This window comes from Perognathus longimembris, chromosome 15, assembly GCF_023159225.1.
Source record: "Perognathus longimembris pacificus isolate PPM17 chromosome 15, ASM2315922v1, whole genome shotgun sequence".
Classification (NCBI taxonomy): Eukaryota; Metazoa; Chordata; class Mammalia; order Rodentia; family Heteromyidae; genus Perognathus; species Perognathus longimembris.
In genome coordinates this window covers 47,648,708-47,707,496 of record NC_063175.1, presented here as the reverse complement: position 1 = coordinate 47,707,496, position 58,789 = coordinate 47,648,708, and the positions used below count along the sequence as shown (strand labels likewise).

Sequence of the window (58,789 nt, the reverse complement as noted above, 5' to 3'; positions counted from 1 at the left end):
AAGGGGTGTTGCGGCTCACATGGTAGAGTGCTAGCCTTGAGCAAAAGAAGCTCAGGGAACAGAGCCTAGAGTTCAAGCCCTCGGACCAGAAAAACAAACAAAAACAAAACACAAAAAAACCAAGTGCTGGGCACCAGGAGGGAAACCGAGGGGCCCTCGGGGACCAGGCAGGGCGGTTGGTGACGAAGTGTGTGCACCATCTGCCTGTGTGTGCAAACCTGTTATAGGGGCAGCGGGAAAACTTGAATCCCAATGGTCAGATTGAGTGCATTGCTGCCTTGCCAGTGACTGGAGACCGACCGTGTTCAGAAGCAGCAAACTGGCTTTTCCAGCACCTTCTGAGCCTCCCCAGGGCGGATCTGCCCCCGAGTAGCTCTCCACCCCACCACAGAGGTCCCCTAAGCCTTCTTTCCTGGCGGTGCAAGCAGGTGCGGGGACTGTGGGAAGGTGCGGAGGTTTAAGCCCTGGGCTGGAGAGGCCATGGGGAAGGCCGGCCTGCACTGCCCCCTGTCGGCGGTTCTGGGGCACAGCCTTCCCAGCGCTGGGAGGAAATGAGCTCTAGGCCAGACCCCCACCCCCACCTCCCAGTTAGGAGCAAGGCAGCAGTGCAGAGAGGGGCGCCTCAATTCCTGAGACACCCCCATATGGGTTCCCAGCCAGCCCATCCCTGCCGGGGACCCCCAGGGTTGTACCCCCGGGCTGGCCCCCCGCTGTGTGGTGCAGGCTGATAGACAACAGGCCATTAGTAGGTTATCAGGACAGACACTCTCCCTGGCAGGCCGGGTGAGCTTCATTCCTGGGGAGCCCCATGCCTGCCTAGGGTGCCCCGCTTTCCTCCTGCCGCTGCCGCCCCGACTTCCTTTCCAAAAGCCGAGTCCAAGGGCCCTGGATCTGGACTCTCAGCTTCTGTCACCTCGGGATCTCTGGAGTCCTCGTGCTCGCAGGCCGGGCCTGCTCTACTCGGAAGCCACACTGGTCTACCCAGAGCTCTGCTGCTGCCGCGCTGCCCCAGCTCCTGCAAAGCCGCCCAGCGCCCAGGGACTCATCAGAAAGCTTAGCACGGAGTCCCAAGCCCTCGGGGTGGAGCTCTCTGCTTTCCTCTCCCTCTCCATGTTCAATGACGCGGTTGCCTCTCCGTCTGTCACCTTCCTGTCATTTGAAGAGTCACGGATTTGATCTACACGACACGCTATCCGTTTGACCTTGGGTAACTGACCTTCATCTATACGAGGAAGACAACAATAGGAACACCAGGCTTCTTCCACAGGGGTTCACAAATGCACACGAGATGAAGCGCTTAGAACAGCACCTGGCACTCTTTAAGGGTTTGTCATTGTTATTCAGGGGAAAATGTGGGCCACACCTTCTCTTTGAGCGCCCCTTCTTCTGTCACTCTGATTACATGCGTGGGCATGCAACCAGCCCGTGTATCCGGGTCACAGCAGTGCCTGGACCACAGCTTCGGGGACCTTCTCTTCCAATCCACCCATGCTTAGGAGCACCCCTCCCCCAAGTCACTCAGCACCTGGGACTCAGCATTGTCTTAGAAATCTTGAGCATTAGCGCCCACCTCCGGCAGCAGGTACCCCCACTCCAGCGCCTGTGGGCTTCATGTTACCCATGCGCATTGCCTTTCCTGGCTAGTCTTTTTTTTGGGGGGAGGGGGATCTCCTTCTTTGTTTCTCAGCCCATCAGATCCTTCTAGCTACAAGAAAATTTCCCCTGCTTAGTTTATACTCTGTGTGTGTGTGTGTGTGTGTGTGTGTGTGTGTGTGTGCAAGCGCACTGGTCCTGGGGCTCAGGGCCTAGGCACTGTCCTTGAGCTTCTTTTGCTCAAGGCTAGCCCTCTACCACTTGAACCACAGCTGTACCTTCAGCTTTTTGGTGGATTGTTGGGGATAAGAGTCTCTCAGATTTTCTTGCTTGAATTGGCTTTGAACCCCAGTCCTCAGATCTCAGCCTCCTGAGTAGCTAGGATTACAAGAGGAGTCATAGAAGAGTCGTTTATACATTAAAAAATATGGAACAGGGGCTGGGAATGTGGCTTAGAGATAGAGAGCTTGCCTAGCATGCATGAAGCCTTGGGTTTGATTCCTCAGCACCGCATAATCAGAAAAAGCTGGAAGCGGTGCTATGGCTCCAGTGGCAGAGTGCTAACTTTGAGCAAAAGAAGCTCGGGGACAGTGCCCAGGCCCTGAGTTCAAGTCCCAGGACTGGCAAAAAGAAATATGGAATGCTTCAAAAATTCGCTATAATCCTGGCACAGAGGCCATGCTAATCTTGTCAGTATCATTCCAGGTTTACTCTCTGTTGCGCTGAAGGGAGCAGTATTACATTCTTGGTCACTTGAATTCTCATTAAGATTTTTGTCTCACATATTCCTTTCTTCACTCAATCAACAGTGTTGAGTGACTTTTACATGCCAGGCACTACTTCAGGCCCAGGCAGACATTAGGCCCTTGATTCATGCCCACTAGTCGAGACTAGTGGACATCAGCCCTCCCCCACCCCCAATTCCACAACAGCAAATTGAGAAGAGTGTCAGAAAAGCAATCGGTGGGGTGCAGGATGGAGAATAGGGTAGAGCCAAAAGAAGAAGGCCTCCAGGGAGGGGACTAGGAAAGTCAGCAATCGGAAGCCATTGGAAACTGGTGAGGATGTTTCCAGAAGCACAGCCTCGTGACTGCAACACTTTCTGAGCTCACTGATTGCCACTGAATGGAGTTAATGACGTGAGAGGCAAGGGGAAGTGGAGAGGATGCGCGCGGCTGCTTCTCTGGTAACTTAGAGGGCGGAAGCAGAGAACAAGGAAGTTCCTCCTCCCAGCTCACAAATCCACAAGCAGTGACAGCCTCACCTGGAAACCACTACAGACCCGTGTCCCCATGCAGCTGGCTCTGACCCAGCTCTGTGTGTCATCTGTTAATAAAATGAGATCACTGATAATGAAGAAATGGAGCTTGGGAAAGACAAAAAGGAGTCGGAGTCGAGCGTGCGCGCGGAGCGTCTGGGCAGGGGGACAGGTTCCCTTTTGTGGCAGGAAGAAAGGCCCATATGGTTGTCTGCGCGCACCGGTTGGTAACGAGGCTTTTGCTTCTTCAGCAGGTGGTTTCTATTTTCCCAAGAATGAGCAAGGCTCAAGTCTTCCTTGATGAGGAAGTCACCAGGAGAAGTGATTGAGTAGGTTGCCATTGTGACACTGAATTTCCCAAGAATAAAAGGGAACAGGCTTCAGGACGAGGGCTAAACACTCCCGATCCGTCTCTCAAGGTGGAATACCGTGGCCTTTTGTTTTGATCTTACAACCCTGGTTCTAAGTTTCCAGGTCCCTTCAGGCTCCCATTTCATTGGAGAAGTCTCAAGGCTGCGGGATTCAAGGGCCGGGGACCGGCAGGGGGCGCCAGAGACGGTGGCAGAAGGGCTTCACGCTCAAGGAAGGGTTTTTTGTTTGGAAACAGAAAGGTGGATTTTATAAAGGAAGATTCCCCACCCCGGTCCAGGGCTATTGCAACAATCACCGCTACTTGGTGTCTTAAAGCAGAAAAATATTCTCTCATAGATACCTGGAATCCAAATAATTAAAAAATAACAACCCACAAACCTAGCACTGGGGCGTTCTTGAACCCAGAGCCTAGAGCTCTTGCTTGGCTTTTCTTTCTGGGCTGGCTTTGCATCTGGAGCATGAGACTTCAGCCTCCTAGCATTGTAATTGTGAGCCACCAGCATCGGGCTGGGATGTTAAATTTTATCGAGTGCTTTTTCTATATTTATTAAGGTCTTCTCTGCGTGTTTTGTCTTTTATTAACATTGCATAGTGGGATCCTCATTCATCATTATGGAACTGCAATCTTAGCCACTTGCTACAATTTACTTATAACGTCTGAACCAGTATTGGTGGAGCCCCCAATATGCATGCGGCCAGCTAAGGCTGAACAGAGCAGTGTCTTCCTGCTTCACCTCACAGACAAGAGGATAGAGGTGGAGGAGGCCGTCCAGTGAAGTTTGCGGCACCGGCGGGCAAATCAGAGAGGGTCGCAATTCTAACCGCCACTTCTTTGGGGGTGACCTCAAGTTAAGTCTTCTGAATCTCATTTGCACTTTGGAAAAATCAAACGTATAATCTGCCAGTTTTCAGGACTCAAGCTCATGACCCATGGCATGTACATGTTAAATGTACATATATGAAAATGTATATATGCACACACACACACACACACTGGTTCTAAATTCACTCATTACTTGTGTGGGCTTACAAAATCTAACATCGCTGAACTGTGGCGACCCACCGTGACTGAGTTTTGGATATAACCAACTCTATATCAGGGACAAATCCCTTTTGATCATAGTATATAATCCTTCTTTTATAGGTCGCTAAATTCAGCCTGCTAGTATTTTGTTAGCGAGTTTTGCATCTGTATTCACAAGGGGTACTGGTGTGTCGTTTCCTTGTGATGTCTTTGGTTTTGATGTTGCAGGAACACTGGCTTCCTAGCACGAATTGACAATTGTTCTCTTTCTGGGAAGAGCTTACAAAAAGCTGGGGCTAATATTCATGTCTGGTAGACTTCAGCCTGGAGTCCTAGGGGCCTGGGATCGTCTGTGTACGACTGTTAAAATTAGAATCAACTGTCTGGCGTTGTAAGGCCCTGGCTTTTGTCAATCTTTTTACTACCAGTTGTCTTTTGAGGCTTTTGTTAGATAGAGCCAAAAGTGATAAGGCTAGAGTTCCCAAAGAAAAACATGCTATTGTGGAAGACAATGTCGGTGCTTGCAAGATTCAGATAAGCAGCTACTGCAAGCATTTATATCTCTATACTTTAAACAAGTATTTAATCACCTCACAGTGGTTTAATGAACTTAAAGCAAGAAATTTCAGCCTTTTCTATGGAAGACACGCAAGCCTCCTCCTCCGTGACACTTGCAACGAAGTCCTGTAAGTATAAATGAAAATGTGCACATTGCTTAATGTAGACATGCCTGCCTGAATACCTATCTTAGGTGAGCTGTCCTTTTACCTACAAAAAGTAATGCCCATCTCAGAACCGTCAGAAAGGCAGCATGTAGTAGAAAACCCCTGGGCTGGGATTCTAGAGATCTCAGTCCTGGTGCCGGCTGCAATTTAGACAAGATGCTTCTACTAATTCCTCCCACTGTCTGCGGATCAACAGAGTTCTTCTGGTATTAAACAAAATGACTTATTTGTATAGAAGTTCCATTCTCATAGCTTTTACTTTTTTGGGGGGTCAGTTGTGGGGCTTGAACCCAAGACTTGGGTGCTGTTCTTGAGCTCTTTTGCTCAAGGCTAGTACTCTACCACTTTGAGCCACAGCACCACTTCTGGTTTTCTGGTGGTGAATTGGAGATAAGAGTCTCACAGACTTTCCTGCCCGGGCTGGCTTCAAACTGTGATCCTCAGATCTCAGGCTCCTGAGCTAGGGTTACAGGTGTGAGCCACTAGCACCTGGCTCGTGGCTTTTACTTCTGGTGAAAATAAATTTTGTGGTGACAGAGAATCATGAGAGTATTTTATGATGTGCTTATGTATACCCAGCCATACTTCATTTCCTAGTTTCAGTGCTGAGGATCGAACCAAGGGCCTCACACAGGCCAAGCAATGTTCTACCACTGAGTGCCATTCCCAAATCCTACACTTGATTCTTACAGAACAAGTCATCCAGTTCAGAAAGTTTTTTGGGGAAGGGGGACAGTGCTGGGTTATGAACTCAGGTCCTTCAGCGTGCTAGGCAGGTGCTCTACCACTTGAACCATGTGTCCAGCCTTTCTGCCTTCTTTTTCAGGTCTTGTGGTTTTCAGTTTTTGTCCAGCCTAGACTGGACCATGATCCTGTTTTGGGTCTCCCACTTGGTGAGGATGAACAGGGCACACACCACACCCAGCTTGCTGGTTGAGATGGGGGTCTTGTTAATTTTTTTGTCCAAGTTGGCTTCAAACTGCAGTTCCCCGGAACTCTGGCTCCTCCCTTCTCCTCAATAGGCAGGAGCCTGTAGTGCCCAGCCTCTTAAAAATCCTAAGAGAAAACAAGTTGATCTGAGCCCTGTGGATGAAGCACTAGTAACTTTATACACACGCATTTGCACACGCAGCTGCCTTTTCATAATGCCTCTTTTTATTTCGGGTGAGGCATCTAGTCGTTGGGATAATGCTTAAATACAAACAGGGTCACTGTTCAGAGATCCGGAGCCCGTCGGAGAGGCTGAACGGCATTTCGTCGGTCGTCTCGACGGGCACGTTGCTTCTCCCAAACGGGCAGGGGCAGTGGTGGGCGGGGAACGCGGAGACGAAGGCACTGGGCGTCTGGCTGCAGTGGCACCGGTCTGGCGGCACGGCGCTGTCTGCCCTGCCCGGAGGTGAGTGGCAGACCCCGTGGAACGAGTCCTGCGATGAGGGGTACTGCGCTGCTCCCCTGGAGGGGGCGGGGCTGTGGCAAGTCCCATCGGACACGAGGCACATCTGGAAGCAGGCCCTCCGGCCCACGCCGCGGTGCATGTCCAGCTTGGCGATGAGCGGCTTCCCCACGCTCACCTCCTGCTTCTCCTCCACGGTGTCCTCCAGCCCCGAGTACTGATAGGACAGACACACGGTGAAGACCAGGTGCTCCTAGAAAGGACAAGAAGCCAGATCACTTTTTATCCGCTACAACAGCGTAGCCACCTTAAAACATCGCTCTTCCTGAAGCAAGAAAACCACACTCAGCCCCCTCTCCCCATACCCAATACCAAGGGCTTCCCTCCACGCCCCTTAGAACAGAGGGTCCCTGCAAGAATCTTCATCCAGCATGGAGGGGTTTAGCACATCGAGAGAGTTCTTAGGAAGCCAAGCAGTCAAAAGCAGGGCCCTTATGTCCTCTTCAGGTGCAGAGCGCAGAGGCATTTCCAAGCCTGGGGCTTGGGACTTTTCCTGCCCTCCATCGGAGGCGGAGAACTGTCCTCTCAGGTAAAAATGATCTGGCTTTACACCTGAGGTAAGCTGCTGTAAAAACACCAGGCTGCTGCGTGCCGGTGGCGTACATCTGTAATCCTAGCTCTTTGGGAAGCTGAGATTTGAGGATTAAGGTTCAAAGCCAGCCCAGGCAGCCAAGTCTGAGAGACTCTTACCCCCAATTAACCAACAAAAAGCTGGGAGTGGAAGTCTAGCTCAAGTGGTAGAATACAAGCCTTGGGCAAAAGAGCCCAATAGAAATCCAAGGTCCTGATTTCAAGCCCTAGAACCAGCACACAAAAATATGAGGTAATAACTGAACTGGAAAATACTAAGAGGAAACTTTCAGCAGACTGGCTACGAACAGCTGAAAATAGGTGTAGGCCTGGCTGTGTAATCACTGAGGGCCTTTTCCAATTCCCAAATTTTGGCTGCATTCTACGATCCTGTAGCCATGGATAAACTACAAACTTAGTGTGTGCAAGGATGTGCTTGCACTAGAAAGCTTAACCATGTAGAGCAGCTAGCTTATTTACAAATCAACTGAAAATGAAGAAGGTGAAAAAGAAATGTCAGGTTTCATAGGCAGTCACAAAATAAGGAAATCGTTATTTTTAAATGCTGATATGTTTAAAAATAGAATATAGCCTATAGGCCCAATTTTTCAATAGACCAACGTTCCCCCCAGGCTGGCTGGGCCTGGTGAATGACCTTTTTACCCTAGTAACTTCCTCAGAAAGCTCAGTTCCAGAGGATCACCGTTCAAAGCTAGCCACAGAAGAAAAGTCCTTCCCGGCTTCAATTAACCAGTAAAAAAGCTAGGTTGGAGGTGTGGCTTCAGTGGTACAGAGCCGGTGTGAGGCCTTAAGTTCAAATCCCAGGATCAGCACATACCTAAAAATACCCTAATACCCTAAAACAAAGAGACCTCAGGCTACCATCAAGGAGAGGATTTAATATAAAAAGGTTCAGACTCGCTACAGATCTGTTATCTCTGTTTCAGCTGAACACACAAGGAAGCAGCCGAGCCACGCGCCATGCCACAATCCACGCGCGGCTTCTCATTGCTTTTCATTAGCAGCTATAAAGAGGCAAGGACTGACCTTTAACTTCTGCAGTGAGCTGAGTCTAGTGTAGAGGCAGTGCTTGGGAAGCTCCTTTGATACTAAATAGCTGCCGGTTTCTTCAGGAGTCCCTTTATTTGCATCTTTTGGATCAATATCCAGGTCCTTTAAAAAATAAATCAGTGAAAGGTGAATAATAAAATTGATGAAGGTCTCAAACGTGGTGACACCAAAACATTTTAACAAGTATTTAACACTTAGGAGGTATTTACGTCTCTCATGAGTTTTGACTTGAGTATATAATCTCTCATCCAGGACTAATGAAACAGGAAAGGGACATTCTCTGGCCATACAGAATCCTAAATTCTATACTCATGTGTTTAAAATGCAGAGTCAGCTCAGAAAGGGTAGTGTCCTTTCAAACTGTCCCTTGAAAACCTTCCTGTTCTGCTCGTTTCCTTTTCAGGAGAGAGGTATGTTAGTGTTTGACTCTTCGGCTCTCTCCATTTTTAGCATCGCTTCGGGAAGGTGCAAGAGTCATGTTTTGACTGGTTGGGAGGAACGGGCCTGTGGCGTGGCTCAAGTGGTAGGGCACGTGTAGCAAGCTGGAAATCCTAGGTTCAAACCCTAGCACGGCCAAGAAATTGAATAATAATAAGTAAGCAACACAAAGTCAGCCCTCCCTCCTCCAGGGAGAAGCCAGTGGCTCTAGACAGGCTGCGCACCCAGGGTGATCACCCCATGCAGTGCTGCTGTCTCGGGGGCCCAGCAGACCTATTGCTTGAGGTTCCAGGCTGCATCATTTGCTTCCGCATGAAGCAATGTCCCCCACAAAGCCTCTCTAATGAAAGTCAGGTTTATTTTTCACTTAGTTCTTGCTTCTCTATTTGTCAAATCTATACAGAAAAGAGTATCTCTCTATTGGCTTTTTAATACCAAGAGAAAATAAATATAATAAACAGAACTAAATTTATATTTATAAATGCTCTATATGCTACCAAAAGTTGGGTCTTGCATTGGTATAGTAACTTATATTGGAAACAATAGTTTCTTAAAAAAATAAATTACTGTTGATTGGGTGCTGGTGGCTCACCCCTGTAATCCTAAGCTATTCAGGAGACAGAGAGCTCAGGATCAGGGTTTGAAGCCAACTCCGGCAGGAAAGTCTATGAGACTCTTATTTCCAATAAACTACTCAGAAAAAGCCAGAAGTGGTACTGTGGCTTAAGTGGTAGAGCGCTAGCCTTGAGTACAAAGAGGGATAGCACCCAGGCCCTGAGTTCAAGCCCCAGGACCAGAAGAGAAAAATTACTCTTGGAATACTTACAGAATATTTTATTCTTCCATTTTTGATATCCTAATTTAGGGTCTTAAAGTATTTTGGCAATTGGCGTTACTAAACTAGAAATAAACTTGCACATTTATTAACTTATTTCCTTCTTTCTCAGTGCTAGAAGAAGGGATGCAGGGCCTTCCATTTGCTAGGACAGTGCTGTACCACTGACCTATGTCCTCAACACAAAAGGGGAGTCTCAGGCTAGCAGCATGGTTCAAGTGGTAAAAGGGGAGTCTCAGGCTAGTAGCATGGTTCAAGTGGTAAAAGGGGAGTCTCAGGCTAGCAGCATGGTCTAGCAAGTGCAAGTGGTAAAGTGCCTAGCAAGTGCAAGGCCCTGAGTCAAACCCTTGTATTGCCTCACAAAAAAAAGAGCCTTTAATAAGCAAGAACTTATCATTGTACTTAAAAATGACTTACAAGTGGGAAATCAGTGACATAGGCATCACACGTTATTATCTCAGGTGGTTTGTGGACTATACTTGTATAGATTATCATGACATTGGAAAATTCGGCTGCAAATCCTAATTGAATCTGCACACCACACTGAAATTTAAGGCACATACTTTCTGGAAGTTCTGGAAGAGAATAAGGAGAACTCGTAAAAATTATTTAAAGAGAGTTTTCATTTACAAGGAACATAAATACTAGTTTTACTAGAACACTTCCCAAAGAACCCATTAAAATTTTTAAAATTCCAATCTGATGGGACAGAAAAGAAACACACCACTTAAATTTTTCTTCAATGACTATTTACAGTTGACATTTCCTGTATTTCTTTCTTAATTATTGATATTTTTCTACCTGTGGAGATTACTGGACTTGCGATATTTACTTATTTTCTAAATTTAGTTAAAATTTGTTGGTAGTGCTGAGGATTGTACCCTCGGCCCTGCACGTTAGGCCAGTGCTCTAGCTATCAGCTGAGAACAGCCTCAAGCAAGCCCTTTTGTATTTCTGTTTTGGAGACAGGATCTCATTAATTACGCTTCTATTGGCCTCAAACTTGCAATATTCCTGCTCCCAGCTCCTGAGCAGCTGGGCTTATAGATGTGTGCCACCATGCCCAGCCAATTTCCTTATTTGTTGACGGAGGGATCCTCGTATCTTTTCTCTTATCATTCTGCATGGGCTCTTCATTAAAAAATTATCTCATTAATTCATTTTAAATACTTTCTCTGGAACCTAAAGGTAAATGGACTAAAGTCTGTCTCTGCCTTTCCCTCAATGAGGAAGGGTCTTACTATGTAGCCCAGACTGGCCTTGATTTCTAGATCTTCCTCCCCTGACCTGCTGAGTTTTAGAACTGCAGGCTTACACTATTGCACCTGGCTTAGTTGCATCTTATAAAATATTTTGTTTACTATTTATTTTAAATTAAAAAAAAAATTTTTTTTTGCAGTACTAGAAATCCAACCAGGGCCTCACACATGCTAGACTAGTGCTCTATCGCCGAACTACACCCCCATCCCTGTTGATCTTTTACTACAATTTTGTTTACATTTTCTTTGGTGAAATACATCCAGTTAGGGCTGGGAATGTGGCTTAGCGGTGGAGTGCTTGCCTAGTAGGCACGAAGCCCTGGTCCGATTCCTTAGCACCACATAAACAGAAAGAGCTGGAACTGGTTCTGGGGCTCAAGAGGTAGAGTGCTAGCCTTGAATAAAAAGATGCCAGGGACAGTGCTCAGGCCCTGAGTCTAAGCTCCAGGATTGTCAAAAAAAATAAAAAATACATCCAGTATTTGGCCAGTACTGAGGTTTACTGAGGGCCTCATTCTTCCTTGCTCAGTTGGTGCTCTACCACTTGAGACACACCTCCAAGCCTGGGTTTTTACAGATTATTTTAGAAATGATATCTCAAAGATTTTCCTGCCCAACCTGGCTTCAAACTGTGATTCCCCATACCTCAGCCGCCTGAGTAGCCAGGATCATGGCATCAGCCTGTAATCTATAATATTACCCACCAGCCCAGGCTCTATAGCCAGCTACCAACACTAAGCTGAATTCATCTGTTTATACAGTTATCTGGGATGCTCAGATAGCTACAGTACTTTACTTTTTAATGTATAATATAATATGTTCACCAAAATGTATCTAAAAATACAAAGAATTAAAAAAAATGTGTGTGTATGTGTGCGCGCGCGTGCGCGTGCCGGTATTGGGACTTAAACTCGAGTCCCATACTCCAGCTCAGCTTTTTTCTGCTCACAGATGGCATTCTACCACTGAAGGTATTTTATAGGAGTCAAATAAACACAATTATTTTTCTATTAGCTCTAATAGGCTATTCACAGTATGGCTACCTGGGGGCTAAAAGAAAAACATCTTCACTGCAGTCAATCACTTCAACTTCCTTTCCACTAACGCACATAGAATTGCCAAAAGGTAGCTAAGCCAGGGACTGATTTCCACTTTGTCTTCTTCTGTCTTTATCACTCCACACATGGGGAGAAGGCACTAATAAGCCACATCGGTCTCCACGGTCATCTGCTTCAGCCTCAAACCCTCTGCAGCAGGGGCTGCGCTCAAGCTACTGTCCGGATGAGACGTTTACATCCGGGCAGCGCAGGGCAGGGCAGGGCAGGGCAGGGCAGAGTCCGATGTGCGCAAGGACCCATGCGTCACACTCCCACAGTGACAGCACAGGGAAAGCTAAAGACTGTGGACCAAGACAAAGAGAAAATCAGCTCATGTCAAAACAGAAGAATTCAACATGGCCGCTGAAATTTCACTAGCTGGATAAATAATGAAGTAAACAATATGACAGGTCTAACATCAGATAAATCGTGTCATGTTTACAACAGAAACACATGTTTAGATTTGGATCGGCCAACATTTTCTACCATCACACTGGGAAGAAAGCTATTTAGCCAGAAGAAAAAGACTTTATGAGTTCAAGGAGTTTATTCTGGAACAATTTCCCAAGAGCCAGACTTCACCATACCGTGAGCCTTGGCCCACTGCAGATTCCGCACCAGAGATTCCGCGGAACAAGCTGTCCCCTGGATTGGATCCGTGAGTGCTCTCTTTTCAGATAAGCTGCTCCGGATCTCTAGAGCCTGTTTGCCTTTGGTAAGGTGACATTTACCCATATCTGAAAGAGAAGAAAGTGAATATTGGCTGCTGGTGGCTCGTGCCTACAATCCTAGATACTCAGAAGGCTGAGATCTGAGGATTGTGGTTCAAAGCCAGCTTGGGTATGCAAGCCTATGAGACTCTTAGCTCCAATAAACTGCCCAAAAGCTGGAAATGGAACTGTGGCTCAAGTGGCAGAACACTAGCCTTAAGCTAAAAAGCTCAGGGACAGTGTCCAGGCCCTAGGTACAAGCCCCAGAACCAATGTGTGTGCACCCCCCCCAAAGTATTATTATTTCTTTTGCCTGTCCTGGAGCTTGAACTCAGGGCCTGCGCACTGTCCCTGAGCTTCTTTTGCTCAAGGCTAGCACTCTACTTCTTGAGCCACAGCGCCACTTTCAGCTTTTTCTGTGTATGTGGTGCTGAGGAGTTGAACTCAGGGCTTCATGCATGCTAGGCAAACACTCTACCACTAAGCCAGATTCCCAGCCCCCTTATTTTTAAGACAATTAATTCTTTTCTGTTTCAAATATCTAGTCTAGCCTGGCACCAGTGGCTCATGCCTATAATCCTAGATACTCAGGAGGCTGAGATCTGAGGATTGCAGTTCAAAGCCAGTCCAGACAGAAAAAAAACATGAGACTCTTATCTCCAAATAACCACCATAACAACAGCTCAAAAATGTAGCTCAATGTGGTAGAGTGTTAGGCTTGAGCAAAAAAGCTCAGGGACAGCTCAGGCCTTGAGTTTAAGCCCCATGCCTGACCAAAAAAAATATTGTAGTCTAAGATCTACAAAGAGCATAGTATCTTTTTATAAAGTTTAAACAACTCAAATACAAATATTCATCCATTTGGGGAACATAATACAAACTCAAGAAAACAATGTAAGAAGAAAATTAAGGGAATGGCCAACAAGAGTTAGAAGATTTAGAATGGAAGAGGAGCAGGGAAAAGGCAGAGGAAACACATACTTTAGATGCAGGTTCTTCACTAACAGAAAGGGTCAGATACAAAGCACACAAATTCAAAGTGCTGTGTTAATACTGTATAATTATTATGATTCTATTACTCCTTTAATTGTTTTGTAAAACTGGTAGGCTATTTCTGCTGATGGGAACAATGCTCATGGCATTAAGCACTGTATATACAGGTGTACATACAAGCACACTGTGTACACAGAGCACACGTGTGCATACACAACACACATGTGCATGCACATATACACAACACACATGTGTACATGCATGCATGCATGCACACAGTCTGTTATTGCCTTTTAGGCAAAAAAGACAAGGTATGTTTGACGATAATCAGTAAAAAGCAAAAACTTCCTAAAAAGTTTACAAGAAATTCAGTTGCACTCACAGTACATACTAGTTGCCATGGCAACTTGGTAAATAAATATGGGACAGCATGTTTTATGGGTTTTTTTCTTTTCTTTTCTTTTCTTTTTTTTTTTTTTTGTCCATTGTGGGGCTTTAACTCTGGGCCTAAGCACTGTCCCTGAGCTCTTCAGCTCAAGGCTAGCGCTTTAACACTTGAGACACAGTGCCACTTCTGGTTTTCTGGTGGTTAACTGGAGATAAGAGTTTCATGGACTTTCGCCTGGGCTGGCTTTGAACTGTAATCTTCAGATCTCAGCTTCCTGAGTAGCTAGGATTACAGGCATGAGCCACCAGTGCCTGGCTATGTTTATGTTTTAAAATCTCAGTTTGAGAATACTTGACATAATCCAAGAGTCATGTACATATACTTATAAAGCAGTAGAATCCTTTCTTCTCCCTCTCCCAATGAAAGCTTAGAGGAAAGTTAACACGAACTCCAGATGTTTCAGTCTGAGAAAAACATTGTCCTGGGCTTAAATCAAAACCCTATCTCAAAAATAACCAAAGAAAAAGAAAAAAAAAAGGCTACAGGTATGGCTAAAGCAGTAAAGACCCTGCCAAGCAAGGGCAAAGCTCTGAGTTAAAATGCAGTACTGCTTCCCACCCCCCAAGTTACTAATTTCAAATTCCTAGTACCAGTAAGAATAAAACCATCACTAAGCAGAGAACCCTGATTTGGTTTATATCCCCTTTATTTTCTTCCTAGTGATATATATATATATATATGTATATATATATTTTAATATATATAAAATATTTTTTAAATTTACCTTCTGCAACTTCATCCAGTAACACAGTAATTTTCTTATCTTCTAATAGTCTATCTTTTAGAAATTTCATGAAGATTCCATTTGCCAATCCAGAATGCTGGATTTCAAAAGCCTCTGCTCCTTGACACCTTAAAAATATCAAGAGAAAGAAGTGAAATCAGTTGGATACAGATACACAAATATCCTATCTTTTTACTTCCAAGTGAAGCTAAAATGTTGAACACATAGGAGCAAAGGCAGAATAGTGGTTAGTGGAGGCATGAAGTAGGGGAAGAGGGGAGATGCTAGCTGAAGGGCAAAATGCTTCTTAGACAGAGGAATAAATTAGTATCTAAGATGATGAACATATTAATTAGCTTGATTCACTCATTTCATCTCATCACTTTGCACCTCCTAAATATATCTATGTATAATTTGTCAATATTCAATAAAAATACACTTTTTTTTTAAAGAGGGAAAAATTTCCCTCCATCCTGGGGCTTGAACCCAGGGCCTGAGTACTGTCCTGAGCTTCTTTTGCTCAAGTCTAGCGCTCTACCCCTTGACTCACAGCTCTGTTTCAGGGTTGTTTGTTTTTTTTTTTTTTGTAACTTATTGGAGGTAAGAGTCTCATGGATTTTTCTGACCAGGCTGGCTTTGAACCATGATCCTCACAGATCTCAGTCTCCTGAGTTGTTAGGATTACAGGTGTGAGCCACCTGAACAGGTGTGCCCAGCTAAAAAAGGCATTTTTAAAGAAGCAAACACTTGCCAGTAGGACGTTCATAAACACTTCCATTTGAATGGCACTCAAACTAGTTAACTTCAGGCAGGAAGTAAATGCTTTGGTGCTTAGTAAATAAGCTACCAAGAATGGAGTGCTAACGTCAATTATTTACAAGTTTTTTACAAAGAACACAAAGAAGGCAAATGTATGTCTAGATGTCTGTGGATATCTCAAAGGTGTCTAATCTACAACAAGAAGACATAAATGAATAACAGGAATCTCAACCAAGTTTCCTTACGTGGCATATCCAAACACAATATTGGCAGTGACTTTTAGTGCATCCAAGATTGGGATGGTATCATCATAGTCATTTCTATTTGATAAAAAGGATAGATACAATAAAACAGGTTAGAACAGAATTCTTCCACAAAATAATAGAAAATACAATACTACGTTAGTATACATAATTTAAAATTACAGAAGCAAAGTTCTTTTCATCCAGTCAGTACCACATCTACCAAAAAGAATCCAGGACTCCTACAATGCTACTACAGTAGTAGCAAGGAGTCCTATCTTTTGTAATCATTGTTTTCTTTTCTTTTTTCTTTTTTTGGCCAGTCCTGGGCCTTGGACTCAGCCTGAGCCCTGTCCCTAGCCTCTTCTTGCTCAAGGCTAGCACTCTGACACTTGAGCCACAGTGCCCCCTCTGGCCGTTTTCCATATATGTGGTGCTGGGGAATCGAACTGAGAGCTTCATGTGTAGGAGGCAAGCACTCTTGCCACTAGGCCATACTCCCAGCCCTTCTTTTCTTTTTTGAGATAGCTCTTACCATGGAGCCCAAGCTGGCCTCAAACTTAGGATCTTCCTGCCAATGCTGATATACCGGCATGACCAACACATCTGGCTTGTTAGCTTTAAAACTGAAGTTATGTTTGAATTTTGGCATTGGATTTTGATGAGTAAAAGCCGAGTAATCAAAAAATTAGTAAAATGGTGAGGAATAGTCATTGGTTTTGTTCCTTGGGGATGCAAAGGCAGACAAGTGGGATCTAAGACTTCAAACATCTACTCCAGCCACCTTCAGCCTTTGCAAGAGCAGGCCATGACCTAACTCTATGGCTGTAGTTTTGTTACTTGTTGAAGAGATAGAGGCAGAGGCTGGAAGAGCCAAGCAGCAGCATTCTAGAGAGCTGACTTCTTGTGTTCAAGTTCTTCATTTTCTTCCATACCAAAGAGGCAAAGAGTTAAAATAACTAACCATCCATAGCAAAAATATATTGTCCTCATCTACCTTCGGTTTCAATGTACAATCAGAAATTCGTAAACTTGTATGGCTCACAGTCTCTCACAGGCCTGCCTTAGGTTCGTCAGTTCCTTTACACCCCAAAATTACTTAATGAAGATTAGATATTTTACCTTTTCCTACACATATCCAGCAAGAATACATTGAGTCCAGTTTCTTTTTCTTGCATTAATTTCAATATACTTTGAACACACAGACAATTTTCAGACCTATATGGATTTGGAGCATCAACGGGGACCATAAAACTGTTCCCAAAATTTTCATAACCATGTCCTGCATAATATAATAACCCTGGGGGTGGGAGGGAAAAAGAAGGCAAGATGGGTAGAGAAGGAGAGGAGAAGGGAGAGAAGTGTTAACTCTTTATATGCTCTGAATATATACATAGCACAGTTGACAAGTGACTTATTTTCTTCAGTCCGATACAGGCACATTTAAAAAATAGCCAATTACAGTCAATGTTAATTTGCATTTTAAGTTATTCTGGCAACATGCTTCACTTAAATTCTGTATTTTAAAACAGTAACAAGATGCTGTCTTAAATAGAATCAATTTCATAAGAGCTATATATATATAATTAATGGTATACTATGAAATGCAATTTTGTCTCCTTCAAGGTAGAAACAGTCTAATTTATATCCATGCATTCTTGGCACAGGGAAGGAGCCTAGTAAATATTTAACAGATGACCAAGGTAACATAATTCAAGATGCTCAATAAAATTCCCCACTAGCAAAGCAAACGCACAGTAAGATACCATTTCACACTTAACCAGAATAACTATAATAAAAAAGAGGGACAATAACAAGTATTAGTAAAGATGGAGGAAAAACTGGACACTCAGTCACTTCTGGAGGAAATATGACATAAGAACTTGGAAAGACTTAACACAGAATTACTAAATGCATCAGTAATCCCACTGTCAGGTATATGCCATTCTAATATTCTATCTCTAGTACTGCTAATTCATTAAAATATTTAAACATAGAAGAAGACAAAAACTGCTTTGTGTAGAAATGTCAAGGGACTTATTTAGTTAAAATATAATTCTGAAAATTCGAGTTTTTGGGAATTTTATTTCTTGGTAACATGATTTAAGAATCTAGTTTGTCATAGCTGTTTATTTCTGAAAATAGAGAAGACATGGAAAATTCTCAGCTAGATGTGAGACACATTTACAATCCTAGAACTTGGGAGGCTGAGGCAGGAGGATCCTGTTTAATGTCAGTCTGGGCTATATAGGCCCAGTCTCAACAAAACAAAATAACAACAATTAAAACAAATCTTGGGCTGGGAATGTGGCTTAGTGCTAGAGTGGTTGCCCAGCATGCAGGAAGCCCTGGGTTCAATTCCTCAGTACTACATAAGCAGAAAAAGCCAAAAGTGGCACTGTGATTCAAGTGGTAAAGTGCCTTGAGCAAAAGAAGCTCAGGGACAGTGCCCAGGTCCTGAGTTCAAGCCCCAGGATCAGACCCCCCCCCCAAAAAAAAAATCCCTGTGTGTTCCTAAAAATATCCTCCTGTGGTATCATTGTGTGTGAAGGCCTAGAGACCTGTATAATTTAATGAACTAGATAACAACTTATGGGTGGGAACAGGAGGGAAAAACTAAGAGAGCGAGGGAAGGGGTGATGTGACCTTGTTCAAAAAGAAATGTAGGGCTGGGAATATGGCCTAGTGGCAAGAGTGTTCACCTCGTATACATGAAGCCCAAGGTTTGAATCCTCAGCACCACATATATATAGAAAAAAAAGGCCAGAAGTGACACTGTGGCTCAAGTGGCAGAGTGCTAGCCTTGAGAAAAAAAAATGTACTCTTTATCTGACATATATAATTGTATCCTCATCTGTATATCACCTTTACAGTAACAATAAAAATGCATTAAAAAATCTCTCTTCCATTTGTGTGAATTTTCTGCCCACGTTGTCAGTTCTGTGATGATAAAGTCAACTGCCAATGACAGACTGCACAACGCAGGAAAGCATTTCAGGCATCTATTTCTCCATTTAGTTTAGCAGTTGCAGTTAAAGTATTTTATTTAAACAGCCAGATAAAGGGGTAAAAAAACAAAGATGACATTAGTAAGAGATGAAAATGATCAAGTACATAGATATCCATACAATTCCCTCACTTTTTTAATATTTAAATTCATCAATATGTATTTTGGGGGGGCACTACAGGGTTTTTTTTGGGGGGGGGGTTGGTTGTGGGGTTTGAACTCAGTGTCTGGGCTCTGTCCCTGAGCTCTTTTGCTCAAGGCTAGTGCTCTCTACTTCTGGTTTTTGAGTGGTTAAATGGAGATAAAAGGGTCTCATGGGGACTTTCTATCCAGGCTGGATTTGAACTGTGATCTTCAAATCTCCACCTCCCAAGTAGCTAGGATTACAGGCATGAGTCACTGGCCACTGTAGGGTGTGAACTCAAGGTTTTTCTCTTGCTAGACAGGAACTCTACCACTCGAGCTATGCCCCTATCCCTTTTTTTTGCTTTAGCTATTTTTCTAATAGGGTCTTGTGATTTTTGCTTGGAGTTAACCTCAGACTGCTACCTTCCATTTGCATCTCCCTGTGTAGCTGGGATTACATATGTGAGCACAATGCCCACCGTGTTTGTTGTGATGGGGGTTTTACTAACTCTTCTTTCCAAATTATGATTCTCTGATCTCTACCTCCCCAGAAGCATGAGCAATCATACGTGTGTGTGTGTGTGTGTGTGTGTGTGTGTGTGTGTGTGTGTTTCTTTTTTATAGCTCATTGCTTCCAGTGAAGTTTTGGAAGTCTTTTCCTGCTTAAGTCATGCAGGTGCCCTAAGATCTGAGATAATTTATATAATATGAATATACTCAAACAATCCACAAGATACTGGAATGAAAACATAAGCATGTTGCTGAGAAGGTCTATGATATAATACATTTTTTTATTAGTCTGTAAGAAATGTGGGTGGATATTCCCATTAGTCAATATTCCACAGTGCTCACAAAAAAGTTATATTACCTTCATGTGTTACAACAACTCATTGGAAAGGAAATTCATCCATATAAGATTTTGAGTCTTTTCCTCATCCCTTATACAACAACAGCAAAAGAATGATTTTTGTTCTTTTAAAATTTTTCTTTTAAGTTGGGTGCCAGTGGTTCACCCTTGCAATCCTAGCTACTCAGGAGGCTGAGAAGCCTGGGGGAAAAAAGCCAAAGTGAAGCTGTGACTCAAGTGGTAGAGTGCTAGCACTGAACGAAGCTCAGGGACAGTACCCAGGCTTTGAGTTCAAGTCCTAGGACCAACACACACACACACACACACACACACACACACACACACACACACACACACACGTTCTACTTCAAGCCTGTAGTCTTAAGTTACTTGGGAGGCTGAGATCCAGAGGACTGAACTTCTATGCCAACCTAGCCATATATTCGAGACCCCTTTTGAACTATTAGCTAACTATGGTAGTGGCGTGTGCTAGGTTTCTAAGCTGTGCAGAGGCAGACTGAAGGACTCAGGGTTCCAGGCCAGCTTGGGCAGAAAACTTTAAAAAAACTGTACCTCAATGGAACAAGCTTAGCACAGTGGCATTGTGCCTGACATCCCAGCAACATGTGAGACTGGGATGAAGAGGGTAACAGTTCTAGGCCAGCCCAGGCAGAAAACAAATGTGTGGTGGCACACACCTGTCACTCCAGTGGTGACAGGAAGCCTGAAACAGGCAGATCACCAGAGCCACGTGGGCTCCCTGGGGAGATGAACTTATTTCAAAAAAATAAGCAGTCAGAAAAGGGCTGGCAGCAGGACACAGTTAGAGTACTTGCCTACAAAGTGTGAGGCTCCCACCAAAATTATTTTTAAAAAAGATAAATTAAGAAAAAGCGAACTTCTGAATTATCCAAGTAAGATAACATGAAACCAAAATGGCCAGGCACGGGTGGCTCACACCTGTCATCCCAGCTACTCAGGACCCTGAGATCTGAGGATCATGGTTCAAAGCCAGCCCAGGCAGGAAAGTCTGTGAGACTCTTATCTCCAATTAACCACCAGGAAACTAAAAGTGGCACTGTGGCTCAAAGTGGTAGAGCGCTAACCTTGAGTGAAAAGGCTCAGGGGCAGCTCCCAGGCCCAGAGCTCAAGCCTCATGGCCAACAACAACAAGCCAACTTGACACCTTTTGTTTATCACTTGCAGGCGTAAGCACAGCCTGGCAATGTCATTTTCCTGGCAGCCAAATATTATTGCACAAGGTGTTGGTAAGCGCATCCTGTGAAATACAGCTCCAGTGAGCCCAACTCATTTGGCCTGCCCATATTTGAAGCTGTATTACTTACTACTACAAGCATATTCTATCTCTTAAAATTCTTTACCTGATATGCAGTGTTCTTAACATATTTAAGCCAAAGAATGGGAAAAAAAAAACCATTTAAAGTTGACTATTGCAACTTCTGTGGAAATGCATCTTGAGTCACAGATGTATAAATTTAAAAAATTTATAAATGGAAAGAATCGAGCATATAGCTCAGTGGTAGAGAACTTGTCTATCATGTGGAAGGGTGAATTTAGTTCCTAGCACCGGGAAAGACAAAAAGAATGCTTTCATATGACTCATTAAGATTTCCCTATTAAATTCTAGTTTTCACTAAAAAAATAGAAAATAGCATCAAATATTTAGAAAAAGGCCAAAATGTACATAATACTGAACTTTTACATTAAAAATTAATTTTTTATATTAAAAATTAAATAGCCTATTTTTCATATGTAAGTGTGTATTTGCTATTATGTTTTGTGCCAGTCCTGGGGCTTGAACTCAGGGCCTGAGCACTGTCCCTGAGTTTCTTTTTGCTCAAGGCTAGCATTGTACTACTAGAGCCACAGCACCACTTCCGGCTTTTTCTGCTTATGTGGTACTGAGGAATCGAACCCAGTGCTTCATGCATGCAAGGCAAGCACTCTACCACTAAGCCACGTTCCCAGCCCCTCACGTCTGGCTTTTTATGTAGTTAATTGGAGATAAGGAGTCTCACAGGCTTTCCTGGGTGGGTTGGCTTTGAACTCTGATCCTCAGATCTCAGCCTCCTGAATAGCTAGGATTATAGGTGCGAGCCACTGGTACTAGGTTGCACTTTACAATTTGTTCATCAAATACTTTTCTTTTCTTTTTTTCTTTTTTTTTTTGGCCAGTCCTGGGCCTTGGACTCAGGGCCTGAGCACTGTCCCTGGCTTCTTTTTGCTCAAGGCTAGCACTCTGCCACTTGAGCCACAGCGCCACTTCTGGCCATTTTCTGTATATGTGGTGCTGGGGAATCGAACCCAGGGCTTCATGTATACGAGGCAAGCGCTCTTGCCACTAGGCCATATCCCCAGCCCCTCATCAAATACTTTTCATAGTCAAAATAAAAAGGAAAATTACAAATGACAGGTAAGAATTCAAAACAGAACATTTTGACGAAACAAACAAGAAGACACTAAGAGAATTAGTTATTTACATAAAATTAAGATAAAACTTACCTTTTTTTAATAAGAAAAAAATTCAGTTTGACAATGTATTTGCCTTATTTTGCTCGGATTTTTCAACTCTTAACCTAGCTTAGGTGACGAGAGTGGTACGTAATTATGAGAACAAAGATTAGAAATATCTCACCATATACTCCTTTGTCTAAAAGCAGCAGGAATTCATCCACAGCATTACACATCTCATATTCAGTGAGGTCCAACAGTGAAACCACTTTGAAGTCTAGCTGCCTCAGTAAGTTGGTCAGCTCATACACGTCCACGAGAGGAGCTTTAAGCTTCGGGTGCTCCCAGTAATTCATATTTCCTATCAACAGAGCAACCTTGTCTTTGGCTGTAAAAAAAACAACGGGGAGTGTTTAATGGAGGACATAAGACTAAACTTGTAGAAATGATATCACAATAGTAATTTAAGACTGAATTACTTTAACATTTTATGTTTCATTTTGTTGTTGGTGGTGGTGGGGCTTGAACTCAGGTCCTAGGCGCTGTCTCTGAGCTCTTTTGCTCAAGGTTAGTACTCTACCACTTGAGTCACAGTGCCACTTCTGGTTTTCTGGCGGTTAACTGGTGGTCTCACGGACTAAGTTGGCTTTGAACCACAATCCTCAGATCTCAGCCTCCTGAGTAGCTAGGACTACAGGCGTGACCCACCAGTGCCTGGCTTCTATTAAATGTCATTGCAGAATTATCACTATATATGGAAGACCAATACACCGAGAGGAACATACAGGCAAGAAAACTGAACAACTGTAATTAAAATTGGAGACCTTTGAAAACTAGGCAAAAGTACTTATTAATGATATGAGAAGCACAATGGTAATAACCATAATTTTATTGAGCTACAGCAAAATAGTGTAATACTCAACTAGATTTTTAGAACCAACTTACATAAGGAATGTTTAGAATTGAATTTCCATAACATCTGGTTTTCTTTTGCAGAGGGAGAGAGGGGAAGGAAGAAGTCATGTGAGCAAGCTCAAGTAAGCACAGGTAAGGGGAAGACCTGAGAAGAGAACAGCAGGAACTTCACAAGGATTACACACTTCATTTCTGTAGTAGTTGTTTCTCAAAAAAAGCCCAAACCAAAAAAAACCCAAACATTTCCTGTTTGGGAGGAGGCTCTGTGTGGGGTATGTGATGACTTTGTTGAGTGTCATGGAACAGTTCATATTCTCAACAGTGCAGGGAGATTTTCCTCAAAAAACAGTGGGTTCTGATAGGAAATAAGTTTTTGGGAGGTGGGCCAAAGATCTGTACATATCCCCAGCCTGGGGCTGGGGATATGGCCTAGTGGCAAGAGTGCTTGCCTCGTATACATGAGGTCCTGGGTTCAATTCCCCAGCACCACATATACAGAAAACGGCCAGAAGTGGCGCTGTGGCTCAAGTGGCAGAGTGCTACTTGAGCAAAAAGAAGCCAGGGACAGTGCTCAGGCCCTGAGTCCAAGCCCCAGGACTGGCCAAAAAAAAAGGTACTAGCCAGCTTGGTTTTGTGGCCTGTCCTCAACATACCTGAAAGCTGGATGCAACTTACCTAAGCTTAAGAGGCTTCTGCCCTGCACTTCTGATGGTCTGGGGTAGGGCCAAGGGGTTTGAAGAAACCTACTACACGGCCACAGGTATAAAACTACAGTGCACTCAATTACATTACATACAGCACATAGCAGCATACTGCTACTGGGCAACAGATCTGCTACATCATACTTTTCATTGTCCTTTATTTAAAATATTTTTACAATACATATACTCTTTCTACTTAAAATTATTTTTTTTTGCCAGTCCTGGGCCTTGAACTCAGGGCCTGAGCACTGTCTCTGGCTTCTTTTTGCTCCAGGCTAGCACTCTACCACTTGAGCCACTGTGCCACTTCCGGCTTTTTCTGTTTATGTGGTGCTGAAGAATCCAACCCACTGCTTCCTGCATGCTAGGCAAGCACTCTACTGCCAAGCGACATTCCCAGCCCCTCTACTTATAAATTTACTGTACAATCCTCTATGGTATGCCAACAGCAGCCTCATCCATTGTGCTTACTACATTAAAAAAAAACAGCACTGTGCTGCACTGTGTACTTGATGTCGTGGTCTAATAACACATCTCTCAAATTCTATGCCCCCATAGTGTTGCATGACTCTAGTTAGGAAAGAACAGCAACTTTACAGAACGCAAGGGTCTAGTAACATGTGTGGTAAATGTATGTATCAGCTGCCCATACTCTTATAAAACTTTTCCTCAACGATATGTTTTGGGGGCTTTGAACTCAGGGCCTTGCACTTGCTTGGCTTGTCTGCTCAGCTGGTACTCTACTCTTGGGCTATGACAGCAGTGCAGCTTTTTGCTGGGTATTTTGGAGACTTAAGTCTTGCAGACTTTTCTGCCTGAGTTGGCTTCAAATCTCCATCTTCAGATCTCGGCCTCCTGAATAGCTAAGATTACAGGTGTGTGCCATGGGTATCTAGCAATAATTGTTGAGGGCTAGTTCCTAAGCTGTCTTGGAGTACTTTCTTAATGATAAGAAAGATGGTAGTTAAATAAATCTTACCTTGTCCAATCTAGTGGTGAAGCAGTTCCTGGGTAGCAGGAGATCAGGGATGGATTTAGAACACAGAAAAGTAGAGGCTGCGGCTGACATAGATGACAAAGACCTATTCTAGGAAATTAGTTGTAGAAAAAGAAAGAGATATTAGAGAGAGTACAGAGGAAACGAAAGTAAAATCTGTATTTGAGGAGATAAAGAGGGGGAGATATAGAGAGGGAAACAAAGGAAACTTCAAGACAGCATACTAAATAAGCAATTTATGATGGTTTTCAGGTGATAAATAAGGGATTTTCTATATAAACATTTACTGTAAAAGCCACCCACAAGTTCTTGAACACAAACCATTTATTGGAAGATAGAAACGTGAAGCTGTGGGTGCTGCTTAGTGGCAGAGCCTCTGCTTTAGCAGGTGAGGGTCCTGGGTTTGATTCCAGCACGCCTCCCTGTCCCCCTCCCCCCAAAGAGGAAATAAGGATGCCAGTTGCTTATGCAAAAGAATAATGAAACAACTTCAGAAAGAGAGAAACTACAGGATCCTAGTTAACTTCCACAGATTAATGCAGTATATTTTTCAAAACTGATTCTGTGTTATATCACTGTCTAATAATTGTGTCACATGTCCAAAAGGAGTTCATATTTCCAAGCACCTGGAAAGGGACCTGGTACATACTGTATACTGCATGCATGTGAGGAATTATCACAATGAGAGCCTTTCCTGTTACTATAGTATAAAAAAAGTTATATAAAAAAAGTTGCCAATCTTTGGCTATCCATAAAAACCGAGTATTAGCCAAGTGCCAGTAGCTACTCAGGAGGCTGAGATCTGAGGATTGTGGTTCAAAGCCCGTGAGACTCTTATTTTTAATAAACTACCCCCCACAAGCCAAAAGTAGAGCTATGGTCGAAGTGGTAGAGCACCAGTCTTGAGCACAAAAGCTCAGGGATAGCACCCAGGCAATGGATTGAAGCACTAGGATTGGCATGTACACATACACATGCACACATACACACATATACACACTATTAGTATCAGATCTAATTGGCTGAAGATGTAGTCTTTGTTATTCTGATGCATTGAATCATTTAATGACTCTCCTAATAAGATTAGATCCAGTTCCTCAGTCATATAGAGCCAGTCATTGTAGTCCATGCTTAGCTGCTGAGTAGCCAATGGCCCCCCGTGTAGTTACTCCCAACCCTGAATAGGGATACGCTGTGATTTTTTTTTTTTTGCCAGTCCTGGGCCTTGAACTCAGGGCCTGAGCACTGACCCTGGCTTCTTTTTTGCTCAAGGCTAGCACTCTGCCACTTGAGCCACAGCGCCACTTCTGGCCGTTTTCTATATATGTGGTGCCGGGGAATTGAACCTAGGGCTTCATGTATACGAGGCAAGCACTCTTGCCATTAGGCCATATTCCCAGCCCCACACTGTGATTTTTTTCCTAACCAAAATAATGTGGTATGATATTGCCAGTGCTGGGTCTAAGCACTAAGAAGTCCAGGCACCATGTTAAGAAAGCAGCAGTCTAGTCAAGGAGTAGGGGCTGAGTGAGAGCTGACTCTCCCACCAACCCACCAAGGTACCAGGTATGAGTAAAGCCAAGCTGGACGTTATAGTCCCGGCCACACACTGACTGCAACCACCTGAGAGACCCCAAGAGAGATGAGCGGGGGAGCAGAAGAGCCATTGGTAGAAACCAGCCAACCCAGCAATCACAAGATAATAAAACATATATATTTTTAAATTGATATTTTTCAGGGTTAAAAGTTATGTTAATCAAGAAAATTAATTTTCAAATAATCTGGAAAATGTATCCCCTACAAGCCTCCAGACTCTGAGCTTGATGAAAAATCAGATATATGGAAGAGTCTCTGAGGAGAGTCTTTAGAGAATGTGGAGCTGGCAAGCTGCTTTGACAGCACACAGGCCTAGCAGTCTGGAAGGTTCCGCAGCTACCCCAGGCTGCAGGGATGGACATACCACAGTCTTTACTGGGTGAGAGCTTTGCCTGGTCCTTGCCTATCTGGCTGCTTCAAAGATGTTACTACAGGCTGGCAGGCTCCTTGTCTTCCTGTGCCGTCGCCTCCGCCTCTTCCTCTTCCTCTTCCTCCTCCTCCTCTTCCTCCCCCTCCCCACTCCTCCTCCCTGCATCTGGAGCAACCTGAGCTTGCAACTCCACGATGGCCTCACACTCCACTTGTTCTTACTTCCTAGCTCTTCATCCTATGCCTGTGCTTTATGCAGAATGATCTGCAGTGCCTTCGTGCCCTAGCTCTCACTCTGCATCCCAGCAATCTCAGCCCTGACGCGTTCCACCTCTCCTTTGGGTGAGGCAATCTGCCAGGGCAGAAACTGCTGTGGCAGGCGCTCCTCCGGCTGACCAAGTTTCTCCTCCTGGATCAAGGGAATACTTCTCATTTTCATTCATTTCTTCTTTTGGGATGTCTTCTTCTGAAAGACTGGCTATCTCTTTTGTGATCTTGGTTTCGCACTTGTCTTTTAGCGTCCTCTGTTTCCTCTTGAGGTTTGTCAAGATGATTTGTACTCCCCATGGTTTTCTTTAGATAAATCATTTATCCCACTCTACAGGTCTCAATGTAAACAATCCACAAGAATCTGCTGTCTTTTGCTCTCCCTAACACCATCCCGGGTCTCTGGCAGTGTGGACCAGTGCAGATGTCTCTTCACTTGCTTTAGTACTGCATTTCCCAAGAGCTCTTTGTGGGTGTGAAAAGCACATATACAACACGACTGCTGATCTGGATGGGAGGGCTGGGCACTATGGAGATGATCTGTGCACTCATTTCTATTCCCACTTCCTTGGTGATAACACACTCCATTTGTACAACAAGCTAGGGAGTCAAAAGGTGGCTCCAGGGCTAAGAAGGTATGCTCTAGGAGCTCCTTGAGCAAATGCTGGAATTCTTGAGATCGCTGTGGTTCTCCCACAAGACTCCTCAAATGGGGGAATACGCTCTGTGGGAAGCAAATTTTCTGGAAGGTCTTACAAATACTGCTCCAGCAAACTGGCTCCAGTGTTAGGCTTATAGTCTTCCGAGTTCAGAGACTCTTGGTCCTAGTCCGCTTCCAGTTCATTCACCTTTTTGATTCCTTCACACTTTATGTTGGATTTCTCTATACATTCTACACATTCATCAAAGATGTCTGACAGTGGGAACATCTCACATCATGGTTCTCTATACTGTACCAGGCATAAATTCCAAAAATAGATCTGAGACTTGGAACATCAAAAGGAGGCACCTCTGGCTCCTGACAGGGTGTTTTCTTTTTCAACTGATGCACTTTTTTTGGAGGGGGAGGGAGGGGTGTCAGTCATTGTGCATTAAAACGCTGTCCCTGAGCTCCTTTGCTCAAGGGACTACCTTTGAGCCACAAGGACACTTCCAGTTTTCTGGTGGTTAACTGGGAATAGGAGTCTCACGGGGACTTTCTGCCTGTGCTGGCTTCGAACCACAATCCTCAGATCTGAGCCTTCTCAGTAGCTATGAATACAGATGTGAGCCACTGGCGCATGGCTGATGTCAGGTTTTCTGGCTTCTCTTTGTGTTTTTTCTTATTCTTGCTTTTCTTCTCTAGTTTTTTTTCTTTTATTTAAAAATCTTTCTCTTTTTTTTTTCATTTTTCTTAAATTTCATTTTTTCTTCCCATGGTCTCTCTCACCATTTAGACACTACAGCAGAGGCTTGTGGAAGGTGTCAAGGGAAGGCGGTACAGTATGGGAATCTTTGTAGTACTCAGAGCTGGGGTCCAGATCGGCCTGCTGTCATGCTTCAGTGCTCACTGGGGCTGCTGGTGGGGGCAGGAAGTGTCCAGTCATGTTGGCACCCTGGCAAGAAAGGGAAGTGGTCTTCTCCGTTACCTATCTATTACAACGTAGGTCACACAGCAAGTAGAAGGTAAAATGGGAGCTTCTCGATTCAGTACACACATTCTTCCATCATACTGTGTGTTCATGTACACATTCAACAATGGGGGCAGAGGACCAGCAGGGTTAGACACAGCAGGGACTCAGGAGAAGACTGGTCTGAGCATAGCAGCTCCCAGAAAACCTGCCCCCATGACAGCCACGGCCTCATGCTCGAGCTGCCAGCTGGCACGGCCTCGCTCCCACCTGCCCAGGCTCCGTCTGGACAACAGCACCTTAGGACTCCACCTTCCAGCAATACTGTACTCTACTCACACCACTTATGCCTTCTCTCCTCTGCCTCAGAAACACTTTCTGGAACTGGGACGTCTAATTTAACTTTAAACATCCTACCTGGACTTTGCCTTCCCTGACTTTCCTAGACAAAAGATTTCTACTACGGCATGCTGTGTGATACCAGCCACAGCCTGATGTTAACGTTTATTTATTTCTTGATAGCATGGGGCTACACTGAGTAATTGATCTATATGGTCTAATAACATATTAAAGTGTAACGTATCAAAGTGTATCCCCGTGATTAAATGATATAATGATTTCTATTATATGGCATGCATTATGTACTGCATCTATTGATATCTGGGGCACCAATCTCAGTTCAGCTACTGATTATGTAATCCTGACGAAGTTTTTTTTTTTTTTTTTAATTAAATACAGCTTTAAGTTTTCATCTATAAAAATGAAGGAAATGGGCTGGGAATATGGCCTAGTGGCAAGAGTGCTTGCCTCCTATACATGAAGCCTTGGGTTCAATACCCTAGCACCACACATATAGAAAATGGCCAGTGGCGCTGTGGCTCACGTGGCAGAGTGCTAGCCTTGAGCAAAAAGAAGCCAAGGACAGTGCTCAGGCCCTGAGTCCAAGGCCCAGGACTGGCAAAAAAAAAAAAAAAAAAAGGAAATATATGCATCTAAGGGGCAAATTATACATTTTATTAAGTAGAACACTTAGTTTATTAGTATTACATCTAAATATATTAAAAACAAAGTCATTAGTATTACTACTAAAGTCTTCTGTGACCCTGTCATGTGTATACTTACATAATACATGGCTTCTCACTACAGAAAATAGCTTTATTTTGCTCAGAATACTATTTGTGTTGGGGCGGGGCGGGGGGGGAGGCGGTCCTAGGGCTTGAATTCAGGGTCTAGGTTCTGTTCCTGAGTTTTGTGGTGCAAAGTTAGTGTTCTATCATTTGAGCCACCATTCCATTTCCTGCTTGTTTGGTGGTTAATTGGATATAGAGTCTCATGGATTTTCCTGCTGGGGCTGACTTCAAACCACAATCTTAAGATCTCAGCTTCCTGAGTAGCAAGTTGCCAGCATCCAGTCAGAATACTTTATTAAGTGTTTTTAACAAGGGATATTTAGAGATCTGGGTGAAAGATAATGGAGCTGGAATACATTAAAATTTACACTATGTTGGGCACTGATGGCTCACGCCTATAATCCTACCTAGTCAGGAGGCTGAGATGTAAGGACTGCAGTTCAAAGCCAGCCAGCCAGGAAAGTCTGTAATACTGTATTTCCAATTAACCATTAGAATTTTGGACATGGAGATGTGGCTCTAAGTGGTAGAGCACTAGCTCTGAGCAAAAGAGCTTAGGGACCGCACCCAGGCTCTGAGTTCAAGCCCCATGACACACACACACACATACCACCACCACCACCACCACCAAAAGACACTATGACTGAAGGTATTTTTTTGTTTTTCTTTTTAATTTTGGCAGTCCTGGGCTTTGAACTCGGGTGTTCAAGCTTGCTCGTTATTTTCAGATAGGGTCTTGTCCCACTAAGCTGGCCTGGACCACAATCCCACTTTATGCTTCTTGCCATAGCTGGGATGACAGGCACACACCACTATGCCCGGTCTTTTTGGTTGAGGTGAGAGTCTTATGAACCTTGACCGGGCCGGCATGATATAATGATCGTCCTCAACTGCCTCTCATCCTTCTGCTTGAGTTGCTGGGCTGAGAGGCATGAACTACACTGTGCTTTAGCTACTGGTTAAAATGGCATCTCACAAGCTCTTTGCCCTTGAACCCTGAGCCTCTTAATCCCCACCTCACGAGAAGCTAGGATTATAGGCATGAGCCCAGCTATAAAAGATATTTATTCCTTCTGGTACCTTTACTGAGGCGTGAAACCAGGGCCTTATTGCTCTTGCTTGGTTCTCTTGCTGTGAGCATTCTGCTGGTTAACTGAAGATAGAATCTCACAGACTTTTCTGCCTGGGCTGGCTTTGAACTGAGATCCTCAGATCTCAGCCTCCTCAGTAGCTAATTATAGGCACTGGTAATCTAGTAGATTTTTTTGAAGGTAGTAATTCATGGTTCCTTGTCTCTTTCAGCATCAAGTGCCTTCAGTTTCATGGTTGCTCAATTCTAGGATCAAATCCTGGACCTGGCCATCACTTAAACTTCAGCAACTGTGAAATCTCAAGTAATACATTTCCACTGTGGCTCTTTGTCCTCCAAGTTAGTAATCTCTTTTAATCTCCCGATTCCTTATTTCACCCTATTCACTATTCTTTTCAAGACTTTCTTTCCCTATGTAGTCTTGGCTCATTCCTTCAAATCCCAACTCTCTTGTTCCCTCTGGATGTGCTCTTTATAAAGCTGACTGCCACAGGGCCTGGCATGTAGATGTGAACGGAGGGACCAGTTCCTCCGTTTGCCTTTTCAGTTGCTGGTTTCTTCTACAGAGCATTCACATAATTGCTCTGTACTACTGTGAATTCATAAGTTATACAAGCTGTAGTTTGACTCTGTCAATACTCTTTCCCTTGTAGATGGCAGCTTTTATTTTCCTAAGCAACTAAACCTCTGCTACTTTACCAGTTCTACATCCAGCCTACACTCCTCTTTTCTTCAATCTTTTTAGAGAATTACCTAAAAAGGAAAACCATCAATTGAAAATGTCAACTTCTTAAGACATCTTTCAACATGTTCACTATCTTCACTTCTAGCCTAAAAAAAAAGTTCAACATCCTGATTAAAGCCATTTCTCTCTTTAGTTGTCCATGAACCCCTGACATCCTCTCTAGGAACTGGGTCCATAAGTTGCCTTCTCTTTAATGGAGTGCTCTAATCTTTAATCTGCACAGCCTTAGGACATTCTGCTACTCTAATGTAAACGTTTTCATATCTTCTCACTTTCCAAAGAAATCTGAATTGTATGTTCCATGTAGTTAATCTCGGGTCACTACCTTTTTTTTCCCCCAACAAACTAATTTGTATTGTCATCACCTATTCACTTTTGGTCATTCTTTATCCACTATATCCACATTTGATTCCACAGTATAACTAAGTACCTGACTCATATTAGGTAGGTACTTTCAAAATTTCACTAAGTCATCAACCATTTCTTCAGTACTTTAATCCAGAGGACAAATATTAGACATCCTTTCACCTAACGTCCCAGGACGGAAATGTTGACTCTTCAGCTTTAACTATTTTTCTTATCTATTTTCTTATTCATTCACTTACTTGTGGTACTAGAGACTGAACCTAGGGTCTTGAGATATGTTCCAGCCACCCTCTTTGAATGTCAGCTCAACTTTCATGGCATCATCTCCTGAATATCTTCTTGTATTTTCTTTTCCTCTTCCAAGGTATTCTTTAACTACATCCTAAATCCTCTTCTTTCCACACAAACCCCATCTTCCTGCAACTTCTGCAGAGCTCTCCTAAGCTCTACTCCATGGAGAGTTAATCATCACCTCTTTCTCTCTGCAAATCATGACACGTGCACACACTTTTTTGTTTGCATGTTGCCAGAAACACAGAAATTACTCCACAGAATCTGAAGACCCCAGAAACAGAATCTGTAATTTTATAAAGCTTCTTTTATACGTCTTCTCCAAGTACCAACAATAGAAATTTGTTTGGTTTTGTTTATTGTGCCAGTCCTGGGGCTTGAACTCAGGGCCTGAGCACTGTCCCTGGCTTCTTTTTTGCTCAAGGCTAGCACTCTGCCACTTGAGCCACAGCACCACTTGCGGCTTTTTCTATATATGTGGTGCTGAGGAATCGAACTCAGGGCTTCATGTATACGAGACAAGCACTTTACCACTAGGCCATATTCCCAGCCCCCAACAATAGAAATTTGGACTCCATGATAAAATAGTTATAAAAACCAATTAACACATCTTAAATCCCTTCATGTTCATCAACAATAGTTCAACATTTATATTTCATCATGCACATTAAACTCTACTCACCTAAAGGCTGGTCAGTTGTTTGTTCTTTATTATCTATAAAGATAAAAAAGCAAAAACAGATGTTACCATTCAAGATACTGATATTTTTAGAACTCAAGCTATACGGAAAGCAATGAATGAAAATAGCAGCAGCAGCATTAAAATACGTCAATGAAGAGGTCACTAGTGGCTGGAAGGCAGGGGAAATAGAAAGGTTTGGTAATGGGTACCTAAATACAGAAGAGGGCAAATACTGTCATGTTACATAGCACAAGAGAGCAACTGTAGTCTACAATAACTGCACTTTTCAAAATAATTAGAGAAGTATTTGAAGATTCAATTACCTTACTCTAAGTAAATATGAATACCCTATGTCAATTTGAAAAAATAATTTAAAAGGAAAAAAATACAGAATATAGTTGCTAATGGATTACTTACATTTATTTATAAGGTATTCAGATTTTTAATCAAAACATATGCACCATGGATAGAACTGGAGTCAAGGCAGAAGAATTTCTTTGGCAACTGACTGACAGAGCTCGTAGCAAAGATAATCTGAGAAGAGCAATGGGAGGAACAGTAACAAGGAGCAGCAGTCTTCGTGAACACCTGCACCTTGGCTGCCGTTGTTGTGCATGCTTTGTATGCAGATGTCATACCTCACTCTACACGAAGATGTGCAACCGAAGCAGAGAGAGGTTAGGCCACTTTCCTGAAGCTGTAAAACGAATAGCAACTCTGGGCTCTCACTGAAGGAGTCTCATTCCAGCTGCTACAGTTTCGCTATTCCTCTACAGAGAATCAAGTCCTGCTCAGCCATGGGCATCACCAGGTTAGAGATGCAGAGCAAGATGTGGTTCAATCCGTGTGTGTGCCCACTACTGTGGGAGGGTAAATCTGTTCACGCAGTTAGTAATAGAAATGCTATGGGCGTCTATTCCAAGCTTTCCTGACAGATAAATTCTGGGGCAGGAAGGAAAGAAAGGGCCAGGAAAAATTTAGAAGCTTAATGACAGGTGTATGCAAAACATTTTTTATGAATTTCACAATGTTCTGCAAAGAAACAACAGACAATATAGGAAAAGGAATTAAATCCAGACAAAGAGAAACAATTGCTAGGGTGGTTCTCAAAAAAGTCTTACTGAGGCTCTGCATGAATTTTAGCACATTATAGTAAGGACAGTGACACACTGGTGATCGTGTCTTTCTTTGTCTAATTTGCTTATTATAACCAGCACAGCCCAAACTGCATATACAATAATAGATGTTTATTAATGAAATATGGAACTAAACACACGATTCTGGGTTGAGTGTGTGGTTCAGTGGTAGAATACTTGCCTAGCATGTGTGAAGTGCTGGGATCAATCTCTAACAGCACACACAGAAAGAAAGAGAGAGGAAGGAAGGAAGGAAGGAAAGAGAGAGAGAATATGGCAGGAAGAGGAGGAGGAAGAAGGAGAAGGAAGGAAGGAAGAAAGGCAGGCAGGCAGGTAGACAGGCAAACCAGCTATACACTGAAATAATAAGAAATACTAGGGCTTTCTCTCTATATAAAATGGCCTAATTGCCTTCCTAATGTATTTCTCTATAATTTTATTCAAATCTATTCACAGGTTCCATCATTGCCCTTCAGAATGTCCATAACCTTTATCAAGATTTTTTTTGTAGTTCTCACTATTGGTATGCCTTTTATCCTAGTTAAAAACTTTCCCTTTGGCATAGCTTGTTCAGCAATCTGTGATTAAGGTTGGACAATGAGTTCTGCATATTCCTGCAACTGTCAGTCTCTTAAAGGTCACTGACCAGCTTGTCTGCATAGTGGTCACTCACTAGCCTCACTAATACAGGTGCAGGCACTTACCTAGCTATTCAAGAGATGTTCTACGTGTAAACCACAGAGACCAAGGGCTAGGGTCTGACAAGCTCAAAAACGTGACTCCTCACTCTCTGAAATATGCTTCCTATCATGCAAATTAAGGATCATACATTTCCCCCGTTAACTTCCTTTTTGATATAAGGCATAATGCACTTTGATTTTTTTGTTTTGCCAAATATTTTCCTACCCTTATGGTTTTATAATCAAGAACATTATTGCATCTTATCTGTATGAAACTGAACTGCAAGAAGTGGTAATTTCAACCCTAAATTATATGATTTCAACAAAGAAAAACAAGTTGCTAGCTTTACTAAAGACTGTCTAGTGTCTTGGTTGTATTCAATTTACTAGTCTAAAACTAGAACATTTTGTCTTACTCACCAGGATGTCCAAAATTATTTAATTCATCTAAAACAAAATAAAATAAAAGAGATTAATTTGAAATAATCTAAATGCTTATTTAGCACAAGTAATAAGAGTAATGACAAAGCTGTTTTTTGAGTCGTGTTAGGTTTTATCAGTTTAAAACTTTCCAAATCAAATGAAGAAGGCATGCAAATAGGAAAAAATAGCAAAGGATACTGTTGTGGACATCACTTAGGACTTCTAAGCTATTGCTGTTTTCATTAAATAACAAAAAGCTAAATAAGCCAAGGTCATGGGGGGGGGGGCTCAAACTTGTATTCCTAGCTTACTCAGGAGGCTGAGATCTGAGGATTGTGGTTTGAAGCCAGCCTGGGCAGCAAAGTCTGAGAAACTTATCTCCAATCAAGTACCAAAAAGGTGAGATGTGTAGCGGTAGCTCAAGTGGCAGAGTGCTAACCCTGGCAAAAAAGCTCAGGGATGTCACCCAGACACTGAGTTCAAGCCCTAGTCTCTCTCTCTCTCTCTCTCTCTCTCTCTCTCTCTCACACACACAAGCTACGCAGACTCATTCGTAGTTTTTGGAAGTTTGAGATATTTTGGCCAATTACAGGGCTAGTAACATAGTCAAGAGGTAAGTCTATGGCTTCTTGAAATTAATATTTAATAATTTTTAAAGAATCTTAATTTTAGAAAAGCAGAAAATTCACAGCACTACTGAGGAATAATATAGAAGGTTCTTGTATACCCCAAACTTAAGTGTTTTATTTTGTGGTAGTAAGGGGTTGAACTCAGGGCTTTGCATTTGCTAGGCAGGTGCTCTACTTCTTCAGCCATACTGCTTGCTCTTTAGCTCTGGCTATTTTAGAGACAGTCTCAATTTTCCTTGGGCCATCCTTGACTGTAGTCCCACTTAGGCTTTCTGCTGTGGCTAGAATAACGGGTGCCCACCACTACTATGCCAAGCTTTTTCTGATGAGATGGGAGTCTCATGAACTGTTTTTTTTGCCTGACTTAGTTTTCCCATTATGAACATGTTATACTGCCACAAATTAGTGAAGGATTCATGTTTCAGTTTTGTCTCAGGACTCCATCTAGGACACCATACACATTTACTGTGTCTCCTTAGGCTCCTCTTGAGTATGACAGGGGCTCAATTATTTCTCATTTTTGACAGTTTTGAGGAGTAAATGGCCAGATGTTTTGGAGACTGTCCCTTGAGATTTTTCTAATGGTTAGACAAATGGTTTCTCAAGGTCTGATGTGGGCTAATGCAATTAAACATCCTTAACATTACAGTCCTCACCTGTTGTTGTTTTTTCTTTACACATTGAAAGAAGGTAAAAACTAACACAACAAATTGCAAGTGTTGCAGTGTTTCTAAGGTGTTATGGAGAAATTTTATATATATATATATATATATATATTTTTTTTTTTTTTGGCCAATCCTATGGCTTGGACTCAGGGCCTGGGTACTCTGCCATTTGAGCACCACTTCTGGCTTTTTTGGAGTAGTTTATTGGAGATAAGACTCTCATGAACTTTCCTGCCCACATTGCTTTGAACCACAATCCTCAGATTTCAGCCTCCTGAGTAGCCAGGACTACAGATATGAGTCATCAGGGCCTGGCTAGAAATGATATTCATACAGCACGTAAAATCATCTAAAAGCAGTATTCACCAGTGCACAGGGTATGTGCAATCTTATTGTCATGTCTGTAAGACTGATTTTTTTTGGGGGGGTACCTGTTTTGGGGCTTGAACTCAGGGCCTGGGCACTGTCCTTGATTTTTTTTTTGGGGGGTGGTGGTGGTGATTGATTAGAGATAAGAATCTTGAGGACTTTCCTTCCTGGGCTGGCTTCAAACCATGACCACCAGATTACAGCCTCCTGAGTAGCTAGGATTATAGGTGTGAGCTACCAGTACCTGGCTGTTATTTTTTCTTATCTTTCTTTAGTGAGTATGTTTCATACAGTTGTAATACAGTTAGGTGCTTTTGTCATGTTCTGTGTTTGTCTTGGGGTCCCCCTGCCTCTACCAATGACTGCTTAACATCTGAATTCAATCTGAGTTATATATGTCAATTTCACTGCCACAGCTATCCCAGATTTCAGTTAACCAACTCTATCTCTTCTCCTAACCAAGAAGCTTTAATGAAATATACAGTGAAAATGTCATGTTGTTAATATGTATCAATTCATCGACTGTAAAAAGTCTCAGCTTTTGTAGATGTTTTAAAAGAAAAATGCTGAATCTACTTATTCCATCTAAAGTTTTTAGAGCAACTTTCATAGGTAATTTTTTTTTGTGTGTTTTCCTAGAGGCCCTGGGGATTGAACCCAGTACCTTATGAATACTAGACAAGTGCTCTACCACTGAGCTACTTTCCCAGACTGGGTGTTCTGAATAGTTATTTGAAAATTATCATTGCCACTGGAAAAGATTATGTGGTAAATCATGCAGGCATACAAGCAACATGGGAAGGTGATGATCACATGCATCAAGAGCCAAACAGTGGTGCTCATTTATATTCTCAGATGTCTCTAATGTTACGATACCAAACAACAACAACAACAACAACAAAACCATGCAATTAGGCAAAAAGGAGCAGGAAAGGGAGAGAAGTTTGAGTAGGATTTATTCCTTCATTCAGGGTTAACAGATTAGGGATTAGATCTCCTTTATGTAAGAGGATTCTTGCTCACAGTTATGTATAGGATAAAAACAGTAATTAGTATTTTTAAAATGATACTATAGAGATCCAAATGACAGGAAAGCCAGGAGACATAAGATTTAACATTATTTTCTTACTTTATTCAAGTAGGAAACAAGATTATGTAATAGTCTGAAGAGGCGGCAATTGAAAAAATACTTTGCTATCCATAAACCTAAATTTATGCTAAGATAATTCAAGTTTTAATATTTACTCATTACAATTTAAGTACAGTACTGTAGTAACTTAGAACAAAATAGAATTTTATGTTGAAATAGATTTTCAGTATTCTTTAAATAGTGGAGATGATGTGGTAAATTAATTTATTTCTAGAATAATTTACTATTTGATAAAACCTGTGTTGGACAATAAATCTGTTCTGAAACTTTAATAGAAATTGCATTTGAATTTGAGGAACATCTTATCATGGCTAAGGGATAAAATGATCTAAACAAATACTCATGACAATATAGCTAATTTTTAACATATGAGGCTATCATTAACATTAATTGTAAATAGTCGGAAAATAATGGCACATGTCTGTAATCTCAGCACTTGGAAAGACAGTTTCAGACAAGCCCAGACTACATAGTAAGACCATGACTCAAAATATAAAATCATAAGAGTTCATTAATAAAAGTATGCTATGAGGAGCTTTGTTCTTATATGCAAGAGAAAACAACTGAACATTATGTTAGTTATGTGTCAGTTTCATAGTGTCTGAGGTATAAAACTACGAAAAGGAGGAATCCAAGTAATTTCCTAGAGCTAGTATTTTTTCCATCACAGCACTCAATAGGCTAGAGCACTACACCAATCCCCAGAGTAACCAGCATGCAGAAGACTCAGTTTCAAACCAAAGGATTATAAGTACTACCTTCAGTGCACTCCACTGCCTCATCTGTTCTTCCTTGTGCCAGAGAAAAAAATTTGAATATATTGAATTCATGATGTTAGGAAGGCAGACATTAGAGATAAATATCACAGAAATAGGTTGTCAAACCAACACATGCACCGACACCTCCTACTACTAACAACACAGCCATAAACATATTTATTTGTTGCAACCCTCGGTGACCGGGGACAAGACAGTAATGGACACCAGACAGTGGAGTTGGGGTTTGGGGCAGCAGGGGCCTGAAGTCTTCTGCCAACTTCAGGTGACCTGGGTCCATTGTACAAGGTAATTATTGAGTAGAGTGCAGGGGTGTACATGCAGAAAGTGAAATCACAATTTCCTTGAAGTCACAAACACCAATCGTGGTATATTCTTACTCAAGTGATAAATAACTTCTTTATCTTAGGAAGCAGCGAATGACTAACAGTTAGCATAGATTTTTATCTATTTTCGAGTTCCCAGAAAGTCTTGTATGGAATTAGCCTACTACACGAAGGATGGAAATCTGAATTCCTTTCAAGCCAGGACTGATTGACCATTTGGGGAAACTCTCAGCGTTCTGAGAGTTCTGGGAGGAGGCCTTCCATCCTCCTGATCCTTTAGGGTCTCACAGCTCGGCTTTTGGGGGCTCTCATACATATGAAATAGAACTACCAAATTATACAGTTCATAATAGAAATTTTGACTCATAGTCATTCTTTTATGTCTGTGATACTTTTTGTTAAAACTCTTTTCCATTAGATCATGTTTTTTAGGTTCAAAATTTTAAAGAACACATCTTGACACAAGTGTTTAAAATAAACTACAACATTAAAAATAAGCCAAATGAGCAAATGAAATTATTTTCTGTTTCTTTCTGCTTTTGGTATAAGGAAACAAGATTAAGGCCTTCATATGCTTTCTTAACTTTTTTTTTTTTGCTAGTCCTGGGGCTTGGACTCAGGGCCTGAGCACTGTCCCTGGCTTCTTTTTGCTCAAGGCTAGCATTCTGCCATTTGAGCGACAGCGCCATCTCTGGCTGTTTTCTATATATGTGGTGCTGGGGAATCGAACCCAGGGCTTCATTTATTCAAGGCAAGCACTCTTGCCACTAGGCCATATTCCCAGCCCTTCTTAACTTTTTTTTTTTTTATAAACATAATTGCTGGGGTAGGGATAAGGAAAAATGAAGCAACTCTTAGTACTTAACATACTATTAAACATAAAGCAAAAAAGGAGACCTCCTTCTGCTTAAACATTTGTTTATAGTGTACATATGGCTTGTCAGAACAATGAGAAATACTGCTTACCGATGATGATTTCTACCTTTCTACTATCTTGACTGTCTTGATCATTATATACACGACACCAGTAGGTTCCTTGATGCTCCAAATCCACATACGGAACCTATATCCATATCAGAAACAGACACATTTTTCTCTTCAATTTTAATTTAAATTTGCTTAAAAGGCCGGTAGTGTGGTGGCTCATGCCTGTAATCCCAGTGACTTGGGAGGACAAATCTGGAGGATTCCAGTCTGAAGCTAACATGACAGAAAGTGAGATCTTATCTAAATCAATGAGCAGGGTGTGGTGGCACACACTTGTAATGCAAGCTATTCAGGTGGCCCAAGGTAGGAGGATTAGGTCTGTGCTATAACCGACTATGGGCAAATGTAGGAGACTTACCTGAAAAATAAAGCAAAATAGGGTTTGGAGCATGGCCCAAGTGGTAAAGCACTTGTTTATCAAGTGTGAGGCCGCAAATTTAAATCCCAATATTCCCCCCCAAAATAAAAAAAAGATGGCTTAGTGAAAGTCATTTTGTGTTTATAAGAATTTCCAAGACTTTCAACATTTTTCATCTCCACTTATTAGGCTAAATATTAGCAAGCAAATTATATAATTATTCTAATAGTGGTAAATTTGGTATATAGTATTTGTCATTTTACATAGACGCCAAGGTTGAATTATAGCACTTTCACAAATATTAGGAACCAATTAAATCAAAAGGGATCTGAAACACTTCGAAGAATATATTTCAGCGTTCATTTTACATTTTAACTGCACTGTTTGCTTTATATATTAACCCCCAAGATACCCAAAAAACCCAACTACCTACCATGTATAGCTTTTTTGTCTCATGCATTAATGGTGATTCATTTTTGAACCACTGGTAGTGAGGAATAGGGCTTCCAATAGCCACACACTGTAAAACCAATGTGCTGCCTGGCACCAGTTTTTGAGACTTTGGTTCAACACAGATTTGCAACTTCGATTCAGAGATGCCATCCAAACTACCTTGAATTAAAAAAGGAAACAAAAATCTCTAAGTTAAAAATTAAAACAAAATTCCCCTATAATTTACATAAATATATGTGCTTGAGTTTACTATTAGTTGTTTGGTTTTTTGTCCATCATGGGGCTTGATCCCAGGGCCTGGACACTGTCCCTGAGACTTTTTGCTCAAGGCTACTAGCTACTAGTACTCTACCACTTTGAGCCACAGTGCCATTTCTGGTTTTCTGGTGATTAATTGGAGATAAGAGTCTCATGGACTTTCCTGCCCAGGCTGGCTTTGAACTGCAATCCTCAGATTTCAGCCTCCTGAGTAGCCAGTATTATAGGCATGAGCCACTAGCACCTGCCTACTCTTCATTTATTTAGTAAAAAAACTTTTTTGGGTCAGTTATGGGGCTTGAACTCAAGGCCTGAGCGCTGCCCAGGCTCTTTTGCTAAAGGCTAGCACTCTATCATTTTGAGCCACGGTCCTACTTATGGTTTCTGGTGGTTAGTTGGAGATAAGAGTCTCAAGGACTTTCCTTCCCCAGCTGGCTTTTAACTGTGATCCTCACAGTTTTCTGAGGAGCTAGGATTACAGGTGTGAGCCATCAGCACTTGGCTTAGTTTTTAATAGTCTTTAAAACCATATCCTAAACAGTGTTCCATAAAATTGTAGTATATTCCCAGAAACATTAAGAGATCAAAGAGTGATGTGGACAATAAAAATTAGGAAATTCTGGGATAACCAAAGTATCAGGCAGGATAAATCAAGAAATGGAAGTAATGAGGAGAAACTATACTTGAGCTATGGATGTCATGCACAAAAGCACCAGGCCAAGAAATCTGGAAAGTTTGAAAATCCCAGCAGCAAGGATCAAACTGAGAAATCCCTATATCATCTTGATAGTTCTGTAAGCACATGTATGAGCAAGACATGAGAAAGACAATCAAATCACATGGGATCAAATCTTAATGCCTAACAACAGAATTATATATATATATATATATACATGTACATATATGCATAAAACTTCTGGTACTATTTTGATATTTATAAAGTCCATTTAAAAACAAATATTAAAGTAAAAGACAATGTATCAAACAATACTAAACTTTGTGACTTACCCTGGAAACTTTCTGTTACTTCCGTCACATCACAAACATCCAGCTGTGACCACTGGCTAAATTCAAAGGTGAAATTATTATTAACTCGACAGACATAAAAGCCTGCATCTTTCATATGCACTGCATTAAAAATAAGTTCTGGTGAATTTCCATATGGAATCTGTGAAAGAATTAATTAGGGCATATTAAGTGACTGATTCCATCAAAACACATCTTACAAAACGGTACGAAAAGTGGTTTCATTATGGAGCTTGGAAAGTATGCATTTTTTCTTCCAATTTCTAAAATGCTTATTAGTTACCAAGTAAATAATGCCATTTTAAGAACGTCAGTTCTTAAATCCATCTAGAAATCCATGTAGCTTTTGCAAACCCATTTAAGCAGAGAGGCAGCACAGGTTGCACTTAGCACTGCCTGACAATCCTACCACGGATCCCACTAAGTCTGCTTTCTTACCAGATGACTAATGCATGCTTTCTTCTCTCATTTCCTCAATCCAATCCTACTTCAGTATCCTCTCAGATACTATCTATATACAGAAATCATCTCCTCTTCCTGCTTTCGAACCACAAACTCATGCATGCCTGTAGTTATTTGCAACTGCCTTTTTTGCTTCAGTTAATATGAAGATTTGGGGCTGGGAATATGGCTTAGAGGTAGAGTGCTTGCCTAGCATGCATGAAGCCCTGGGTTCAATTCTTCAGCACCACATAAACAGAAAAGCCAGAAGTGGCGCCATGGCTCAAGTGGTAGTGTGGTAGTATGTTAGCCTTGAGCAAAAAGAAGCCAGGGACAGTGCTCAGGCTCTGAGTCGAAGCCCCAGGACTGGCAAAAAAAAAGAGACAAAGATGTATTTCCCAATAAAAGTTACTTGGGCTAAAAGTCTGTGAGGACCAACTCAGAACCCTGTATCTGGTGTGAAGATTGCATTAAATGGAAGACATGTAGAGTTCAACAGATGCAGAAAGAAACCTTTGCCAGCTTCCTTTATGACAAAAAGAAGGTACTAAGAAATGAGGCTGCCATAAGTTTCCTCTTGGAGTAGCTTTTACTCCCAGACTAGATAAATAAATCCCTTCTGCAGAGAGATTTTATAGCTATGAAGAGAGAAACTTTCTGAGACTGATACCTGAATGAGTACACACCACAAATTGTCTTCTTCTCCCCTTTGAAGAAATCTGCTTGGTCTTGGCCATGAAGCTCCCCACCACCTTCTTATTATGTTAGATGTATAAACCTCTGAGAATCACTAAGTAAGTTACTTCTTTGGTAGGCTCCCATATGGATATGAATCGAGTTTTTCTCCTGCCAACCCATCTCATCTGTTATTTGCACAAAGAGGGTAACCAAAGAGGGTAGAGGAAAAGTTTGTCCTCCATAGCAATCTCATCCTCTCTAATCTTGCTGCAATTTTCTCTGCTCTGGCAGCTATCTCTGTTTTACTGTATCATTTTCAAAAACATACTCTTGTACCCTTCCTGTAAAAGCTGGCCATCATTTGTTCTTGAAATACTCTCCTTTTTCTCCCCTTAGTATCTTCACTGGCCATTCCTTTACTTTCCTTGACTACATACTTCTCAATGCTGACTCCCTGGACATCCAAAGCGCCTATCTGATTTCTCTGGACATATAACAGACATGTCAAACATCTCTTGTCTTATTTGTAAAACTCTTGGTTTTGCTCCTTAAATCTCTCTCTTGTTTTCTCAAAACCTCAGTACAAACATGTCCCAGTTGTTTCTTTCTCTTTCCCTATGCTCCATATCCAATCTACTAGTCTGGCTACTTGTAAAATACATTACTGAGATACACCCTGGGATCTACTTCTACTGCTATGTGTGAGTCCACATTATAGCTATATATAAGTCAAGCACAGACATTAGATATTTGGTCTTCTTGTGATTCTTTGCCTCCTTCAAGCTGTAAGTTTGTGTGTTGAAAACATAAATCCTATCAGGTTACTTCCCTTGCTTAAAACCTTTAATGACTTTTCACTTCCTATTGCCATTCTGTTTTATTGCTCTTCACTCTCAGAAACAATGCCTTTGTTAACTGCTTGTCTCTGGCCTGGGGTCCAAGTTTTGTGAGGACAGGGACCTTGTGTATGTCAATTATCATGCTTTAGAATGAGGCCTGGCATAAAATATGTGATCAAGAAATACTTGTTACATGTCTTTTAAATCAGAGCGTAAAGGTAGTCTGATAAAATTTAACTTGCTAGGGTTTTAAAATACATTCCAACTTTTCAAATCCAATGCATACTCCAAATCCTCTACATTCCTATCACATCCTGATAGAGTTTACAAATTATATATTTAATGCAGCCTGTTTTTTCCATTATCCTATCCTTACAAGACATTTTATTAAAAATAAAAGCAACCTTGCAATAGAGAAAATATGGTAAAAATAACTTCTCTCAAGAAGGCTAGGCAAAATTAATTCCTATAACACATGATAGAAATGTAAATGGCCAGTAGTGGGAATCCTATAAAGTTACGAGCACCTACATATAATCTCTTTACTACATGCCAGTTGCTCTACTGTAACTGTATTCAGGGACAGAAATAAAAAATTTGCACAAACCACAAATTTCTGCTATAACTTAAGATTATCTTACTTAATGAAATATAATGATCTCAGACTGGCTCTTGTTTGGTTTCAGAGTATCAAGTTAGGAAGAAAAGTGAATTACTAACAGGTTCAAAAGAACATAGAATTTTAAGATATAAAGCAGGACAGGGTAAGGAATAAAGTACAAGGAAAAAAGTCCACAAAAGTGGGGCATACATAGGGCAGATACAAGAATAAGAACTCTCTAGCATCAAAGGAACTCAAAGAACTTGAAGGAGAAGAAGATTCTATAGCTGGGAATGGTGGCATGCCTATAATCCTAGCACTTGGGAGATATAAGCAGAAAACTTTAGGGTTTAGCTTGAGTTGCTTAGTAAGATACTGTCCCAAAAAGACAAAGGGCCAGGAATGTGGGTAGCATGTACAACAGCCTGTATTCAATCTAGAGGATGAAGCAGGGAGAGTGAGAAGGCATGAATTTCAATTTCTGACATAAATTTAATAATTTGTCAGGTGGTAAAGTGAGCTAATCCTTCCCCAACTAGAAAAAAAATGACTACTCTGTGATCTTAATTTTACTTAAGAATGGTTTCTGCTGAGGGTTGGTGGCACATGCCAGCAATCCTAGGTATTCAGGAGGCTGAGATCTGAGGACACAATTCAAAGCCAGACTGGTTCAGGAAAGTCCATGAGACCTTTCTTTTTGTCAGTCATGGGGCTTGAACTCGGGGCCTGGGCACTGTCTCTGAGCTTTTCTACTCAAAGCTAGCATTCCACCACTTTGAGCCTTAGATCTCAAGCTTCCCGAGTAGCTAGGATTACAGGCTTGAGCCACCAGCTTCCAAGATACTCTTATCTCCAATAAACTACTAAAACGTTGGAAATGGAGTTGTGGCTCAAGTGGTAGAGTGCTAGTTAGCCTCAATCAAGCAAAAGAAGCTCAGGGAAAGAACTCAGGCCTGAGTGCAAGCCCCAGGAGCTAACACAACAAAAAAGAATGGCTTAAAAACTTTGATATAATTCAGGTTTTGTGCAGTTCTTAAAATGACATTGCATTAGCTTTCTGTGTAGCACTGAAAATCTTGTAGTTAAGAATTTTTGTTGGAGCACAGTCTGCTGTGAAGAGCTTTGGAGATCAACCTAAGAAACCTCTACTCTCCTGTTTTACAGTGGACAAGTGACTGCATGATTACATTTTTTTTGGGGGGGGGGGCAGACTTTTTAATCAAATCCCTAAAATCATATTCAGGAAAGAACACTGGCTACTTTTCTGCTTCTCTCTTCTTACAAGCAAAGAATTAAAAATTACCTCTTTATTCATTTTGAACCATTGATATTGTACAAAAGGATGTCCAGTTGCCCGGCAACACAGTTTCACAAACTGTCCGGCCAAGACTGCCTTTGATTCTGGGTTTACAGTGATCTTTAATCCTTAAAAAAGAAAAAAGTTAAATAAATAAAGACTGCTTTGTTTAAACATCTGAAAACAAAACCAAAAATGTTTTGGCAATAACTTGCATATATATGCTTGTCATACATCCACCCATTCACATCTCCTTTCCCATCCGTTTAGGCTCATGAATTGTAGGCTTTGCAAAATCTCAAGAAAAAAGCCTACCTACAGAAGTGTTCTTTGATCTATTCTTCTTCCTTGCAATTGGGAAGGAAAATTTAATGCTACATATTTTTTTTTCCAATTCACAGAATCCTTTTCTATATGCTAACACTTCTGAACAGATACCTGGTCAGGCAGAAGTCACCGTGTAGTTCTCTTGTAACACCCGGTTATAAATACTCATATGCCTGGTGCTTCAAGTGACTTAGATGCACTATTAGTAACACAAATACTACGCTTAATGTCTGTTATGGACATATGTCCATGGTTGGAGGTTGTTTGCTTTCTTTTTTGCAGGTCCTGGAGGCTTGAACCCGAGTCTCTTTGTGCTCAAGGTTGGAACCTGAGCCACAGCATCACTTCTGATCTTTTCTGAGTAGTTTATTGTAGGTAAGAGTTTCACAGACTTTTCTGCCTGGGCTGGCTTTGAATCCTGATCCTCAGATCTCAGCCTGCTGAATAGCTAGGATTACAGGTGTGAGCCACCGGTGCCCAGCTTGTTTGTTTTCTGATAGTGGTCTGGTACTGGCACAAAAATATGCCTGAGGACCAATGGAACAGAAGAGAAGACCAGAAACCTACAGACCTATACCCATCTAGTATTCGTAAAAGAGCCAACAACATAGGCTGAAAGAAAGGCAGCCTCTTTAACAAAAGGTGCTGGCAAAACTGGACATCCCCATATATAACCTGGTACTAGCATCAATTTCAAAATGGATCAAAGACCTCATGTAAGACTGGGAACCATGAAGCTATTAATAGGAAGAGGCAGGGGAAACACCAGGGCTTCTGGGCACAGGTCAAAACCTCAGAAACACAAAAAGCCAAGAAAGACTTGATAAACAGGATCACATCAAACTTAAAAATTTCTGTATGGCAAAGGACATAGCTAAAAAGCTAAATACAAGCCCAAAGAATGGGAAATTTTTTACCAGCTATACATCAGGGCCTAACATCTAGAATATATTTAGAGTTCAAAAAGTTAAACCCTCAAAGGAACAACAACCCAATTAATAAATGGGTTAAGGACTTAGAGACTTCTGAGAAGAAGTAAAAATGGCCAGTAGACACATGAAATGTTCAACATCTCTGGCTATAAAGGAAATGAAAATTAAAACAACACTGAGATTCCACCTCACTTCTGGCATTTAATAGAAATAAATTTGTCCCAAAGAGGTTGAATAATTTACCCAAGGTAATTCAAACAAACTATAAATCACTTATTATTATAACATGAATCCAATTAACGTCTATTTTATATAGTTATTTTACAGGCTAGTGACAAAATGACTGGTACATGCAAGAGAGTCAGTAAATTGTCACTAGAGTAATTTTTATTATGATGCACATTTTTCAACAACTACCTGTGAATACTCACTGTTTTGCTTATGCCAGGCAATAATGTAGGCATTGGTAATTTGTAGCTAGATAAGCATAGTGCTTGTCTTCAGAACTTCTAGCTTAGTAGGTAACATGGACAGTAAGAAAGGGATTTCAGAAAACGATTAGTTCAAACAGTGAGAACTGAAAGGCAAAACGTGACTTGGAAATTTCCCCTGGTTGCACTGGCTCTCATTTTAATGACACATTTTTCTTCTTCCTACATAGTCTGTATGTTGAGGAGCCAAGGTCAACCCCAAGGCACTCTTACCGAGTGTTCACTCTTGAGAATGTTAAACAAAGATAAGGAAATCTGGCACAGTAAGATGTAGGTACACAAATGAAAGTTCCATTTTAAATGCACAACTTCCTGGCAACCAAGCAGATTTTCAGATAAGATCTACAAAGAATCAAGAGAGATAACTTGATTTCCTGTAAGCCTTGGAGAATGTGATGAGGTATGATGGAATTAAGGATTGTGCTTCGTTACATGTGTAAGCGCACACACGTGCACATGGGTACACACACATACACAAATACTGATATAAAGCAATAAAAAATTTAGAATCTAAAATTTACAATTATAAGAAAGGTAAACTAGAATGTTTCTTGATTTGATAAAAGGATTCATCACAAGTTCCCTGTAAGTTCTTCTTGCTCATAATCCATTTAAATATTAATATTGTTTACAAATACTTTGTCTGGAACAAATCTACTGAATACACTAAAGTGCCTCTACTTCGATCTACAATGTTTCCTCTCAGCTGCTCTGGAATTTTCTAAGCTCTCACTGAAAAGAACCTATTCCTCTTTCTTCAACCACCTCCCTAATTACACAACTAACGCATGTCCAGTGTTCCTCTTCCAAGTCAACTTACATTTGCATCTATGGTGGCTAAATCTAGTCTCCCACATCATGTTCTTTCCTCCTACATTGCCCAAGACTGAACACTCCTCACCCAGAAGCACATTCTCTCAACCCTCACTTCCCTACTCCTTTCTATCTTGACTTCTTCCTTATCCTTATTCCTCTCTCTATTTTATTCTTCATATTTTCTTTTTGGAATTACTGCTGATTTCCTGACATCTATGAAACAAGAAAAGTCCCTTGTTGAAAAGATATAGTATCTTACCAAATATTTCACTTGGTAAAAAGGAAAAAAAAATAAAGTCCACTGATCAAAGAGGCAACTGAAGTAATACATACTAAGTTTTTCCAGACAATTTGGAAAATCTCTAGTATGAAAATGACACTGAGATCAGGTCATGGTCAGCAGACCTAGTTATTAATTCTACCTTTGTGAGTAACAAATTATGACTTTGGTCAATGGCAATTTCTTTATTTTTTTAATTAATTAATTAATTAATTAATTATTTTTGGGCCAGTCCTGGGGCTTGGACTCAGGGCCTGAGCACTGTCCTTGGCTTCTTTTTGCCCAAGGCTAGCACTCTGCCACTTGAGCCACAGCGCCACTTCTGGCCATTTTCTGTATATGTGGTGCTAGGGAATTGAACCCAGGGCCTCATGTATACAAGGCAAGCACTCTTGCCACTAGGCCATATCCCCAGCCCAATGGCAATTTCTTGAAATCTCATTTTCTATACAAACATTTGCTGGTAAAATTTAAATGTTCACACTTCCCACAAATACGAAGATAAAATGTCAAGTAAAGGTATTTTCAATCTGAAGAATAATATTCGAAGCTGAGAACCAGTGGCTCACACCTGTAATCCTAGCCACTCAGGAGGTTGAGATCTGAAGATCACGGTACAAAGCCAGCCTGAGCAGGAAAGTCTCTGAGACTCTTTTTAAAAAATTTTTTAATTTTATTGTCAAGGTGATGTACAGAGGAGTTACAGTTACATACATGAGGTAGTGAGTACATTTCTTGTTATACTTGTTACTCCCTCCCTCATTTTTCTCTCTATGAGACTCTTATCTCCACCAAACTACCAAAACAAGTTGAAAGTGAGGTTATGGCTCAAGTGGTAGAGTGCTGGCCTTGAGAAGAAGCAGCTCAGGGACAGTGCCCAGGCCTGAGTTGAAGCCCCAGGTCTGAAAAAAAAATCATCATATACATGTATTCAAAATAAGTTTAGCGCATTCATTTAACTTCTGATTCTGTGATTGTGAAAAGAATAAAAATAAGAAAACAACTTAGTGCTGGAAAACAAATACAGACATCAGCCGCACATAAAAACTAGAAGCAATTTCTCTGACACAACTCAAGCACTGTGGCAAAACCCAGCAAAAGAGAAAACCAACCTGGTGTAGTGATGCTTGCCTGTAATCCAAACACTCAAGATGATTGAAGCCAACCTGGGATACATGGTAAGAAGGAAGTAAGAGAGAGATGAAGAAAGGAGAAGGGAGAAGGGGAGGATAGAGGATGGGGAGAGAGCAAGGGAAAGCACCAATGTGTACTTATGTGTATGTGAAAGAGGGGTGAAACCTCCGTCCTACCAACTCTATTAGGAAACATATTAGGTCCAGAGCCAAGAAATCACAAATTTTAGTCCTCATCTTAGACTTCATGATAGTGACCACTGAAGTTAGCTCCTAGTTTGCCGCCCTAAGTATTTCTATGCTACCAAAACAAATGCTATATGGACATGGTGGTGCATGTCTATAATCCCAGCACTTGGGAGGTGGAGGAAAGAGGGTCAGGAGTTCAAGCCCAGCTCACACAGTGAGATCCTATCTCAAATGACCAGCAACCTTCCCCCGAACACCCCCCCTCACAAAATATCACCACAACCAAAAAGCCATATAAAAGCAACATAAAAGCAAATGCTACAGAAATTAATACATAACAGTAACTTGTGCCTTGAGGCTAGCCCAGAATAAAAGTTCACAAAACCACTATCTCAACAAGAACAAACCTAGGCATGTACCTATTATCCCAGTTGTGATGGGGAGCATCAATAGGGGGATTCCAGTCCAGGCTGGCCTGGGAAAAAAGTTAAACCCTATCTCAAAAACAACCAGAGAAGAAAAGGCTGGAAATATGGCTCAAGTATGATTTAAGTATGCTCCCGCCTAGCAGGGGCAAAACCTTGAGATGAAACTCTACTACTGCCAAAATAAATCAAAGAGAAACTGCAAAGTATATATCTCAAACGCACTTCTTGCTGTTGTTCTATAGGAACTGTAATGGGATATAGAAAAGTAAAACTGAAGTTCCTCTTCTAGTTAAAATAAATCTAGTTTCCCCTTCATGCACTTGGACCCGAAAATCCTTTTCTATGAAGAGAATGACATAATTTTAGACGGAACTCACCTTACTACTCCTAACCAAACCTCTTTCTATAGGACAGCAGAAAATCATCAGGCTTTGTGCAAAATAAGAACTTAAGTCCTCCTGTGAAGTGGCTCTACACATTTATATTTTCCAAAAATATATTTAACACAATTTACTTGGTCAAAAGAGACAATACTCTTTTCTAAATCTGACTCCATGAACCTTTGGAGACTATTCCCGAGGGAAAACACCTACCTGGGGGATTGAGGAGCTGAAGAACTTCAGTGTGTTCCATGGCCTGCAGGAAGTTGCTCAGTTCCGCGACTGTACATCCTTTCTCACCCATGAGTTTCAGTAAGCACAGGCTTGGGCTTCCCTCGGGCTCCAGCACCTTAAGAGAACACTGCTCCAGATCCAGACAACTAGAAATGACACACATATTTCAAGTCAATCACTACGTTATTTGGTTCACTGTGGGTTTCACAGGGAAAAGTCCTCGGTTGACAAGAGTGGTGTGAAGCTATTTACATTGTGAATGCTGGTGTCCTTCCCTCCTACTCCATCAGCTAACTCTTTCCTCACTTACTCCCATGTAGCTCCCAATGGGAGCCCATACCTTGAGACAGAATGTGATAAAAAACCATTTTTTTTAGACTTGGTACTGATCAAGTCCTTGGCTTTTAGTTTGAAAATAAGGAAGAGAAATACCAAAGCATTTCTTTACTCTTGAAAATGGTGAAGAAAAGATGACCAAAAATGAAGGTGCTAGATAGAATGCTAGATTCTGCAGCCTCTGAAAAAAAACATGCCCTCCTGTCACTGACAGTCAAAAAATCTTCAATCATGGTATAGGCGCACGCGCACACACACACACACACACACACGTCTGAATGGAGGGAAAAAGTAAGTTTCTCAAAAAACGATAGCAGAAGCGGGCACCAGCAGCTCACATCTGTAACCCTAACTTCCCAGGAGGCTGAGACTTGAGGACGCTGGTTTGAAGTTAGCCTGACCAGCAAAGTCCATGAGACTCTCATCTCCAATTAGCTACCCCCAAAAAGCTGGAATGGAGCTGTGGCTCAAGTGGTAAAGTGCTAGCTAGCCTTCAGCAAATAAAGTTCAGGGCCTACTTCCCAAGCTCACATCCCCAGACCACTACAAAAAAATAAAAGGACACTAGAAAAAAGCCAATGTTACAAACTTAGCAACTGAAAAAAAAATGCTCAGGCTCAAGATCACATATTAGAAATAATTTCAAAGTTTCCAAATGATTAGCAAATGAAATTTACAAATAAATGGTGCTATATTCAGAATATACCTTATAATTCATAAGTTTACCAGTATTTGATACACAAAATTAAGTCATCTCATCAAATGCAACCAAGTGACAGCTGATGTTTATTTGATTTGGAGAAATGAGAAACCAACTTTACTGTTCTCTTAACCAAAGAACAAACATCAAATTGAAATAGACTATTTTTCTTCCAACTCAAGAGGCATAAAGGAGAGCAAGATACTGCATCTCTCTTTCATCTTACTGATTTTCTGCAAGGCACAGCCTTTCAGCTAAGGTGATATATATACATAATCAGCTTTTATCTTTCCTTTTTTAGCTACATTCCTGTAAGAGTGTGCTTTGAAGTGGCTTCTGCAAATTCTAATCTGGAATTTAAAAACAAAACAACCACTTTATTATTGAAGCAAATGGACTCTGCCTTTAAAAACATATTTTTATTTGTACTTTTAGAAATATATAAGCAAATGGAATATATTATATACCTTTTCTGCTTTTAGGTTTTGTTTCTCCTTCTGAGTATACTCTTTGCAATCTTTACTCATTTATTTTTAATTTATTTTCTAATCATCTAAATTATATATTTCCCCCCCACAGGTATTTAAGAGTCCAACAGTGGACAAAATTCTCCCGTTTTTCATTTTAGAGGAGAAATGGATATCACACACACTTGTTCGTCTTTCAGAGAACAATGCCCTATTTGGACATTACAAATATTCTAATATAGGGCAATATTATAATATAGGCAAATATTATAATTATAGGGAAACTACAAATATAATCAAGAGCAGCTAGCATACAAATATCTACCTATACTCTGGAGTTCAAAGAAGAGATATGGGGAGAACCTAAGATAAATGTCTGTAAAACCAGAAGACTGAAAGAGATGAAGAGATACAAGGCCTAAGCTCTAAGGCACTCCAAAACTCAGAGATGGAGAAGATGGAGATAAGCACAGAGCATTCTGTTACAGATTTTTTTGTTGCTGTTTTAGCCGTGGGGCTTGAACTCTGGGCCTGGGTGCTATCCCTGAGCTCTTCAGCTCTACCACTTGAGCCACAGCAGCACTTCTGGTTTTCTGGTGGGTAACTGGAGATAAAGAGTCTCACAGACTTACGTGCCTGGGCTGGCTTTGAACCATGATCCTCAGATCTCAGTCTCCTGAGTAGCTAGGATTACAGGCATGAGCCACCGGCTGTTTCAGATTTTTCTAAAAAAGTGTTATTGTAAATGTAGAGAGGGGCTACAGTTACATAAGCCAGGTAATAAATACATTTCTTTTTGGACAATGTTACCTCTTCCCTTGCTCTCCGTGTTTCCCTCCTGTTCCCACCTACAAGGTATGTAGTATATAGTCAGTACCACTTCTGCATTTGTTCATTCTTTCAGATTTTTAGTATGTATTCTCATTCCCACTTTCAGCTGCTAGAGGACAGGGTTTCTGCAGCTAAAAACAGCACCTCCTACACAGCAGACATGAAATTATGTTTTCTGGGGGTTTTTCTTGGTTCATATTCCACAGTCCCACTTCTAAGAACCTTGTTTAGAGAACTCAAACATTTTAGAGTACCCAGAAAGCTCTGATATCCTTGGAGCTTAGGTGACCCAGATATCAAAGAAATTACACAGATTGGGCAAGGCACAGAAAATCTGTGCTTATCTAAACTGACAGCAGTGGTGTCCAATAGTAAATTAGTTTGGAATGGAATCTATACTGGAGTTGTATGTAGGGTATTCCCATGGGTAGTGGTTCTAGCAAACTAACCGCATGAAAGGATTCATTCTGAATCATCAATAACCATCTGAAAAATGTATCCCCAGTGGACAGTTTAGACAGTTCTTACCTAGTTTGAGGAAATCTATAAAGAGTAAGGGAAGAAAAGTAATGAGAAGAAAAGAAACCAAAGAGGCAAACTTCTGCAGAGTTTGGACCATGAACTTGAACATTATCCAGTAACTGGAGGAAAGTACTTTACCTCCTCCACAATCTGTTATCCACTTGGACTAGTCTCTTTAAACTACAATTCCTATATCTGATATGAGAGAAACATTTCTATGATTTTTTACAATCACAGATGTCATTCTCCCATCAGTATGAAATCATTTTGCAAACGGTTTTGTTTAGAGTCTAGTTGACTCTTGCACCTCAGTGCTTAAAAACTTCTCAGCTAATTTATTTCTTGAGATCTCATTCGGTATGAGCTTAATAATTTTCCCAATGTGAAACTAACTACATCCTGGCAGAGTGGTAAAACGCTCCTGTATCTTTTTTTTTTTTTTTTTTTTGCCAGTCATGGGCCTTGGACTCAGGGCCTGAGCACTGCCCCTGGCTTCTTTTTGCTCAAGGCTAGCACTCTACCACTTGAGCCACAGTGCCTCTTCTGGCTTTTTCTATATATGTGGTGCTGAGGAATCGAACCCAGGGCTTCATGCATGCTAGGCAAGCACTGTACCACTAGGACACATTCCCAGCCCCACACTCCTGTATCTTGTAAGACCTCTGTCCCTGCATGCTCAGATTCCACAGTGGCATGGCTTTTGGCACCTGCCACATCTGGACAGGCAGTTGTCCTCTCCACACTAACTCCAGTGGCTTCAAACCTGTCCCTGTGTTTTCTGAATGAAGGCAACATCATCCTGCAGCCAATTTAGTAGAACTTAACTAGAATGTGAGGGAAAAAACATACTCCTTCGAGTCCAACAGCCATGCTTCTTCCCAGCAGAGTCTTACTTTCACATTCTCACCAAGTAGCAGTGCTTGCTACCAGCTTTTCCCAGAAAGCTCAGAGCCTTCCCTAGCTACAATGCAGAAATCTGTCCTCAAAGACAAATCTTTACATTAAGATTAAGTCTAGAAACCCAGGCCTAGCATAATAGTATCTTGAATTTTCTTTGTGCACCCAAAATCTAAATATATTTTCCTAGTATTTATTTTGTACTCTATCTGCTTGGATGACTTCACTACTTTACCACGGGTGTGTGTGTGTGTGTGTGTGTGTGTGTGTGTGTGCGTGTGTGTATGTGTGTGCATGTGCGTGTGTGCGTGGGCTTGAACTCTGGGCCTAGGTTCTATCTCTGAGCTTTTGTGCTCAAGGCTAGTGTTGTACCACTTGATCCACAGCTCCATTTCCAGCTTCTTGTGGTTAAGTAGAGGTAAGAGTTGCTTGGACTTCCCTGTCTGGGCTGGCTTCAAACTGTAAGCCTCTGAACTCACCTCCTGAGTTACTAGGATTACAGGTGTGAGCCACCTGTGCCTGGCTTACCACTTTTTTTTTTCTTTTCTAGTAGTACTGGGTTTTGAATTCAGACTGCTAGACGAGTGGTCTACCACTTGAGTCATGACCCAGCCCTTTTGTGCTTTAGTAATTTTTCAGATGTGTTCTTTCTCTCACCTTCTTGCTTCAGACCAAGATTTTACTACCTTCAGCCTCATGCAGAACTGGGATGACAGGTAAGCTGCCTAGAGTCAGCCAACTTACTGATAGGAGGTCTCCATAACGTTTTGCCAGGCAGTCATTCAACAACCTCAATCCTCCCAATTTTTGCTTTCCAAGTAACCAGCATTATAGGCAAGAGCCATCACATCCAACACTGCTTTTTTTTTTTTTTTTTTAAAGACAGTACGTCACTATTCAGGCTGGCTTTAACATCTTGCTGCCTCTATGTTCAAGTGCTAGGGAGACACATGCGCCTCTATATGAGCAATAATTTAAAATAATTACTACTAGCCTTAGTCTCAAACTCAGGACAATTGAGAGGGTTCAAATAAACAATACATTGTCTCATATATGTATATATGTATATATACATATGTTGTGTTACAGCTCTATTATTATGATTCACATGCGGCATATTGTTTCATTTTATTGTCAATGTACCTATGTACCAGTTAATTCCTGGATGCCCTTATGAAGAGGAATGAAATATTAACTTTTTATCTTCTGGAACTTCTGGGTTGTAAGAAGTTCCAGAATGAATGAGTCCACTGTCAATGCATTAAGTACTACTGAGTTCTATGCACAAAATAAGAGACAGCATCGGTTCTTAAGGAGTACACAAACATGCACACAATTAATTATAATAAAAAACAAAGCTGAGTCATTTGAGAAGTTTAAAAAAAACTGCTATGTAGTTCAAAAGCAGGCTGCAATCACAATGATGATATACTGGAGTAGTTGTAAGTTCCTTAGAAGTGACACTTAGAAGGAGTTAAAAAGTTTTTGCCTATATACTTTTTAATTCATTCTTTCAGGGGGGTACACTGGAAGTACGTGACTCGTGAGAATACACCAGACTGAATACAGATACACAGAAAAGAATGCAGCTCTGCAATTCAGTCAAAACGTGAGACTTTCAATTTGGGTGCGGTGGCACGTGCCTGCAACCCCCAGCACTAAGGAAGGCAGGGGCAGGGGGGAGTCAGAACTTGGGAGCCCAACCTGACCAACCTCCAGAGTAGGACTCTGTCTCAACAGAACTAACAACAAAAAGAGCTTTTCAAACTGTAAACAAATGACACTTTCCTAATTATTTCTGCAAAAACACTATGCCTGTTGTTTTTTTTTTCTGCAAAAAGATTATTCTGCTATTGTGTAAGAATGGTTCTTTTAAGATTAATATTTTAAAAATTCTTGGTTTCAATTCAAGTAGTATCAGTACATACTGCGTGTATAATAATATCACCCACAGGAAAGTTCTGTCCCCTCACTTATTCTTTTTAGCCGTATTTGTTTTTGTTTGTTTGTTTTTTTGGTACCGGGACGCTGCACTTGCTAGGCAAGCGCTCTGCCACCGAGCTACATCCATCCCAGACCCTCAATCATTCCTAAGAGTGTAAAGAAGCATCAAGACCCTCCAATTTCAAGAGTCGCTACTGGCCGTGCCCACCCTTCCCTTTCGTCTCTCAGATGATCAAGTTTTAGAGTTCGATGTTCGTTGGAATGTCAAGGAGAGAACCTGGTAACTCGGGTGTGATGGAGAACAGTTGAGTTTGGAGTTCGTCTTTGCCTCTCCTCCCTTCTCTCGGCTTAAACACGGATCCCCAAATCCCCCCGCACCGCGCCAATCCGCCCCTGGCCAGCCCCCTCCGAATTACTACTGCCCCGCGGTCTTCCCCAACTCTCCCGGCCCTCCCGGGTCTGGAGGAGGGTTCATTTCAGCCTCTTCCTTCCCGATCGCGGGGTCCCAGCCGGCAGCGCCGGCCTTCCCAGGTCTCGGCTGGGTCCGGGTTCTTCCTAGAGGTGACCGACGCTCTCCAGGCACGGTCCCTTTCCTCCGGTGGAGCCCGACGTCTCGTCCGTCCCGCGCCCCCCCGCCCGCGGCCCCGTCCGTCCGTCCGTCCGTCCGTCCGTCCCGCGCCCCCCCGTCCGCGGGCCCGGTCCGTCCCGCCCGCCCGCCCACCCCCTCGCTCCCGGGCCGGGCTCACCTGAGCCGGAGTCGCCCCCGACTGCCCGCCAGCTCGGCCAGTCGCCTCCATCCCCGGCCCTCGGGCGCACGGTCCAAACTCTCGCTGAGCTTCCGCAGCAGGGGCTCCCGCAGTCGGTTGAGGGTCGCGCCCGCCGGAGAGGCGGGAGGCGGTCCCGTGACAGCGGCCGGGGGCTGCTGGGAAGCCGGGGACGCCGAGGCCTGCAGCGGCTCCCCCCACAGAGACATGGCTCGCGCCGGTGACCCCGACTCCCGCGGGCCCGGGTTCTCGAGCACCTTCCGCTCGCCCCTCGCGCGGAGTTCCGAGCTGCCGGGGCGGAAGGAAAACTCGGCGGCCCTCACGGGAGGAAGCTCCGCTCCCCGCCGGTGAAGACAGGTTTCCCCCGGGGAGGAGCCGCCGCGGCGCCGAGGGGCGGGGCCTGGAGGGTGTGGCCGGGGAAGGGGCGTGGCATACGGAGAGCGGAGGCGAGGCCTGGAGGCGGGGCCTCCGCGCGCGCATGCGTGCGGCGATGTCTTCGGCTGAAGTCTCCGCCCGGCGAGGCGCGCCTTTCAACCTGCTCCCAACCCTATTTTCTACCTAGCTCATTCATTCTCCCCAGCATCCTCATCCTATACCTTGGACTGACATTACATGTTTTTATTGGTCTACTTCTTCTGTCAATCAAATGTTACTATTTATATGATGTGATTTTTAGTTCTCTTCTAGGGCATACTGGCATAGTAGAAAAAACATAACCTTTAAAGTTAGCCCTGAATATGAATCTTGACATTGCCACCTATTAGTGGTATCACCTTAAGTAAGTTCTTTCATTTCTCTGAGCTATTTCTGTGCCTGCAAAAGAAAAGTAGAAGATAAAGTTGGCTACGGGTAGCTCATATCTATAATCCTAGCTACCTGGAGGCTGAGAAAGAGTGGATTGTGGCTGGGACTGTGGCCTAGTGGCAAGAGTGCTTGCCTCATGTAGAGGAAGCCCTGGGTTCGATTCCCCAGAACCACATATATAGCAAACGGCCAGAAGTGGCGCTGTGGCTCAAGTTTTAGAGCACTAGCCTTGAGCCAAAAGAAGCCAGGGACAGTGCTCAGGCCCTGAGTTCAAGCCCCAAGACTGGCCAAAAAAAAAAAAAAAAGAGTGGATTGTGATTTGAAGCTAGCTTGGACAGAAAAGTCTGGGAGACTCCATTTGTGCATACTTGTAATCCCAGTAACCAGGGATGGGTTGATGAAAGGCTTAGGGATGGGTTGATGAAAGGCTTAGGTGTATG

The 58,789-nt window shown here is 42.1% G+C and overlaps 1 protein-coding gene and 1 non-coding gene across 5 annotated transcripts; both read right to left on the bottom strand.

The window, feature by feature from the left end:
- Positions 1 to 2,222: 2,222 nt before the first annotated feature.
- LOC125364326 lies at positions 2,223 to 2,326 on the bottom strand. Its single transcript, XR_007213485.1, has one exon. It is a non-coding gene; the product is annotated as a U6 spliceosomal RNA (small nuclear RNA).
- Positions 2,327 to 5,956: 3,630 nt separating this feature from the next.
- On the bottom strand, positions 5,957 to 57,897 carry Malt1 (MALT1 paracaspase). Of its 4 annotated transcripts, none has more exons than XM_048363227.1 (17): positions 57,528 to 57,897; positions 51,064 to 51,230; positions 45,881 to 46,002; positions 42,001 to 42,160; positions 40,715 to 40,893; positions 39,903 to 39,999; positions 38,593 to 38,625; positions 35,019 to 35,045; positions 32,783 to 32,815; positions 22,208 to 22,411; positions 16,694 to 16,871; positions 15,575 to 15,649; positions 14,571 to 14,698; positions 12,283 to 12,432; positions 9,757 to 9,914; positions 8,043 to 8,168; positions 5,957 to 6,618 (listed from the first exon to the last, which is right to left on the bottom strand). In XM_048363227.1, exons 1-17 carry the CDS (start codon positions 57,752 to 57,754, stop codon positions 6,181 to 6,183), a joined length of 2,502 nt encoding a protein of 833 aa, XP_048219184.1. In that variant the 5' UTR covers positions 57,755 to 57,897; the 3' UTR covers positions 5,957 to 6,180. The 4 variants fall into 4 exon arrangements, with proteins under 4 accessions (XP_048219184.1, XP_048219185.1, XP_048219186.1 ...); XM_048363230.1 differs by having other exon boundaries at positions 5,959 to 6,618; positions 57,803 to 57,885; XM_048363228.1 differs by lacking the exon at positions 38,593 to 38,625 and having other exon boundaries at positions 57,528 to 57,886.
- Between the last annotated feature and the right edge of the window lie 892 nt (positions 57,898 to 58,789).

Coding starts and splice junctions, on each gene's coding strand:
- Malt1 (XM_048363227.1), bottom strand. CDS start 57,754: ATGTCTCTGTGGGGGGAGCCGCTGCAGGCCTCGGCGTCCCCGGCTTCC. Junction 16,872..22,207: donor TTTAGACAAAGGAGTATATG/GTGAGATATTTC, acceptor TCCCACCCCCAG/GGTTATTATATTATGCAGGA. Junction 15,650..16,693: donor CTGGATATGTGTAGGAAAAG/GTAAAATATCTA, acceptor TTTATCAAATAG/AAATGACTATGATGATACCA.